Consider the following 72,089-nt stretch of genomic DNA (forward strand, 5'->3'; position numbering starts at 1 on the left):
ATATCGCAACATGCGAATGCGATATTTACTGCGCAATTTCGACAAATGCTGTAGGAGCACTCTGATTGGCTCAGAATATTCGTGATATTTTACAATACAAAATAATTGCGAATATTCGGCAAATGCGGAAGGAGCACTCTGATTGGCTCAGAATATTTGTGATATTTTACAATACAAAATAATTGCGAATATTCGGCAAATGCGGAAGGAGCACTCTGATTGGCTCAGAATATTCTTGATATTTTACAATACAAAATAATTGCGAATATTCGGCAAATGCGGAAGGAGCACTCTGATTGGCTCAGAATATTCTTGATATTTTACAATAGAAAATAAAGTGTTTTGCATTGGTGGTGATTCTTTACTCTATCCATCTGTCACAGCCGTTTGTCAATCAAACACCTTGAAGATTGAACACGTTCATGCTGCATGCTTTGGACTTTTTTTCACTTCACATATCAAAGACATTTTTATGAAAGATTATTTTTCTATTATTGGGACTATATTTCTTTATATATTTGTTTCACTGTGTATTTCACAAGTTATTTGCGCTTGCTTATTTTATAATTTGCCCACATGTCTTGTCACTAGACATATTTTTTATTCTTGTAGAGCGACTCCATTTTCTGTCTTGTATTAAATTATGTTGTATAACATTTTTGAGTTGCTGCTGTATTCGCCCCTTTTTTTAAGGTATGCGCAATTTTTTCCTTCTTACAAAAAAAAATAATATCAAACATACAAATATTCATAACAGAAACATACACAAAGCCCCCCCCTTTTGCATCAGAGACAATCAGAGTTCTCCTACCACAGTTATCGAAAATTCGCAATCATTTTCGCATTCGCAATAGCGAAAAATCGCAATTTTTTTTTTCAATTTGGCAACATAAAAGGATCGCCTCAGCTTAGCTACTCGGCCCAGGGTCTCTAATCATACCAGCAATGCTTTTAGACGTCGATAGGATGTGATCTGTTTTAAAAATCAAATTGAAAAAATGCGAATATTCAGAATTGCGAATATTCACCGCGAAATTCCAAATATAGCGCGATTTCTCGAATATGCTATATTCGAGTCGAATATTCGCAATGCGAATATTCGTGAGCAACACTACTCTTAAGATGAGGGGCTTGTGAAAACATAACACTGGTGTTATTCTGCACAGCTACGCTAAGTGATCGTGCGGTGGTTTGCAGATATTATTTTTTAAGCACTCATGCACTTTGGGAACATTGATTTAAGCACTTTAATATTGGACTGTTTTGGAGCACTATCCACTTTGGAATATTTTGCTGAAGCACTTTAATTTGACTAATCACTGATATCAGTTTATCTTATTTGCACGAATTGTGCACTGAGACTTATATTTAATCATTTTTTTTCACATTTGGAATTTTTCTGCTGGAGCTTTGGTTCCACCCACTATTAGGGATTTTTTTATCCCACAGTTTTTTTCTCATTTGGTTATTATTTTCACTATTTTTTGGAAGTTTATTGTTTGATTGATATTATTTATCATCTATTTACTTGGGATCTCATTAATTATCAATTCTATCATCCCCCTCATCACTGAGATTGATGTTTGTTGGGACAGTAAGGATTAGGAGTGAAACATTATCACGGTTTACATCTGCATTTATTTGATATTTATTTATTCATTGTGTGTGATTATCGAGCACTATTAACTGGTTAGTTTATTATTTTACAATTAGCAAGCGCCATTACACCCCCCTTCTTTTACCTGTTATCAGTGTGTGAGCACTATTTTCAGTTGTGGCTGCTGCTTAGTTTTATGTCCATTTTATTTTAATTTTAATTATTAGTGTAATTTTTTATATTTATTAGGTTTTAGTGCCCTGGTCAGAGTGGTTTTGCGCATTAGTTCCCCCCATATACACATGACATTATATAGCCCTTGGCTATATAACAGCTGTCACCGTGAAAAAGACAGCAGTCAGGAGGATGCCTCCCATTGAGGCAGAGCTTTTTTTTTCCGGGTCAGTCGGCGCCATGATTGAAGAAGGATGGACATCGCAGGACACTGTACTTTTAATAAAGGAATTGTCAAAAACTATCTCCTGTCATTTTTACTTTTTTGGTGAATAGGTAGGGGTACCCATTCACATAGGGCGGGCCAGGATCTGGGGGCTCCCTTGTTAAAAAGAGTTTACAGATTTCTATAAGCCTCCCACCTGCAGACCCCCACAACGACGGAGCAAGGGTTGTGGCGATGAGGCCCTTGTCCCCATCAACATGTGGACAATGTACTTTGGGGGGACCCCAAAGCACCTTCCCCATGTTGAGAGCATGTGGCCTGGTACGGTTCAGGGGGAGCGCTCTCTCATCCCCCCTGTGGCCTGCCAGGTTGCATGCTTAGATAAGGGTCTGGTATTGATTTTGGGGGGACCCACACGCCATTAAAAAAAATTGCCGCAGGAAACCATGAATCAGACCGAGACAAAAGTACAGTTAAATCACACTTGTTTTATAATAATAATAAAAGGTAAACAGAGTAAGCATAGTCAAACAAGCCAGAGTTCAGTAACAGGATCGGGTAGTTAGCCAAGTCAATGTCAGAGAGCCAGAGATAAACGTAGTAGTCCAATAAGCAGGATCAGGAGCCAGAAGGAACGCCAGCCAAGCAAGCCCACAACAGGAAAGCAGGAGAAAGTGTCTGTGATGTTGACAAAGGCGAAGGCAGAGATGAAGTGAGCTGTAAGTCTTTAAGTAGGCAGGACTGGCAAGCAGATTATCAACAGGTGAGTCACTGTGGAGTAAAAGGAGCTGGCAATTAGCCGACAGCTGAACAGCCAGCTCAGAGAAGGAAGGGTTGAGTCCAGCCCTGACAGTACCCCCTCCTCAATGACCCCTCCCTCTCAGAGGACCATCGGGTTTGAGGGGAAAACATCTATGGAAATCATGGAGGAGGACAGGGGCATGTACGTCTGAGGATGAGACTCAAGAGCGTTCCTCCGGATTGTATGCTCTCCAATGCACCAGGTACTGTATGCTCCCACGAAACCTATGGGATTCAACAATGGACTGTACGGCCTCATTCACACTGCGGGCCGTTCGGGTCTGTCTGTCACAGACCTGAATGGCCGCTCCATGCATCGCTATGGAGCGTCGGATGTCAGCGGAGACATGTCTGCTGACATCCGACCCGATCCGCTAAAAACAGACGTATGGGGGCCACGTCCCCATCCGTCCATGCGGATCGGATCGGGTAAGATCTGATGAAAACGGAAATGCTGTCCGTTTTCATCAGATCGCTCCATAGGAGGACAGCGGTGCCCGACAAGCCCCTCCCCGCTCAGTGAGCAGAGAGGAGCTTGTCATCGGTCGGCTCAGCGGAGATCTGCGGACTGATCTCCCGCTGAGCTGATGTGAGCAGGCGGACTCCATATCGACGGAGTCTGCCTGTGTGAATGAGGCCTACTTATTACTCCTCATGGTTCTCAACCTGTACAGGGTGAGGACGTTGCACCGAGGTTGTGAAACAGTTGCAGACCAAAGGTTAAAATCAGGAAACATGAAACACATTAGAGATACGCATACTGGAAGAAAGGTCCAACGTGCAAGCCACTGGGTTTATCTTACGAAGGATACGGAAAGGCCCCATTAAACGAGGTGCGAACATCAGAGAAGGAACACGAATTTGGAGGGTGCGAGATGACAGCCAGACCCTGTCCCCAACCTGGTAGAAAGGCACAGGCAGGCGCCTGTGGTTAGCATGGAGTCTGTACCTATTGTTAGCATGTCGCAATGCCTCATGGACTTGTGCCCAAGTGGAACGAAGTCCACGGAGATGCTCCTCTAATGCAGGAATACTCTGAGGAACAAACGAGTCCGGCAACATGGAAGGTTGGAAACCATAGTTCGCCATAAACGGGGGCAAACGGGAAGCAGAATTCAAGGCGCAATTGTGAGCAAACTCTGCCCACGGTGGTCAGAAATATAGCAACGTAGGAATTGCTCCAAAGACTGATTGGCTCGTTCTGCGGCCCCATTAGACTGCAAGTGATACACAGAGGATAAAGCAAGCTGAATTCCCAAATGTGCACAAAAGGCTCACCAGAACCGGGACACAAACTGACTTCCCCTGTCAGTTTGACCTTGGGTAGGCCATGTAAGAAGATCTCCCAAGCAAAAATGGAAGCCAGTTCCTTAGAAGTAGGCAACTTCTTAAGTGGAATACAGTGAGACATTTTAGACGATTTGAGACAATTTTGTTTGGGAGCCATGTTGCACAGCCGTGCAATTGTCAGTTAAAACGATACAGTGCCGAATCGTAAAAAGTGGCCCGGTCATTGACAAGCAAAATGGTCCGGGGCTGAAGCGGTTAAATGTAACCATATTGCTACACTTAGAGGCGCCTCTCTTCTCTTTTATACTCTGTAGCTCCTGTTGGATTTTGCTTCTAATCCCCTTGTGGAAACTTCCATTTGTGGATGGACATTTTATGGTTACACAACCAATCACAGCTATTATATTTTTATATGAATTATAAACGGAAGGATTTATGAATAAATGGTTGTGGAATGAATCATTTGATTACAAGCATGCTTCTGGAACGAATTATGCTCGCAATCCAAGGTTTTACTGTATTTATAAAGTAAAGATAGATGCATGTTTTATTATTTTGAAGGATACGTAATAAGTGCTGGCGACACCCAAATCAATCGCTCTGCCCCTCAGCTCACCCCATCAATCTCCTCACGCATCACTGATTTACTAACAGACATTTCAGCCTGGATGTCACACCACTTCCTCAAACTGAATCTAAAACTGAGCTTAATATTTCCTCCCCTTCCCCTGACTTCTCTATCAAGATCAATGACACATCTATCAGTCCGTCCCCACATGCCAGGGGTAACCTTATGCCGCGTACACACGATCATTTTTCGTCATGAAAAAAAACGTTGGTTTTCAGTATGTCCAAAAAACAAAGTTTTTCCAACTTCATCATTAAAAAAGATGTTGTCCACACACCATCGTTTTTAAAAAATGGTGAAAAAAGAGCGGTGACGTACAACACGTACGACGGCACTCTAAAGGGAAGTTCTATTCGTCTTTGGGCTGCTTTAGCTGATTCCGTGTTAGTAAAAGACGATTTGCGCTTTTCTGTCTGTTACAGCTTGATGAATGTGCTTACTCCATTATGAACGGTAGTTTTACCTGAACGAGCGATCCCGTCTCATAACTTGCTTCTGAGCATGCGCGGGTTTAAAACGTCGTTTTAGCCCACACACAATCATTTTTTACAACCCGAAAAACTAAATTTTTTAAAACGACGTTAAAAAATGCAGCATGTTTGATTTTTTTTTTTGTCGTTTTTCAGGAGCTGAAAAACGAAGTGAAGCCCACACGCCGAAAAATGATCGTGTGTACACGTCATAAGACTCTGAACTGTCCTTTCAGGCCCACATCCAATCCCTGTCCAAATCATGCCGCCTTGGCCTCCGCAACATTGCCAGAATACGCCCCTTTTTAACTAATGACACCACCAAGCTTCTAATTCACTCCCTGGTCATCACTCACCTTGACTACTGCAACTCTCTCCTCATTGGATTACCTTTACATAGACTATCCCCCTTCAGTCCATCATGAATGCCGCTGCAAGACTCATCCACCTTACCAACCATTTAGTGACCTCCTCCCCTCTCTGCCAATTCCTCCACTGGCTTCCACTCACCCAACAAATAAAATTCAAAGTACTAACAATAATTTATAAAGCCATCCACAGCTCGGCCCCGAGCTACATCACTCTCTAACCTAGTCCCAAAATACCAACCAAGCCGCTCTTTTCGGTCCTCCCAGGACCTCGTGCTCTCTAGCTCCCTTGTCACCCCCTCCCATGCTCGCCTCCAGGATTTCTCCAGAGCTTCTCCCATCCTTTGGAACTCCCTACACCCAATCTGTTCGACTTTCCCATAATCTATCCTTATTTAGACAATCCCTGAAAACTCTTCTCTTTTAAGAAGCCTATCCTGCTTCTAACTAACACTGTTTTACTTCCTTCATCAGCTCATCCCCCACAGCCATTACCTTTTGTATCAATTGACCCTCCCTTTTTAGATTGTAAGCTCTAATGAGCAGAGCCCTCTGATTCCTCTTGTACCAAATTGTAATGTAACTGTAATGGCTGCCTTTATTTTGTTATGCGCTGCGCAAACTGTTGGCGCTATATTAAACCTGTATAATAATAATAATAATAAGTAAATGTTATGGTTTAACCACTTGAGACCCACGCTGTAGACGAAAGACGTCTGGATGACAAACAATTATCTTTAACTCAATGGTTCGAAAACAGAACTTCTCCTGTTTCACGCTAACCGGAGAAACCACCCCGCGTCAACATGGACCCCCCCAGCCATTCTGGGTAAAACTATCACTCCTAGCACCAAAGTCAAAAGTCTCTGAGTCATTTTCGATACCTACATGACAATGGATGCACAAATAGGGTCAGTAGTCAGCGGATCCCACCATCTGCTACACCTACTACGCAGGCTCACCCCCTTTACCCTGAAAGAGGACATTGCAGTCGTGGTGGGAACAATCATCAATTCCAGACTCGACTACGCAAATGCCCTCTATCTAGGACTCCCCAAATACCAAATCACTCGTCTGCAAGTCGTTCAAAATACGGCCACTCGACTTGTGACTGGGAAAAAAACATGGGAATCAATCTCACCTTCACTGAGATGCCTTCATTGGTTGCCAGTAAAAGACAGAATCACTTTCAAGGCACTCTGCCTAATACACAAGTGTATTCAAGGCAACGCCCCCCAATATCTATGCGATAAAATAAAAGCCCATAACCCCAATCGCATTCTGCGATCCACCAATCAAAACCTCCTCCAGATACCCAAAGCCAGATACAAGTCCAAAGGAGATCGAAGATTTGCAGTCCAAGGACCTCGCCTGTGGAATGCACTACCAACCACCATCTGACTGGAGTCGGACCACTTGGCCTTCAGGAGAGGGATTAAAACCCATCTCTTCTGAGGTCAGGGGGTTCCTTACCCATGAAATGGATACAGCGCTCAGAGGCGATTCAGTTCGCATGTGTTGCGCTTTACAAGTTTCTCACTCACTCACTCACGGCGCGGCTCAGAATTGCCGGGTGGACATCCCTGGACGTCCTGCTATTTACATTCCCCGCGCGCACCGTGAGGGCGCGCAGCGGGGAAAAACTGTGCCTGGTGTGTCACGTGATGCCGATGCACGTGCCTGGCGGCCGCGATGTCCGCCACGTTAGCCGCAATTGACAGTGACAGAGCAAAGACGTGGAGCTCTGTGTGTAAAGACAGAGCTCCACGTCCTGTCAGGGAGAGAGGAGACCGATGCTGTGTCCCTTGTACATAGGGACACAGATCGGTCACCTCCCCCAGTCAGTCCCCTCCCCCCACAGTAAGAATCACTCCCAGGGAATACATTTAACCCCTTCCTCGCCCCCTAGTGTTAACCCCTTCCTTGCCGGTCACATATATACAGTAATCAGTGCATATTGATAGCACTGTTCGCTGTATAAATGTGAATGGTCCCAAAATAGTGTCAAAAGTGTCCGATATGTCCGCCGCAATATCGCAGGCCTGACAAAAATCGCAGTAGTATAGTAGTAAAAAAAATTAAAAAATCATAAATCTATCCCCTATTTTGTAGACTCTATGGGCCAGATTCACAAAAGAGATACGACGGCGTATCTCCTGATACGCCGTCGTATCTCTGAGATACGATTGTCGTATCTATGCGCCTGATTCATAGAATCAGTTACGCATAGATAGCCCTAAGATCCGACAGGTGTAAGTGATCTTAGGCTGCAATTCTAGGCCGGCCGCTAGGTGGCGATTCCATTGCGGTCGGCGTAGAATATGCAAATGACTAGTTACGCCGATTCACGAACGTCCGATTTGCCCGTCGCTCTAAATTTACGTTGTTTCCGTAGAGATACGTCGCGTAAAACTAAGCATGCCCTCTAGGTGGTCTAACCAATGTTAAGTATGGCCGTCGTACCACGTCGAATTTTTAAATTTCATGTCGTTTGCGTAAGTCGTCCGTGAATGGCACTGGACGCCATTTACGTTAACGTCGAAACCAATGACGTCTTTGCGACGTCATTTAGCGCAATGCACGTCGGGAAATTTTAGGGACGAAGCATGTGCAGTACGTTCGGCGTGGGAACGCGCCTAATTTAAATGGTCCCCGCCCCATTTGAATTAGGCGGGCGGATTTACGCTACGCCGCCGCAAGTTTACAGGTAAGTGCTTTGTGAATCAAGCACTTACGCTGTAAACTTGCGGCGGTGTAACGTAAATGGGATACGTTACGCCGCCGCAGCGTAACGTATTTCTATGTGAATCTGGCCCTAAGTTTTTGGGTGAACATCCACTTTAAGTAAGCACAGGCATCGCCAACTTTTTTGCCTTTTTTTATTTTATTTTCCCATTTCCTTGCTATTACAAATACGATCCTGTTTGTAGTTTTGTGTATATTTGTTATTATCTTTAAATAGTTAGGGTGTTGAAGTGACTCAGTACTGTCGATTGCAGATTAGCATTGCATGAGTATTGTCTGTTAAGGAGCAGGCTCCAATTACCATGGGGAGGGAAATTGTAAATTGGGCTGGCTAAGAGCAGTTGGAAAGCAGAGCATGATCTAGTCACACCTGTTGTGAATGGGAGACAGAGAGAGAGAGGAAATGCTTGGAGTGAACTGTCTTGGGACATCAATAATGTAGACATTTCCCCCTGGTAAGGATATCCCAAGAAGCATTGGCAGACTCATGAGAAGAAAAAAGTGGATTTGTCTGCTGGGTCATTATTGAAAAGATCAGAAGTGGCTTCTGGACCTGTGTCATGCCTCCACAAGTAATGCTGGATTGTTCTAATGGGAAAAGGTTAAGTCCACAATTCTCTGGATCCCTGAGGAGGAGAAATTCATCCAGACCCAGCAGCCAGGAGCTTGGCATCAAATGTGTCCTTGTGGGAGATGGTGCAGTAGGAAAGACAAGCCTGGTGGTTAGCTACACTATAAATGGCTACCCCACTGAGTACCAGCCAACCGCTCTAGACACATATTCAGGTGAGTTTAGTTCCTTTAATACTGTGTGCGTTCATATGTTTCATTTATGGAGGAATATAAAGCTTATTTTCATGGCCAGTTTCCATATCTTCTGCTACAGCATCAAATGTACCAAAAGCTATAGTTTGACCACACCGTAGGGCATGGGGTGTTTGTTATGTACAGTGAAACCTTGTTTTGAGAGCGTTTTGCAAGATGTTTTAATAACTTTTGCCTTGATATACAAGTGATGTCTTGATATAAGAGTAGTGTCATGTCACAACAGAGTATATAAAAAAAAAAAGAGGAGCCTCTAGGTGTAGCAATATGGTTACATTTAAAGCGGGGGTTCACCCTAAAACATTTTTCTACCTTTACATTGTGCTCGCCTGCAACAATGACAGTATGCGTTTTTTTTTTTGTTTGTTTCGCTGTACATGCCTTCGTACAGCTATTTTTCCCCACGGCTTCCGGGTAGTGAATCACGCGGGAGTGCGCGTTCCTATCCAGCAGGTGATTGACATGATGACAAAAACTACCCCCCCCCCCCCCCCCCCGTCGCATAAGGAGCGTCACGAGTTGCAGAAAGAAACGCTGACTCGCCGTTCGGCTGCTTTCGGCAACTCGTGACGCTCCTTATGTGACGGGGGGAGGTAGTTTTTGTAACCGCGTCAATCACCTGCTGGATAGGAACGCCCACTCCCGCGGGATTCACTACCCGGAAGCCAGAGAAGAATATAGCTGTACGAGGTATGTACAGCGAAAAAAAAAACGGCATATTGTCATTGTCGAGAGTCAGCTCAATGTAATGTTAGAAAATAGTTTTTAGGCTTCATTTCCATGGACGTTTTTACAGCCGCTTTTTTTTTGCCTTTTTTTACAGCTTAAAAACGCCTGTCCATGTGTGTTTTTTTTTATTTATTTTTTGTTTTTTTTTTATTTATTATTAATATTATTATATATATATATATTTATTATTATTATATATAATATTTTTTTTTTTTTTTTTGAGCTGGAGCTCAAAAACGCAGCGGTAGCGTTTTTTGAGCGTTTTTTAACGTCTGGCGTTTTTACAGCTCTAACTCTGGAGCTTCAGAACGCACTGGTCCTGTGTTTTTTTTTTTTTTTTTTTTGCAGCTTAAAAACGGCTCAGCCATCTACAGCTCAAAAACGTCATGGTGGGCATGAGGCCATAGACTAACATGGAGAGCCGTTTTTAAGCTGCAAAAAAAACGCTCAGAAAAGTGGCTGTAAAAACGTCCATGGAAATAAAGCCTACGGGTGAACCCCCCGCTTTAATGAAGGTACAACATTTAGCAACTTATTGCTACACTTAGAGGCGCCTCTCTTCTTTTATACACTGTAAAAACATGCTTGTAATCCAAAGCACTTGTATATCAAAGCATGTTTCTGGAACGAATTATGCTCACAAACCAAGGTTTTACTGTAGATCCCACTTATCTTTTGGCCATTTCAACACTATCATGCTAATATATTCATGGTTTATCTGTCGGGAGGACTTTATTACATGTGCATTTTTCCATTGGCACTCAGTTGCTAAAATTGTACAATGTTTAATTTCCAACCCTGCTCAGATCATTTGTGACCCCAGGAAAAGTGCCTTCACCTCAACATACCAGTAATTTGGTTGCGGGGTCCTACCCAAAAAAAGCATTTGTTATTGCAAGGACCTCCAAACACTATACTTCTACTCGCGCACAGTAATGCAATGCTGCAAGTTGCCCAAAAATCAGCTTAAAAGCAGTAACTGCAGGAGATTGTGTCAGTACAGACAAAATGGCCTTTGTGGTGGCACCCACACTTTAACCACACTGGTAACTGAACTTGAACAGTGTAATCTATGCATTGATCATAAAGGGGGCCGAATCAGGCCCTCCAGGCCATTTCATGTGTCCCTCGCACCTCTCCTGCAGCTGCAGGAGAGCTCCAGTCCTCCTCCAGACCCTTACTTTCTGATTTCAAGCAATGCATCCAGCTACTTCCCAGCAGCAGCATAAGGAAAGGGGGGTGCACTGTGATGTAAGGGAGAGTAGGGGGCTCTTCTTCTGATGGTGGGGTGGCTCTTGACATCTAATATATGGGGAGGGGATGTGCTGGACATCTAATCTTACAGATACAACCGGCCCTTTTGAGGGCAATTATAATGCTGATGTGGCCCACGATGAAATTGAGTTTGACACCCCTGATATAGGGGTTTACACACATTTGGCAGGGTTACTGAATTCTTGTAGGTAGATTCAGTAAGAGTTAGGCCGATTTATCAGTAGATAAGCCGACCTAACTCAGAATCTACGCCGACCTATGTTTAAGCGTATGCTCGCGCTTAAACATATCTAAGATACGACGGCTTGCGCCATCCTATCTTAGGTTGCATTATTTTGGATGGCCGCTAGGTGGTGCTTCCATTGCGGCCGGCGTAGAATATGTAAATGAGTTTATACGCCGATTCACGAACATACGCCCGGCCGCCGCAGTCGATTTACTCTGTTTCTGTAGCGCATTACAGGCCTAAAGTTATTCCATCTATTAGGTGGAATAACAATGTTAAAGTATGGCCGCCGTTCCCGCCGCGAGATTCGAATTTTTAACGTCGTTTGCGTAAGTCGTCCGCAAATCGGGATTTACGTCGTTTATGTCCACGTCAAAATCAATAGGCCCGTGTGGCGTATGTAACCGCAATGCACACTGGGAAATGTAGTCGCCCGGCGCATGCGCAGTGAAAAAAAAACGTGACGTCAAGCCTCATTACCATCAAACGCGCCCCCCTCCAAGTCATTTGAATTTGGCGCCCTTACGCCCGCCCGCTTTAGGCTACGCCGCCGTATTTTAGCAGGCAAGTATATTGAGAATCATTACTAGCCTACCTAATTTACGGCGGCGTAGCCTAAACAGGCTAAGCTACGCCGCCGTAACTTTGCACTATTGTACCTGAATCCACCTATTAGTTTTTAATGGAATAATTTTTCGGGTTGTCAATAAAAAAAATTTGCGGAAGGTTGGCAACACTGCTTGGAGGGTTAACCTCACAGAATAAGGCCTATTTATACTTTTGCGTTTTTGACATGCTAAAACGCATGCACCTTTTAATGAAGTATTCTCTAATTTCAGTAAAACTTTGAAAGCTAGGGTGATGGCCGCGTCAACTCTTGGCGCCTTATAAATCCTGTATAATACAGCAGTAATATAACCAAATGGTCCCCGACATTGATGCGGCAGTGCGTTTTGGAGAATGCAACATTCAGCGCTTTTAGTGCATTGGGAGACCTAATGAAGTCAATGACGGCGCATGTAACATGCATTTTGATGCGTTGGCAACAGGGTATTAACAAGTGTTGGTCAATGACTGTTAACTCAATCAATTTCATAGCCTAAAGTGGAAATGCATTAGAAACAAGTGTTTAAAATTGTCAACTTGCAAAGGAAATGCATTTGTGTTTGTGCTCCTGCCCAACACCACAAAATACTGCACCTCTACGCACATGCATAGATCTGAATGAGCTCCAAGTGTTAACGATCTACTGATTTCCTTTCAAAGTGTAAGAACCTTTGTCTTAATTGGGGAGGGGTGACAATTCACTGTTGTCATGCAGAGTCTGTGACATTACTAGGAGAGTGACACTTTCTAAGTACAATCTTCTTACTCTCTATTGTCCAGGACAATTGTCTTTATGTGTACTTATCCCACCAGGTCTTGTCCCCTGCTAAGATGTCATAGTTCACACCATGCAATCATTTTGGAGCTACAAAGGATGTAATAGAATATCCTATTAGAGGGTGCACCCAAAACCTGATAGAAATGAGTAGCCTCTGGTGAGCTGAATCCCCCCAGGGACGTCTACCTCTGTGGGATTCTGTTTTTCAGATCTCTGAGTAAGGTTCTTGTATCTTCCTCAGCCATAGACTCTCTCCTGTTCCAGCAGTGGAAGGCTCCCCTTTTCTGCTTCATCTATCAAGGCGAGTGAAACCCTCCTTTTTTCTATGAGCAGACTCGCATTTAAAAAAAAAAAATCGCCACCATTGCTCCAAGATTAAAAAACAAACAAAAAAAAACCTAAGGGCTCTTTCACACGGGTGGCCCGTTCAGGTCCGCCTGCCAGTTTTTTAGGCGGATGTCAGCGGTGACATGCCCACTGACATCTGACCCGCTCCGATCCGCCAAAGTGTGACGGAGGAAAAACCTACTTTTCCATCCGTCTGGCGGATCGGGTGAACACGGACAGACGGTCCATGGTCATCCGATTTCCCCCCCCCCCCCCCCCCCCCATAGGGGAGAGCAGAGAAAAGACAGGGCGGTCCCTGTACAGTGTGCGGGGACCGCCCTGTCATCCGGCTCAGCGGGGATCAACGGAGCGATCCCCGCTGAGCAAGCATAGGTTCACGGGGCGGATCATTACTGATCCGCCCCGTGTGAAAGGGGCTTTAATCTACTCAAACGTAAATTTTGGGTCAGCTGACCCTTTTCTTCACTTTATAGACTCCTAATGTTGAACATTGCATAGAATAATCAGTTTTTGGAAGTCTTAGCCACGTTCACATTGGGCTGATTTGGCATGCGATTTGACATGCAAAATCGGCGGCTATTGACGGCCATGGCACTGTCCGAATTGGTGTGGTGCTGGCTTTGTGGCACTGCAACGATTCCCAAAAGTAGTTCCTGTACTACTATTGGCAACTTCGGGGGTGATTTGAATAGACAAATTCAATAGACAAATCGCTCCCAAAGTCAGACTGCATTGCCGGTTTGAAATCGTTCAGCTGAACTTGCACAATTTCTAACCCGCAGCAGTGTGAACCTGGGCCGGTAGTAAACGCCGCTTTGGTCATTTTTTACCTACAGGTAAGCCTATAATAAGGCTTACTTGTAGGTAAAATGATTATCTCCTAAGATCCGGTTCACACAGGCGCGACTCGTCAGGCGACTTATCCATCTGACAAGTCGCACTCCGTTCTGTACTATGGAACCGTTGTAATAGGAGCGACTCAAGTCGCTCCGACTTAGAAAAAGGTTCCTGTACTACTTTGAGACGACTTGCATTGACTTCAATACAGAAGTAACTTTGCAAGTCGCCTCTGAAGTCGTGGGCAGATAGCCTTGCCGAGTCGCTCTGCAAATTGTGCTGCCTGTGTGAACTGACTCTAACGTGCACTGTTTAGGACAGGGATCCTCAAACTACGACCCTCCAGCTGTTGCGGAACTACAAATCCCATGAGGCATTGTAAAACACTGACATTCACAGGCATGACTAGGCATGATGGGAATTGTAGTTCCTGAACACCTGGAGGGCCGTAGTTTGAAGACCCATGATTTAGGACATATTTACCCTGCATGCAGCCAGTGACATCACTGGCGCATCCGCTCTTAAAGCAGAGTTCCACCCAAAAGTGGAACTTCCGCTTAATCCACTCCTTGCCCCCTTACATGCCACATTTGGCATGTGATTTATTTATTTTTTTTTGGGGGGGGGGGGAGTGGGGGCTTCAGGAGGAGTGGGACATCCTGTCCTACTTCCTCCTTCCGCCGAGGGGCTGCTAAGGCGATACGTCATATCGCCTTTTGGCAGCCCCTCCCTGTAGGTGATCACCTGGGACACGTGACAGGTCCCAGGAGATCGCCTGTCCAATCAGATAGCGCCGGAACGTGGAGCAGGTGAGTGCATGTTTATTAAAAGCCAGCAGCTACACTTTTTTTTTTTTGTAGCTGCTGACTTTTAATAAACATTAAAAATGCCTGGAACACCCCTTAAGGTCCGGCATAATTTGTCTGAAATTCAGAGCTTCGTGAAGAATCCGAGGGCTCCTGTGCGCCAATCGCATAGCCGGAGCGTGTGAACCCGGAAGACAGACCAAGGAACATGTAAGCCTTCTCAGCGGTGACTGTACAGCGCTGGAGGGCTTCGGTCCAAGGTGAGTACTTCATAATGTGCTAGTATGCAATGCATTTTTTTTATGTTTTGATGTTGGGAACAACATCAACAGTTTTTACAAAATTTTTTGTTTGAAATGTTTTAATTTTAGGGATGTTTGTTGAGTTTTCTAACTGTTAAGCAGGCTAAATATTCAATTATTTTTTTGGCCACAGCGAAGAGAGATATCAAAAGAGCAGACTGGATTTTTTATTTATTTTTTGTTAAAAGCAAACTAAATTCAATGTCATTCGTCAAGCCATTGAATGTACTAAGATTTTTCATATGAATTTTTGTACAAACATTCTTTTTGTTGTTGCAATATAATAACATTTTGAAGAAATTTTCATTATTGAATGTGCAGAAGAACTGTGAGTGCCGATTCGCACTACAGCGACTTGGGATCCGACTTGTGTCGCCTGACATGAGAAATGACATTAAAGTGAATGAGCCATCTTAATACACACTAATGAAGTCGCTCCGACTTCAGAAAAGGTTCCTGTACTACTTCAAGGCGACTTGTGCCCATTGATTTCAATGGAAGTCGCCTCCAAAGTCGGATCACTGTCTTAACTGAAGCAACTTTACAGGAAGAGAAAATAGTTTTCTCAGGCAAATCCCTCCCTCCCACAGAGCTAAAATTGTTTGATTGGCCACTGGCAAAGTCGCCTGTCCTGGAGGCGACTCGAAGTCGCATTGAAGTCGTCTCGCCCCTGTGTGAACCGGCACTTAAGGCTGAATATTTAACAAAATAATCTGATACTGCTCAGTGTCAGTAATTGCATTTTAATATTATATCTTAATATGCCAATGGACAAGATAAATCTCATAGCAGAATTTGGGGAGGGGGGGTGTCAGCAGAGGACATGTACAAATTTCTCAGGAGAATTTCAGCCATGTCATTTTGGAAATGATTGGGATGTAACTAGGCCATATCTACATTTTTAAAGGCCCTTCACACAAATCAGATAAAATAAAAAGTAGTCAAATCCATTTTCTGTATGAGCCAGCGACTTTAAATGCTCATTAAAAGTGGCTAAAATGAATCGGGATAAAGAATATTCTTGCGTGAAAACATTTTTGGTACCCGTGCTCCTAGGCCTCATGACGGCTGTGTGCAAATCCACAGAAATGTACCACTGGAAATGTCTATGGTCATTCTGTTTAACCAAGGCTCTTAGGCACCTTCCTGCCCAAGCCAATTTTCAGCTTTCTGCGCTGTCGCATTTTCAATGACAAACTATTTTTTTATCATTTTGTTACCACAACTAGAGCTTTCTTTTGGTGGTATTTGATCACCTCTGCAATTTTTTATTTTTTGCGCAACAACTAAAAAAAAGACCGGAAATTTTGAAAAAAAAATATTTTTTTTTTTTTTTCTGTCAATTTTTTTGTTGTAAATAAGTGTTTTCTTTTTTAATTACGGGAACCGATGAGGTGGCACTGATGGACACTGATAGGCGGCACTCATAGGTGGCACTGATGGGTACATATGGGTGGCACTGATGGGTGGCACAGATAGGTGGGCACTGGGCTCTGATGGGCACTGAGGGGGTGGCTCTGATGGACACTGAGGGGTGGCACTTGTTTGTTTACAATTTTTTCAATCAGTGGCCATGTTGCCATTCATTGCCCATTTGTGGGCACTTATTGGCATCTATTGTGTATATTTTTTACATGTGGATGGCCATGGGGGATGTACCTGGCCATCCACATGTTTCCTCCAATCCCTGGTGGTCCTTGCGGCTTCCCTGTGGTCTAGTGTGGGCAACAGAGGGGGGGGGCTGCGCTGATAAACAATCAGCGTGAACCCCCCCTGTCAGGAGAGCCACCAATCGTCTCTCCTCTACTCGCGTCTATCAGACGCGAGTGAGGAAGAGCCGATCAACGTCTCCTGTTTACATCGTGATCAGCCGTGATTGTCCATTGACCGGGCGGGAAGTGGTTAATCATCTCAAATCCATTGTAATTCATGAAAACGAGGAGAAATTCTTGTTTTAATTTTTCCATAGGATTAAGGACTGGTTCCCACTGCAGCGATGCGTGAACCCTGCAAATCCACTGCGGGTCACCGCATTGCATGTCTCCCAGTGGCAGTTTTACACTGCCCTATGCGAACTGCTGGGAGTGTCAGTTAAAACTTAATGACGCCTCCAAAAAGGATCCTGTGCGAGTTTGGTCCAAATGCGATAGAAATTCAGCCATACTATCTTGCTAAAATCGCATCGCACAGAGATCGAATGTGATTTGCAGTACGAATCGCATCCGATCTCGGACATCGCACCAGTATGAACCGGTCCTAAGGCTGCTTTCACACTGAGGTGTTATAGCGCTAAAAATAGCGCCTGCAAAGCGCCTTGAAAGAGCATCCCCCTTCGCTCCAATGTGAAAGCCCGAGGCAGGGCGGTAAAACCATTCCTGCTAGCCGCATCTTTGCAGCGCTGTAGAAGTGGTGTATACACTGTTCCTAAAGCGCCCCCTGAAATCAATGGCAGCACCGGCAAATGTCAGAAAATCGCACCGCTTTACCGCCGATGCCCCCACCACCTTAAAGGGGTTGTAAAGGTAATTTTTTTTTTTTTCCCAAAATATCTTCCTTTACCTTAGTACAGTCCTCCTTCACTTACCTCATCCTTCGATTTTGCTTTTAAATGTCCTTATTTCTTCTGAGAAATCCTCACTTCCTGTTCTTCGGTCTGTAACTACACACAGTAATGCGAGGCTTTCTCCCTGGTGTGGAGAAAGCCTCTTGAGCAGGAGTGTCAGGACACTCTCTAATTTGCAGATAGAGAAAGGAGCTGTGTGTTAGTGGGTGTCCTGACACTCCTGCTCGCCCCCTCAAGAGGCTTTCTCCACACCAGGGAGAAAGCCTCGCATTACTGTGTGTAGTTACAGACCGAAGAACAGGAAGTGAGGATTTCTCAGAAGAAATAAGGACATTTAAAAGCAAAATCAAAGGATGAGGTGAAGTGAAGGAGGACTGCACTAAGGTAAAGGAAGCTATTTAGGGATTTTTTTTTTTACCTTTACCACCCCTTTAAATTAACCCGATGGAACGGAAACGCTCTGGACTGCAAACCGCAGCTGGACAGCCTAAGGCTCCATTCACACCTGAGCATATCGATTCACTGAAGTTTATTTATTTTTTATTTTTTTGCGTTTTTACAGCTTCAAGTGTTTTTGTTTACCAATAGAAAGCATTAGGGGGGAGGTGAGGGACAGAAGATGGAGATGGAGAGCTGTTTGAACAGAAAGTGAGCGCCAAAACGCTGAAGTCAGGCGTTTCTATTAAAGTCTATTGGGCTAAAAACGCATCTGCCAAAAAGAAGCGTGTGTGTTTGTTTTTTCTTCCCCATTCCTCTGACCTAATCTAACCCACCCTTTCACAAACGCATAAGTACCTCCTATCTGAAGGCCACAGTTGCACTGTTTACATCCAATAGTGCAAGTCTGCACTGTCCTGTCTGCACCAGCACATTTGTATCCACTTTTGTGAATGGGGGGATTACAGTGAAAGAATCGCTGTGGTAAACCCCAAAGCAAGCATTTATTACATTATATTGCCGCTTACCATTTCTTAGATGAGATTGCTACATTAGTTTTTTTTCTTTTTTAGGCTTGCTTTCTTCAGTTTTCACCTTGTGATCAAGCCAGCAAGTCTGTCTTTCAAAAGAACACGCTCTCCAGCAGAATGTATCACTGGCAGAGCTGAGATAAACCATTTGCAAGGATGCTTAGAATGATCAGATTTTATTCATGTAAAACCAAGAGTAAAAAACTGTTGCTGTAACTGCTTATAAAATATTAGCTGGAGTTTGGCTTTAAAGCGGGGGTTCACCCAAAAAAAAATGTTTTAACATTACATTCAGCCGAGTTGTCTTAATGACAATCGGCTGCTTTTTTTTTTTTTTCCCCGTACATACCTTATTTCACCGCCGCTTCCGGGTATGTCTGGAAGCGGCGGTGAAAATAAGGTATGTACGGGAAAAAAACAGCTGATTGTCATTAGGACAACTCGGCTGAATGTAATGTCAAAAATTGATTTTTTGGGTGAACCTCCACTTTAATTTTATATGGGCATTTAACACTCACTTGGAATTCCATCAGGAAGAATCTGCAAATTCCTGCAGCAATTTTTCCAATACAGCAATTCCCTGCGGTAATAATGGCTGGACACAAAGCCGTGGCCACATCAGCCTGTCATTGCATTGTATTTACCTGTCATTTAGCCACAGGAATTTGCAGGTTCTTGTCAATTGAATTTGCAGTGTGCGAACGTACCTGTAACCCTCCCCCTCTACATTGAGAACGTTGTTTTTGGTGAAGGCGCTTGAGTTTTCATATATTGTCCATTTAATACCTCTTACTGTAAGGAGATATAAATAACATTTAGCTTTCCATTCATGTATTTGGACATTCACTACTTCACCAAGCACTGGGACTTGTCATTTATGAATGCTTTCCTTTGAACTATAGCAGTACTGGTATTTCTTGTTTGCATTTGACTTGTATATAATATACTGATGCATAAACTATGCTAGAGGGTTAATGAGGAAAACAAACAGAACTTTGCTGTCGCTGGTATCGGTTGACAATAGTGTTTCCGGTTAGACGAGTTCCTCTCCTATCTAAGAAGGAGGTTATGATTTGATTTTCCCAGCAGTTAAGAAGCTTCAGAAGTGACAGTATGCACTCCATCACCGATCACACCCCGTCATTGTCTGACTTTCTTCCTTCACTTGCCACATGACATCTGCTTATGGTGAAATACTAGAAGAAAGATCCCAAATATGGCTGTAATGACTGGTACATGATGAGAATAATTTTTAAAATAGTTTTTCTTTTGTTTTTGGATTAACACTGTCCTGATTAAACGAAAATTGTTTGTTCTGTTATCGTATGAGAATTTTTTGTGTTTGTTCCTTTTTGGATTATTATATACTCCAGGCTTTAGTTTAGTATGAAGAAAAACTTACGGCTTAGGTCGGAGCCGCTGTCTAACGATCTGAAGTTAATACAGCAATCTCCCCTGCTGAGCTATTGTGTTCTGTCGGAGACTGCTCCACCCAACCCCCATCCCCCCCCACAGCGAATACTCTGGTCAGTAGCTGAGAGTGCTGATCAGCTGCAGGTTTTCCAGCATGCTCTTCCGGCAGGAGCCAGCCAAATGGCCGGCTTCTCTCAGACTGGCTGCCATACACATGCGCAAAATGTTACCATCAGATTATCGGATGGCTTCGAAAGCAATATTTTTTTATGCAATTTCTCTCATTGTGTGTTTGAACTACTCATAACATGTTACTAAAGCTGGAATTATCCTTTAACGAAAACATGTTTGTACTACTGTCTGCTTCCCTTTCACAAGGAAGCGTCCTCTTTTCAGGCCTATCTGATGAATGTCAGAATAGGAACTTAAAGGGTATGTAAAGGTACTTTTGCTATTTAAAAAATAAAATAAAAAAACATTTTATACTTGCCTCCACTGTGCAGCTCGTGTGGCCCTGACACTGGTCTTCTGGAGTCCCTCGGCGGCTGTCTCGGCTCCCACTCACAAGAATTCATCACCTTGTGGGTGCGCTCCTGTGATACAGCCAGCGGCCATAGCCGCTCACTGTATCACTCGGCCCTGCGTCATTGGATGTGATTGACAGCAGCGCCAGCCAATGACTGCGTTGATTTCAATCAACCAATGAATGAGCCAAGAAGCCTAGCCGAGAAGCAATTGCATTCACAGCGCGGGACTTTCGACGGGTCAGGTAAGTAAACGAGGGGCCTGGGGGGGGCGCTAATCGGCAGATGTTTTTTCACCTTAATGCATAGAATGCATTAAGGTGAAAAAACTTTTACCCTCACAACCCCTTTAAGAGATCAAAATGCATGTATACACAAAGCATTACAAAGTTGAGTAGAAATTCTAGCTTTTCTTAAAGCGGGGGTTCACCCTATTAAAAAAAATAAAAATAAAAATGTTTCCTCTAGCATAAAATTAGGCATAGTAGCGCGAGCTACAGTATGCCTGTATTTATTTTTTTAGCCCGGTACTCACTGTGCAATCGTATAGATAAGATTCCGACTCCCCGCGGGGAATGGGCGTTCCTATCCAGAGGGAAGGTGATTGACGGCCGGCTCTGGCACGTCACGCTTCTCTGGAAATAGCCGAAATAAGACTTGGCTCTTCACGGCGCCTGCGCATAGTCTGTGCGCAGGCGCCGTATAGCGCCGTGAAGAGCCGAGACCTACTCCGGCTGTCTTCGGGGAGCGTGACGTGCCATAGCCGGCCGTCAATCACCCTCCCTCTTGCTAGGAACGCCCATTCCCCGCGGGGAGTCGGAATCTTCTATAGAGGATTGCACAGTGAGTACGGGGCTAAAAAAATAAATACAGGCATACTGTAGCTCGCGCTACTATGCCTAATTTTATGCTAAAATCTTGTTATGGAGGGTGAACCACCGCTTTAACCTCTAAACAACATGGTAACCCTTAGGCTCCATGCACACTGAAGCTAAAAAAATGCCAGTAGCTTTGCAGGGAGCCTTTCAACGCCAGCGTTTTTTTTTTTTTTTTTTTTTTTTTTTTTTTATATATTTTTTTTTTCAATGGATAAACGCTGGCGCCAGAATTTTTTAGCGTTTTTTTCTGCCTTTTTTTTATTATTTTTTGCGTTTTTTTTTTTTTTTTTTTTTTCAGCCAAAAAACTGCACTTTGAACGCAAATTTGGGGCGTTAAGAAAAAAAGCCAATTAACTCCAAAGCTCATTAACCCTAAACGCCCAGGTGTGCATGGGCACATAGAGTTCAGTTTATGGGCTTTAAAAAAATAAAGCCAAAACGCCAATAAACTAGTTCATCAGCTTCAGTGTGCATGCAGCCTTAAAATTACTTCTAGGTCTCAGGGAACCCCCTGCTAAAATCAACCAGGGGTTGGTGGGAAGATGCTTTGTATCATATTTGTTTTGCCTACAGCTGTTGCGTTATTGCTGTGCTGGTTTTCTCTGTTATATAAACATTATTTAATGTGAGAATCCTGTTAATTTACATACAACTGTTTTGTTTATTCAAACTTCTGTCCCATTGTCTTGAGTCTAGAGCAATTAGAATTTCACTCCCACTGTGTCTCACAATGGGTATCTTTGAATTCAGTTTCACCCTTTTGATTTGTGCTTGATGGTTGTTTTTTGGCTTTTTGTATATATTTTTAGGCTTTGTATTCAAAGTAATCCTTCTTTTTTTTTTTTTTTTTTTAAATCTGCTGCTTTTCAGCCTGGAGGAGAGGTGAGGGGTCTTGTAGACCAGACATCTCTCCATAAAGAGGACCTGTTGCTCACCATTTCTATCACAAGCCTTGTAATGGGAATAAAAGTGATCAAAAAAATGTGGTAAAGGAAAAGTGTAAAAAAACACAAAAAAAAATGAAAGTGCCCCCGTCCCCTCAAGGCTTGCATGCAGAAGCGAACGCATATATAAACGACGTCCAAACCACACGTGTGAGGTATCGCCATGAATGTTAGAGCGAGAGCAATAATTCTAGCTCTTCTGTAACTCTAAACAGGTAACTTTTAAAAAATGCTAAACCGTCGCCTATGGAGATTTTAAAGTACCGAAGTTTGGCACCATACCACGAGTGTGGTCAATTTTAAAGCATGACGTGAGGTATCTACTCGGCGTAACATCTGTTACAATATACAAAAAAAAATTGGCTAACTTTACTGTTTTTATTCATGAAAATTATTATTATTATTATTTTTTTTTCTTCCAAAAAAAAGCACGTTTGAAAAATGACTGCACAAATACAAATGTTAACATAAAAAGTTCCAATGACCACCATTTTATTCCCTAGGGTGTCTGCTAAAAAAAATGTTTGGGGGTTCTCAGTAATTTTCTAGCAAACATTTATGATTTTTTACATGTAGAAGTGTCAGAATTTGCACAGTATTGAAGTGGTTAAAATCCTTGTTTGTTGTACAATACAATGGAAAGAAGCTACGTGCAAAATTTCACCATACTTAGATTTGTACAAAGTGTAGATGTCATAGAAGGTTTAATAAATGAAATGCTCAGAAATCCTATTCATGTCTAGCATAGGAGATGGAAACTTATAGGCATTGGAAGTCCATCCAGTTCAATCTGTGTAGTTGTACGAGAGTCATTGTCGATAGTAATTTTCCCATATCCCTGAAAGTTGTGTTCTTTAAGATGCAGGTCCAAGTTAAAAGTAAGGTATTACAGTATTTGGAAAAAGTAGGAAAAAACTGTGCTAAAGCATAGGATGCATTAAGGTGAAAAAAACATTTACCTTTACAACCCCTTTAAGCCCTGTAACCCCTGAATATGTATTCATCAGGTTCAAGGCTCCCTGTAAATGATGAACCGGCATCATTCAGGAATGGCAGCATATCATCTGCATTACGGGCTACCCTCTCCTCCGACCCTCTAATTCCAAGTCCCCGAATATCTGGAGAAGTCTGAAGAGCCTCTGCCACCGGCTCTATTGCGATCACAAAGAGAGTTGGAGAGAGGGCAGCCCTGTTGCATCCCCCTTTTTTATAGCTGGAAAAGGGCTGACAACCTTCCTCCCAGCTTGACCACTGACATGGGATTTTGAAATATTGTCTGCAACCACAAGATGCACGCCAATGGCAATTTCCCATAGAAAAGGCCATTCGACAGTGTCAAAGGCATTTTTCTATGGCTAAAATATCTCCATATTCTTTATACAGTCCAATGGGGAGTCCATCCGGACCCAGAGTCTTTCCAATCGGAAAAATATATTTATAGCCTTCTGGATTTCTTCATGAGTGATGGGTAAAACAATGCCTCTCTCACTACCCGACAGCCATCCAAGCGATATCCTATCTGAAAGGACGGACAGCTCCCCTGGATGAAAGACAGGGGGGAGAGTAGAGGTGTATCAAGAGCTATAGAACTGCTTAAGTCTCTAAAATGTATTCTGGGTTAGACGCCGTTCCCCCTCAGGAGTTCTGACTTCAGATATACAGTGCTGTAAAAATTATTTACCCCATCCTGATTTATTTTATTTTTTTGCATATTTCTCACCCTTAAATGATTCAGATCATCAAATCTTATTGCACAAAAATAACCCGAGCAAATCCAATGCAGTTTTTAAATTTAATTTATTAAGCGGAAAAAAGCTGTTCAAACCTGCCTGGCCCTATGTGAAAAGTACTTGCTCCTTCCCATGCTGAATCATAAATTACCTGTGATTAACCACAATATTTTGGAAAGTGGAGTTGAATTTCACTTACCACATCCAAGCCTGATTACTGCCAGACCTGTTGAACCAAGAAATGGCATAAATAGAATCTGTCTGACAGTGAAGCACGCTAACCGATCACAAAAAGCCACACAACATGCCACAATCTAAAAAATCAAGAACAGATTAGAAACAAAATAATGAACGTATATCGGAAGGAAGGGTTTCAAACCATTTATAAAGCTTTGGAGAGCCATTATCCACAAATAAAGATAACTTGGAACAGTGGGGAACTTACCCAGGAGTGGCCGGCCTACAAAAATTACTCCAAGAGCATGACGCCGACTAATCCAGGAGGTCATAACAAGAATAGAGGTAGACCGATATGGGTTTTTCTATGGCCGATGCCGATATTTAGAAATCTGTGCGGCCGATGGCCGATATATAATGCCGATTTTTGCGGCCGATATTTTGGGCCGATTTATTTTTTATTTTTTGATAGGCGCGGGTGGTGCTGCGTTGTGGAGGGGGATGGGTGGTGCTGCGTTGTGGGGAGGGATGGGTGGTGCTGCGTTGTGGGGAGGGATGGGTGGTGCTGCGTTGTGGGGAGGGATGGGTGGTGCTGCGTTGTGGGGAGGGATGGGTGGTGCTGCGTTGTGGGGGGGGTTGGGTGGTGCTGCGTTGTGGGGAGGGATGGGTGGTGCTGCGTTGTGGGGAGGGATGGGTGGTGCTGCGTTGTGGAGAGGGATGGGTGGTGCTGCGTTGTGGAGAGGGATGGGTGGTGCTGCGTTGTGGAGAGGGATGGGTGGTGCTGCGTTGTGGAGAGGGATGGGTGGTGCTGCGTTGTGGAGAGGGATGGGTGGTGCTGCGTTGTGGGGGGGCGTGGGTGGTGCTGCGTTGTGGGGGGCGTGGGTGGTGCTGCGTTGTGGGGGGGATTGGGTGGTGCTGCGTTGTGGGGGGGATTGGGTGGTGCTGCGTTGTGGGGAGGGATGGGTGGTGCTGCGTTGTGGGGAGGGATGGGTGGTGCTGCGTTGTGGAGAGGGATGGGTGGTGCTGCGTTGTGGAGAGGGATGGGTGGTGCTGCGTTGTGGAGAGGGATGGGTGGTGCTGCGTTGTGGAGAGGGATGGGTGGTGCTGCGTTGTGGAGAGGGATGGGTGGTGCTGCGTTGTGGGGGGGCGTGGGTGGTGCTGCGTTGTGGGGGGCGTGGGTGGTGCTGCGTTGTGGGGGGCGTGGGTGGTGCTGCGTTGTGGGGGGGCGTGGGTGGTGCTGCGTTGTGGGGGGGATTGGGTGGTGCTGCGTTGTGGGGGGGGGTTGGGTGGTGCTGCGTTGTGGGGAGGGATGGGTGGTGCTGCGTTGTGGGGAGGGATGGGTGGTGCTGCGTTGTGGGGAGGGATGGGTGGTGCTGCGTTGTGGGGAGGGATGGGTGGTGCTGCGTTGTGGGGGGGATTGGGTGGTGCTGCGTTGTGGGGAGGGATGGGTGGTGCTGCGTTGTGGGGAGGGATGGGTGGTGCTGCGTTGTGGAGAGGGATGGGTGGTGCTGCGTTGTGGAGAGGGATGGGTGGTGCTGCGTTGTGGAGAGGGATGGGTGGTGCTGCGTTGTGGAGAGGGATGGGTGGTGCTGCGTTGTGGAGAGGGATGGGTGGTGCTGCGTTGTGGAGAGGGATGGGTGGTGCTGCGTTGTGGAGAGGGATGGGTGGTGCTGCGTTGTGGGGGGGCGTGGGTGGTGCTGCGTTGTGGGGGGCGTGGGTGGTGCTGCGTTGTGGGGGGGCGTGGGTGGTGCTGCGTTGTGGGGGGGATTGGGTGGTGCTGCGTTGTGGGGGGGGGTTGGGTGGTGCTGCGTTGTGGGGGGGGGGTTGGGTGGTGCTGCGTTGTGGGGGGGGGGTTGGGTGGTGCTGCGTTGTGGGGGGGGGTTGGGTGGTGCTGCGTTGGGGGGGGGGTTGGGTGGTGCTGCGTTGTGGGGAGGGATGGGTGGTGCTGCGTTGTGGAGAGGACGTGGGTGGTGCTGCGTTGTGGGGGGGCGTGGGTGGTGCTGCGTTGTGGGGGGGATTGGGTGGTGCTGCGTTGTGGGGGGGATTGGGTGGTGCTGCGTTGTGGGGGGGGGGGATGGGTGGTGCTGCGTTGTCGGGGGGCGTGGGTGGTGCTGCGTTGTGGGGGGGATGGGTGGTGCTGCGTTGTGGGGGGGGATGGTGCCTCAGCCCGGTTTCACTTTAAAAAGACATACAATTAAGTCTGCAGGGGGGGGGGTACAGTACAGTAGCACTTACCCTCCATACATGCTGGTATCTATCTGCATGCACCTGAATAGGCTAGGTGCATGCTGATGAGATGACCAGCCAATCATTGAACAAGTATAGTTCAAGCAGCCAGCAGGCTCCACCTAAGCAGGAAAGGAGGACAGAGCTAGTGCTGGCCACGATCTCCTGCTGGGGGGAGTTACCATGTCAGGTGGCAGATGCTTGTGTAAAGAGCCAATGATTGTTTCTCTGCCACCTGACTTGCAGTACTGACCAGTGCTCTTGAAGCAATATATTCTTGAATCCTCCACCCGCACGGCCACTATAGAGAAGCTAAGGAGAGATTTCACTATCATTCATCGTACCGCCCCGCCCCCTCCCGCGGCGTGCTGTATTAGAGGAAAAATCATTGGCCCTTTACAAGTATCTAATACAGCATGCCGAGGGAGGGGGCGGGGCGGTACGATGAATGCCAGTGAAATCTCTCCATAGCTTCTCTATAGTGGCCGTGCAGGTGTAGTAGGAATCAAGAATACATTGCTACAAGAGCACTGGTCAGTACTGAAAGTCACGTGGCAGATGCTTGTAAAGGGCCAATGATTGTTTATCCAATACAGCACGCCGAGGGAGGGGGCGGAGCGGGGACGGGGCGGTACTATGCAATGGCAGTAAAATCTTTCCTTGCTATTGGAGCGAGGTGGCCGTGCGGGTGGAGGATTCAGGGACACACGCTGCTGCAGGGCAGGCGGCCATGCGAGCCGTTTATTGTAATAGCCGCGATTGCCGCGAATCGGCCGATTTTTTTTCACAATAATCGGCCGATGCCGATTTCCTAAAAACGGCCAAATATCGGCCGATATATCGGTCGACCTCTAAACAAGAACATTATACCGACAGTAAGATGTGATGGTGGTAGCATGATGGTCTGGGGCTGCAGGACCTGAATAACTTACCATAATTGATGGAAACATGAATTCTGAGCTCTACCAGAAAATCCTAAAGGAGAATGTCTGGCCATCAGTCCGTGACCTCAAGCTCAAGTACATTTGGATTATGCAGCAGAACAATGATCCGAAACACAATAGTAAGTCCACCTCCAATTGGTACAAACAAAGCAAAATTTAGGTTTTAGAGTGGCCTAGACAAAGCCCGGACTTAAATCCAATTGAGATGCTTACACAGGCCGTCGATGCTGGGGAAAACACTCCAATGTGGCTTTATTAAAACAATTCTACAAAGCGTGGGCCAAAATTGCTCCACAGCGATGTGAAAGACTAGTTGTCGGTTATCGCAAACGCTTGATTGCAGTTGTTGCCGCCAAGGGTGGCACAACCGGTTATTAGGTTTAGGGGGAAATTGCTTTTTCGCATTAAGCCAGGCAGGTTTGGACTTGGTCGATCTAAATTTGGGGCTATAATAGAATAAACATTTCCCATAAAAGGTAACTTTGCAGGATAATCCTCTCCAATATTGCATTTAATATGTCGTGACATTAAACATTAGTCTCTCCTTTATTGAAATTTTTAGATAAGAAAAACATTAAGCATACAATCAAGTAAGATAAATAAAAAACGGACGTTTGTCATGTTTTTAAAAAGTGTTAACTTAGATCATCTATAAAATGTAAGTGGTAACTTCCATAGAACATTATAACACATATTGAGTGTTGTATAGCGGTGCAAACTGTGTCCAGGAGGGAGGCCTACCCACCAATTTATCAATATTTTTTCTTTCTGCTAAAAAGTATAAGACCACAACAAATAAATGAATACATTTTACATTCTATACTTAGTGTGGTAACACTCTTGTGATTTCTTAGTGAGTGGGACCTATGGTACGCCTAGGTCATATCATTGAAAATTATAATGGCCAGTTTTCATATTGACTTACCGGTAGGTGTCTAGAGGTTGTGTTGGTTTAGCTATTGATATTTCATGGGAGGCATGTCTGTTCACTATCTCTAATGTATCTTTGACATTTAGAGGCTTTGTTTGATTTCCAAATTTTTGTTAGGCTTAATTTTGCTGCTTTGAGAACATGAGTTGTTACCATTCTGAATTGGTGCAGCATATTACCTATCGAAAGGTTTAGTTGTGCTAGGGTCTGCGGTATATTAGTTTGTGATGGCTCCAAATATTTTGAAGATGTGTGCCAAAAAGGATTGTAGTGCAGGGCATGTCCAGAATATATGGAACATATCTTCCCTTGCTCCATGGCATCTCCAGCAGGAGTCGGAATGTTGCGGTCAAGTACGATCTCGGTGAGATTTTTTATTTTTTTTTATACATCTCCAAGAGAGCGGTGCAGTGAGTATATTTGAATATTGACCCAATTGCTTCTGTCCCTTGTTGGTCCGAGTAGTTTTTGCCCAGGTCTAACTGCTATCTTGTTTCGTTTCTAATTTTAAATGGTGGGAGAGCATGTGAGAAGATTTTTGCTGATGGGCAAGGATCGCCTTTTTGAAATTTTTGCTTTGGAATTCAAACTTATGAAGCATCTGTTGTAGGTAGGTCCAATGAATCCTGTCAAACGCCTTCTCAATGTCCAATGATGGGAGAAGAGAAGGTGTTCCAGAGGACTCTGCGTGGTGGATATCGATAAACCTAGTGGTGTCGGCGGCCTGGTGGCCTTTTGTGGATCACGTTTGATTGCTGTGAATGAGAGGGTAGTATTTTAAGTAGGCATGATGCTATAGTTTTGGCATACATTTTTATGTCTAGATTAAGAAGGTAAATGGGCCTAAAATGTTGGTCGGTCGGCTCCTTCCCTAGTTTTGGAAGTGTTATCGTTGCTTGGAGCATTTCAGATGGGAAAGAGGAAGCGGCGTTGCTGAAAATTGTGCTCATAACTGGGGTCCAAGATTTGGGAGAATTGCTTATAGTATTTCCGGTCAGACCAGCAGGTCCAGGAAATTTGCCTGCAGGTAGTTTTATGATGGATTGTATTTCTTGGGTCGTGAAGGGAGCATTTAAGCAAGTTTCTTGTTGATTAGTTATTTTCAAAGGTTAATTTTGATTAAGAAAGGTATTGCCATCTTCTAGAGACGGTTGATGTGTGGATTGGTCATGGTTGAGATTATATAGATCGCTGTAATATGCACTAAATGTGTCAGCTATGCTTTGAGGGTCTGTTACTTTGGCATGAGGGTGGTACAGGTAAGCTATCCTGGTCTTGGTCCTGTATCCTTTAACCGCTTCCTGACCGCCGCACAAACTTGTACGTCAACAGAATGGCACGGCTGGGCAAGTGTGTGTGTGTGTGTGTGTCCCCCCTTTAATTTGCGGCCGTGTGGTCGCGAGCTCTGTGACCGTGGGATCCGTGGACTCAATGTCCGCCGGTGTCCCGCGATCGGTTCACAGTGCTTAAGAACGTGGAGATGTCAGTGTAAACACATCTCCCCATTCTTCCTTAGTGACATGTCACTGATCGTCTGTTCCCTGTCATCAGGAACAGCGACTTGTAGCCACACCCCCCTAACAGTTAGAATCACTCCTTAGGACACACTTAACCCCTTCAGCACCCCCTACAGGTTAACCCCTTCAGTGCCAGTGTGCTTTTTACAGTAAGTAGTACTATTTTATTTATTTTTTATTTTTATTTATTTTTTAGCACTGATCGCTTTAAAATTGACAATGGTCCCAAAAAATGTGTCAAAAGTGTCCGATGTGTCCACCATAATTTCGCAGTCATGATGATAAAAATCGCTGATCACCGCCATTACTGGTAAAAAAAAAAATTTTTTATATAAAAATGCTATAAAACTATCCCCTATTTGGTTTACGCAAAAGTTATAGCGTCTACAAATCAAACGCTTATTTTTTGGTAAAAAAATATATAAAAAAAGCCTGTTAAAACGGGGTACCCCCCCAAAAAGGATATATGTGGCATGTCACCAACACTTAGTGGAAGTTCGATTTTTGGGTGGAACTCCGCTTTTAAGTACTGAAACGTGAATGCCCGTTTTTAAACTTGGAATTCAGCCAAATCTGTTTGTTTTATATATATATATATATATATATATATATATATATATATATATATATATATATATATATAATTTTTTTTTTTTTACAGAAAACTAGTCCTGTATACTAGACTGATTTTGTCTCTAACAGGGTGCAATTAAAGGGGTTGTAAAGGTAAATGTTTTTTCACCTTAATGCATCCTATGCATTAAGGTGAAAAAAACATCTGACAGCACCGGCCCCCCCGAGCGCCCGTTTTACTTACCTCACCCCTCGAAAGTCCCGCTCGCGTCCCCGTCATCCTGTTCGGTTCCCAGCCTGGCCAGTGATTGGCCAGGTTGGATGGATTGATAGCAGCGCAGCCATTGGCTGGCACTGCTGTCAATCACATCCAATGACACTGCGCGCCGGGGGCAGGGCCAAGTATCACGGGAGCGCGCTCGCAAGAGCTTTCCACCATGCAAGGGAGCTCGCATGAAGGCGGAAAGCTTTTGCGAGGAGGAGCCGAGACATCCGCCGAGGGACCCCAGAAGACCAGGTTCGGGGACACTCACAAAACGAGCTGCACAGTGGAGGTAAGTATAACATGTTTGTTTTACCCCAAAAACATTCTTGCCTTTTAGTGATCCTTTTAAGTTCTGCCACCTAGTTTTCCAGTTTTAATAGCAGATGATGGTGTATCTGGCCTTGGGTCACTTCTCAGTGTTGGCCTACAGCCCAAACCAGTCTTCCCAGCTTGACACAATGCAATTACTCCACATCAAAATACTTCATGAGCTACATCATTTGCTCTGGATTTCAAATATAAAGAAATCTGCCATTTAACCGCAACATATACCCACATGTTCAGTTAACAGTGACCTGTGTTGCATAATGTAGTTTGAACAAGCCAGCGTGTGGTTTTGTGTATAGTGCTTGAATCCAGTAATGATGATTTGTGGACAGTCTGCGACCTTCTCACTGCTTGATTTGTCTCACAAGTAGAATTGATTGTCCAGGATGGGTTTTATGGCCATTTGTGTCTAGGAGACAAGGTAGGAGATGGGAACCTTTTCTTTGTTTATGAACAATGTCCGCTGATAAAGAACATGTATGTTTATAACACTATTGTTCGGGTCTACTTGAGATCAGATCATAGGCCATGTCTATGGTCGGCGTAAGCAGAGATTGTGTTTGGATTTTCTAAAATGGGTTGACCATTTATCTTTAACCAGTTCCTGCCAGATGGTGGGCTTTAACGGCAAGAAGCCGCATATATGCATGCCTAGATAAACTTATGGCTGTGGAAATTAAAGATTAATTCCTCGATTAATCGTTTATTTTTTTGATCGGAACTAGTGGTGCAACAGATCGTAAATGATCTGTGATCTGAATGGGTCACGATATGCGGATCGGCACACCACGTGATCCGCGGAGCTCTGCTGCTGCCTCAGCCATAGGAAAGGCCGCAGCTTTAGCCTCGCTCCCCGGAGGCGACGGCCATCTTGGTCCACCCGGCAGCGGCCTAGGTGAGCCTAGAGCAGCGTTCTGATGTCATCACCCGGCCTCAACTGCACGTGTTCGGCTGGCTTCTCTAGTGCTTGCTTAGGTCTTGACAATCTTCCTATACAGTGGGGGAGATGTGGCCCATATTACAGTGGGGACTATATATGGTGGTGGTCCGAAAAATGTATGTGTTATAATCTAAATTATTCGATTAATCGATTAAAAAAAGTTGGTTAATCAAACACGAATTTTAATCAGTATAATAACTAATATAAACCTATTTCTGTGCTGAGGGCGCACTCCCTAGGGGGTACTGGAAAGCTCCTGTGCATACTTGCGAATCACAGTGGTCATGTGATCAGAATGCCCACCTCTGCTTTCAGAACCTCTTAAAGGGCTGGGAGGCGGTGGGAATGGGGTTCAAAGAGAAAAGTGAGAATAGAAAAAACAAACATACTCGCCTCTCTGCTGCAGTTGTCCCCCACCGAAACTAAGCCCAACAGAGATCGCAGGACTCCGTTTTCAGTCAGGGGATAGGCGTTGCTGGCACCGGCTCTCGGCAGCGCTGATCAGGCATCCGAGTGAATCCCAACATTGTCATGATTCTTCAAGAGCAAGGAGCAGATTTGCAACCTTTGCCTACACTGGGCTTTGTCCAGCTCCTTCTGGGTCACAGAAGAGCACTATTTTTTTTTTATATTTGAACTTAATGAATTGTTTAATCCCCCCCCCCCCCTAATTTCGCTTAATGTCCACGGTTGTAATTTAATTGTTGCTTCAAATGATCAGGTTGTCATAGAGGTGATCAGCTCTGCCTGCTGTAATTATGGTTGCTCTAGGATCCTATCCCATTACGCAGATGATCATTAACTGCATTCTAGCACAACAGAATTGTAGCTACTTTCAGATATCTGGTCCAATAAAGCAGACATGGCAGCCTCAGCGGTTCTCTGCATTTTCTACCTCCGATAACAAGTGTTTTATTTTAGGAATGGGCATTATTCTCTCTAATAAAATAAATACGCCTGTTAGGCTGGCCATACGCAAGGAAGATTGTGGTTGAACATTCGTACAAGCGAATATTCCAAATTTATTATTTTTCTTAAAAAAAATTGTGTGTGTGTGCTACTGATGTATTGCCAGAGGTTTGGTAAAAAAGCAAGACTGACTTAAGTTACCCTGAAATATTAGGGGTAATGATGTTGTTCCATCTCATAAATAGTTGAAGTATTGAATAATGGTGCAGTTTTATCTAGAAAAGGCTTAGATGAGGGCGTGGGCAGCATGAAGGGGGTAAACTAAAAATAACAGAACAAGGTGTGTGTAAGTGTAATTCTTAACTTTTTCATTAAATACGGTACCTCAGAATATGTTTTCTCTTTCAGTTCAAGTGTTGGTGGATGAAGCGCCTGTTCGAATTCAACTTTGTGACACAGCAGGACAGGTATGCAAAGAGAATAATCCTTTTTACATTTTGATATATGGGCCGCTTCAGCCATGCTGGACTTAAAGGGGTTGTAAAGGTTATTTATTTTATTATTTTTCCCCTAAATAGCTTCCCTTACCTTAGTGCAGTCCTCCTTCGATTTTGCTTTTAAATGTCCTTATTTCTTCTGAGAAATCCTCACTTTCTGTTCTTCTGTCTGTAACTCCACACAGTAATGCAAGGCTTTCTCCCTGGTGTGGAGAAAGCCTCTTGAGGGGGAGGGGGCGAGCAGGCAAGTCAGGACACTACTTTGCAGATGGAGAAAAGAGCTGTGTGTAAGTGGGCATCCTGACACTTCTGCTTGCCCCCTCCCCCCCTCAAGAGACTTTCTCCACACCAGGGAGAGAGCCTCCCATTACTGTGTGTAGTTACAGACAGAAGAACAGGAAGTGTGTATTTCTCAGAAGAAATAAGGACATTTTAAAAGCAAAATGGAAGGATGAGGTAAGTAAAGGAGGACTGCACTAAGATAAAAGGAAGCTATTTAGGGAAAAAAAAATTCCTTTACAACCCCTTTAACTGTGGGGGGTGGGACTGACTGGGGGAGGAGACCGATCAATGTTCCTACTTGGTAGGAACACACGATCTGTCTCCTCTCCCCTGAGAGAACCATGATTTGTGTGTTTATGAACACACATCCCCGTTCTGTCACGAGCGATCGCCGGTGCCCAGTGGACATGGCGCCCGCCTGCTATAATGTCTTAAAAGAGCAACGTATAGCTACGGCGATTTGCGCAGCTGTGCCAACATGTCACAGTACAAATGCGGCGACTGGTCGGCTAGCGGTTAAACATCCCGTGGACGATATAAGTGAGAGAAAAGTAAATTTGGGGTGGCTGGGCCAGAAATGGCATTGGAAAATGCTTCTGTAGCCATGACCATGTAGGGGTTGCTGAATATTGTGGTTCACCCATCACCCTGCCCAGCCCAGCATCCATCTCTCGGACACTCTGAGAAATAGAACAGTCCATAAGCTTTTTAATGAGGGTATTAAACTTGGATGGGAAAGGGGATGGCTACTGATCCCAGTAAACCCTCTTCAGGCCCTGCCAGCTCTCTTGGCTGCAGCCGCCTCTTACCACTGCCTTTTTGCCCACAGTCCACTCTTCTGAGTTTGCACCCATCTCCAACTGCAAACTCAGGTGTGGCTCACCAGTCCTCTCGACTGTGCCTCACTCACCAACTCTCTTGGCTGCGACCAGTTGTCCTCCATGGAGTCCCTCAGCAGGGCTCCCTCCCACTGTCCTCTTCTTGCGCTCTCATGAACCTCTGTTCCAGGATCGCGTCTCTCCTCCTGACTGCACCCGAGCCCAGGCCCAAGGTCACCCCCCCCCAGACTGGGGAGCTCCCTGTAGGCCTTGGCATTCCCTTACTCCATCTATTCCACCTGGGATCTCCTCCCCAGCTGGGCTGACCCTGGGTATTTAAGGAGACCCCATGCCAATCCAAGTTGGGGATTGGTCAAGGCTCCCTAGAATACCCCAGGCAGCTCCTCGCCTCAGAATCTTCTAAAAAGAGGGGGGTCTCAGTGATGCTGTGTGGTTTGCCCTGCCCTGAGCCACTCCCCATCCCAGAATGATAAACAAACAGGCCTAGCCACCAGCTATGCCTGCTTACATTTTCCTCTTAAATCTAACTTCACACCTACCTAACTAGACGGTGGTATACTTCTGTTTATTATGAAAACTGAAATTCTGCCTGATAAGTTGACCTTTATTTTTTAAGCCAAAATGCTGCACTGTTCATAATGAGGAAGACATTCACACAAGTGAGTGAGTCTGAATGTAGTTATACCCCATAAGTCATAAAGAACATGCAAGACGATTATGTTTCCCCAGTCAATTACAGGTTGGAAATTGGTCACAGGATCTCCCACATTGTCATCTGTTGTTAGTGTTTTATGCTTGCTTGTTAATCACCTCATATTTTACCACCTCTTCCTACCATATTGTTTTTATAGCACATGGCTGTGCTTCTAATGTGTATTGCCCCATAAAACTGCTTATATTGCTTGCTGTCATACAATTAGCAAGGACACAACGTGGATCCCAGCTTTTTTTTTTTTTTTTTTTCTTATACAATTTTAGCATTATTTGCTAGTTATAGACTTTAACAATTGGTGTTAGAAGCATTTTTGCATATGTGATTGTAAAATAAAATATTTATGCTGACGTATCAAATATTTATTTTTTATATATTATTTATTTTTACATATTTGCACCCATAATACTAAATTGGGAGATATACTCTTAAATTGTCAGGTTTAACTACTTCAGCCCCGGGAGAATTTACCCCCCGCCTGACCAGAGCACTTTTTTGCGATGTGGCCCCGGGTCGATTTAACTGACAATTGTGCGACGTTGCACTGATTACTGTGTAAATGACATTGACGGACAAGGGATTAAACACTAGGGGGCGATCAAGTGGTTAAGCGTGTCCTAGGGAGTGATTCTAACTGGGGGGGTGGGCTACCACTGACATGACAGCGATCGCTGCTCCCGATGACAGGGAGCAGTAGATCCCTGTCGTGTCACTAGGCAGAACAGGGAAATGCCTTGTTTACATCTCCACGTTCTGCCTCTCGGTCTCACGATCGCGGGCCGCCGGCAAACGGCAGGCACACTTGTGCGGCGTGCGTGTGCCTACAAGGCGGCAAATGCACAGGAACGTACCTGTATGCCCATTTGCCTGCCTGTGCCATTCTGCTGATGTGTGTGCGGCGGTCGGCAAGTAGTTAAAGTGTATGTATAACTAAAAACTTTTTTAGGTTTTGGATAGAGTAGGTAAGAGTTGACCACCGTCAGTTTATTTTTTGCTTTTTTTGTGTCGCCGGGGGAATTTTCTGTAATTTCCTCTCCCAGGGATACAGCCGCAGTACAAGTAAATCTCCACAAAGTGAAATTGAATTCTGGTCTTGGACAGCTGTCACCAGAACAGAAAATGGGGGGGCAGTCTAAGGTGAAATCACAGAATGCCCAACAAAGAAACTGAATTGATATCTACATCATGCATCTTTAACCAGTTCCCTACCGAGCCATAGTAATATGACGTCGGCAGGAACTGTCTCTCCCTTTGCATCGCGGCCGCTAGGGAGCGCGCGCGCCCGCGGCATCGCTCGCCACCCGGAGCGGGTGCCCGGCGGCCGCGATGTCCGCCGGGCACCCGCGATTGCCGGCAATCACAGCAGAAGTCTGGATCTGTGTGTGTAAACCGATGTGTGTTCCCAGTACAGAGGAACACAGATCGGTCTCCTCCCCTTGTGAGTCCCCCTTCCTCTACAGTACGAATCACTCCCAAGGAACATATTGACCCCTTCAGCATCCCCTAGTGTTAACCCCTTCCCTGCCAGTCACATTTACACAGTAATTGGTGCAGTTTTATAGCACTAATCGCTGTATAAATGTTAATGGTCCCAAAAACGTGTCAAGTGTCCGATATGTCCCCTGCAATGTCACGATCACAATAAAAATCGCAGATCGCCACCATTACTAGTACAAAATAAATAAATAAATAAAAATTCCATAAATCTATCCCCTTTTTTGCTATAACTTTTGCGCAAACCAATCAATATACGCTTATTGCGATTGGTGTTCTTTGGATGATGTGATGTGTTGGGTTTGCGCCAGACATAGCGTTTTCTTTGATGGACAAAAAGTAAAATTTTAGTCTCGTCAGACCAGAGCACCTTCCTCCATACATTTTGGGAGTCTCCCACATGCCTTTTTGAAAACTCAAAACGTGCCATATTTTTTATTTTATTTTTCTGGCCACAAAGCCCAACTCTATGGAGCGTACGGCTTATTGTCGTCCTATGTACAGATACTCCAATCTCTGCTGTGAAATTCTGCAGCTCATCCAGGGTTACCTTAGGCCTCTGTGCTGCCTCTCTGATTTATAACCCTGTACTTCTCAACAACATTTTACCTTGTTTGGAGAGTTCCTTGGTTTTCATGGCAGTGTTTGGATAGTGGTGCCTCTTGCTTAGGTGTTGCAGCCTCTGGGGCCTTTCAAAAAGGTGTGTGTGTGTGTGTGTGTGTGTGTGTGTGTGTGTGTGTGTATGTAATGACAGATCATGCGACACTTAGATTGCACACAGGTGGACATCATGTCACTAATTATGTGACTTTTGAAGGGAGTTGGTTGCACCGGAGCTGTTTTTTTTTTTTTTTTTTGGGCTTCATAACAAAGGGGTGCTGATAGGTTGATTTGGCTTTTGTCTAAAATTGGCCCTGGTATATGAATATGAGTTGGGGACCTTGGATTGTAAGCTCCTTGAGGTTAGGGACCGATGTGAATGTACAATGTATATGTAAAGCGCTGCATAAATTGACAGCTATATAAATACTAAAAGCTATAAATATAAAAGCTATATAAATAAAGGGGTAAATACATATGCACGTGCCAATTATCATTATTTTTATTTTTTTTCTAAAAAATGGTTTTATGTATATTTTTAAAATTTTTCTTCAAGGGACTATAAACGACCCTGTGTACATGTAGTGATAAGATAACATAGAGGAGAGTTTAGGGGCCGCTGAAAAAAATGCCAAACTGCTCCTAAAAATTCTGTTTACCAGCAGCAGTGTACATGAAGCCTAGACAACATTTTCTAATACTATGCTCTTGTTCAGTGTATGGTAATGCTTTCTTCATGTGTCTCCTCATTTCAGCTAACCATGTCCTGCTTGCTGTACGCCGTAGATCCTGTTCACTCTCTATATTGAGTGGACAGCTGCTGTAACTGAAATCCATAGCTTTGAAACATTGTACGCTTCTTCTATGAAGAGTTAAATAGTGCTTAGACAGGGGTCCCGGCTATTATCTGATCTGTACTTGGTGCCTTGCTGAATATTTAATTTTTAAACTGTTTTCATCTTTTTTTTTTCAATAGGAAGACTTTGACCATCTCCGATCCCTGTGTTACCCTGAGACGGACGTTTTTCTGGTGTGTTTTAGCGTGGTGAATCCCAGCTCATTTCAGAATGTCACAGAAAAATGGATTCCAGAAATCCGCACGCACAGCCCGCACACTCCAGTGGTATTGGTTGGAACTCAAACGGACCTCAGAGATGACGTGAATGTGTTGATTAATCTAAACCGCTACCGCGTCAAGCCTGTGAGTGAGTCCCAAGCGCAGGCTGTGGCTCAGAAAATCCGAGCTCATACATACGTTGAATGTTCTGCACTGACTCAGAAAAACCTTAAAGAGGTGTTTGATACGGCCATTCTCAGTGCGATTGAACACAAGGTACGATTGGAGAAAAAACTGAGCTCAAAGGGTTTTAAACGACTTTCAAAATGCAGATGGAAGAAATATTTCTGCTTTGTTTAAATCTACTCGGCTGCATTTAACTTTACACTCCTTGAATTATCCTTTATGCCTTGGAGACTCCACTATGATTACGAGAATGCAGGAGCGTTGGTTCCCACTACGCCAAAGTGAATACAGCCTTAACTTTTTTCAAATGGTATTCTGCACTTGTCCTTTACATATGCGTGAAGGATTAACCCCTCATTTATTATTGCAACCAAATCATGTATTTTCATGGCAACCTATATTTTATTTCCCAACAAAGGAGTTGGGCTCTTGTGTGATATGGTTTTAAAACAATTTGAATATGTAGGTGTTTGTTATAGGTCACCCACTTGTGAAAATCACTGTTAACTAGACTTCTGGTATGGTCCTCTCTACAGAAACATTACTATGAAAAACAACTTTTTTTTTTTTTTTTAATAGATAGATGCAAATGGTATGTAGCAAGTAGTATGTATCACTGTAGCAATTGATTTTGTCTACTATGCGGTTTAGAGGGCAATACAGTCTCAAATCACACACTTCCCTTTTCTCATGAAGTTGCTTCTCTTCTAATATGTATTTAGGGAGCCTTTTATAATTTCTGTGATGCTGTCATTTTGAAGCAACCAGTTTTTTATTTAGCTCAAAGTTCAAATATAAACAGTGGTGCCTACTTTTCTAAGAACTTTGTGGGACCTTGTTAATTGTCTAAACTGTGCTATGCTCACTAAACAATTGGTAACTTTTCAGTTAATATGATGGAAAGAATCCGTTAGAGGTAACTGCCCCTGTTCCCTTATAGCAGGTTAAACTGCACAGTGCTTCTGCTGTCCAATCTGTCCTATTTTTGTATTCTGTAAAACACCTGGTTGATTCTGCCTGTTCCTGTGTCGCCCCCCCCCCCCCCCCCCCAACCCTTAGTGTGCTGTCCACAGTAATTATGGCTGCTAATCAGGGCTCAAGTCCTGCGGAAACTGAGTTCCTGCACTTTTTTCACAGCAGGAACTCGGTTCCCTTTGCAGCTGACCCGCCCGAGTCAATCCTTCACTAAGCAGCGATGCCCAGCTCTAGTCACTGTCAGGCGAACCTTAGTAATCCTTTATGTTACTGGCCGCTTCCTGTATATGGATTCATCGGGTAGTGTGCGGGTATTCCGTCACTTCCTCGATGCCGCAATGTCTCCTGGGAGCTTTTGTCATTCTTCCCAGGAGACATTGCGGAGGTCTGCTACGAGTTATCGCAGGGTTTAGTAATTATGCATATGAGCGTATAATTTTTTTTTTTTTGGTGGGGGAGTGGATCTTCGGTGGGAGTTCCCACACTTTTTTTTCCCAGGAATTGACCCCTGCTACTAATCCATGATGCCGTGGTCGGGTTACGTGCCTCAGTCATCCCGCTGCTCTCTTCTCCCCCCCCCCCCAGTGAGCGTGTGTGTGTGTGTGTGTGTGTGTGTGAGCAGTCTACTCTGCCCCTTTCCCACCACAATTAGTAGCTGGCAGGAAAGATAAAGATTACTGCCAGCCCCTCTGTTCTATCAAGCCATGCTACACGGAGTACATGTTTTGTATAAAATGATGCTTCTAAATACCTTTTTTCAGATCCTTTCCGGTCAGTCACGTGAGGCCGCTCTTCTCTCCTGATCTAGGGGCTAAGCTGATAGCACAGCGGTCACGCGACCTCCCCGGCTGATGTAAGAGGGGATCTCGCCCTCTCCTGCTGTAGCCCTTAGTTTGGGGGTGGAGAACGAACTGAAATAAGGTATTTAGAGACATCATTCTATAAAAATATTTGCACAGATAGAACAGAGGGGCTGGCAGTAATACTTCTCTGAGTTAACAACCACGTTTAAAATCTTTAATTATATGATTAAGAACAATTCATTTGGAGAGTGTGGTGATGCAAGGATCTTCCTTTTTTTTAATGGTTGAATGGGGGGGGAAGAAAACGACTTTTTATACCGACTAGTTTAACTGTAGGTGTTTAGCACTGCATGCTATTAGAGGGGGTTATTCAGAAAAAGTCCAAAAATACTGCTACACAGATATTCAATGCAAAATATTTGAAATCCTAGTATAACTGCGATTCAGCTTTATGGTGGAAAGTACCTGGAGTGTACACCCATTATCAGTATGCAAATACAGAGATGTGCTCATTTTATTTTATTCAGAAGCCTGGGAATGCTATAATGCAGGCTGTGACTGGTTATGCAACCACAGCAACCACAGAGGGTGACTTCAGTGTTTTTTAAAACCTTTTTTCTGCAATAATCCCTCTTGTGGGAAATTTAACACCTTGGCAGTTTCCTAATGAGTAGGCATTTTTAAAGCCGATGATCTAGAGTAAAATATGATTTCGCTAAGACTGAAAAAGAAAAGGTTAAGATGTGAAAATGAGTGGAAAAAGTAACTGATTTTGTTAGGTAACAAGAAAGTGAAAAATGTTGCTTAAAGTGCTTCTAAAGGAGTTTTGTTAATTTAAAAAAAAAAAAAAAACAATACATACCTGCTCTATGATATGGGTTGGCACAGAGCAGCCCTGATCTATTTCTATTTGGGTACTCTGCCGGTGGTTCTGGCTCCTTCCCCCTGCCAAATGGCCTCTTGCTATGGGGCTTGCGCCCAAGCCGTGCTCCTGTGAATGAATATTGTCCATTCCCTGCCCCTGCTCTCTCCTCATCGGTTTAATGGTTGTGATTGACATTGAGTCTGTAGGGGTGGTGCAGCATGGTGCTGAGGCAATAATATGCACAAGCAGATGCAATAAAAGACTTGTATTGAAGTAATGCAGTAACAGTTCACAACAGACCTGGTGTGAGGACTACCTAGCGTGGTGCACTCAGTTTATAGCCACGTGGAGATTGCGGACAGACTGAAGGCATCTGTTGAGAGGGGACAGAATGCAGCCTGGCTGTTTAGTGGCCAATTGGGAAGGTGTCCAGAAGAGATTCCCTTGTCAGGAACCGCTCCCTAACGCTACTACTGTCCCTAACGGATGTGTCTACTCTTGCCACTCGCAAAATACGTGGCGATCCATCAGATCGCTTCCTCAGTGACCCAGGAAACTATAGAGGAACAATGTACCCCCTGATTTACTCTGACTGCAGTGCTGCTGTGAAATAACGCTACCTAGACTGCACCTGCCTACAAGCCAATGAAGAGAGAGGTGCTACACATGCACATTGTTGGATCGAGATGGGGCTCAGGTAAATTTAAGAGGGGGGGGGGGCAGCTGTACCCAGCAAGTGTGTTGTGTGTTTTTTTTATTTTTTATTATTATTGGCTTAATGCATTAAAGGGGTTGTAAACCCTCTGGTATTTGTTATTTAAAAAAAAAACATGAAAAAAGGGAGTAGCCGCTCCAGGTGGGAAACCAAATGGATATCCACTGTTGCAGAAAACTCTGGTGCAGGCAATGCACTTGGCAAAGCAGGAACAAAAATTGTCTCTAAACAGCCGCACTCTGAACAAATTGTACCCTTTATTAAAAGGACAGCACTACAAGTCACAGCAAAATAAAATAAAACCTGACTTCTGACGTGTTTCACACTGAAACTAGTGCTTGGTCATAGCTATGACTAAGCACTAGTTTCAGTGCGAAACGCGTCAGGTTGGGTTTTATTTTATTTTGCTGTGACTTGTAGTGCTGTCCTTTTAATAAAGGGTACAATTCGTTCAGCGTGCGGCTGTTTAGAGACAATTTTTGTTCCTGCATTGCCTGCACCAGAGTTTTCTGCAACAGTGGATATTCATTTGGTTTCCCAATTTGTTCAGAGTGCGGCTGTCCAGAGACTATTTTTGTTCCTGCTTTTTAAAAACAAACATGTTATATTTCCACTTTGCAGTTTGTTTTGCACAGAGTGGCCCTGGTCATGCTCGTCTGGGGTTTCCCCCGGTGGCACTGGTAGCACCTCCTCAGTATCGAGTGCCCATGTTGGAGAAGGCTCTCCTAAGGTGGACACCTGTCCAGGCATGCTCCTGAGTCCTGCTTCTGTGTCCATTCACACAGAATGCAGGTCTCGGCCCCTGGGGCCTGGGTCATTGCGTTTGATTGACAGCAGCGGGAGCCAATGCCTTTCGCTGCTATCAATCTATCAATCTATCCAATCAACAGCCGAGATAACAGGCAGAGAAGTAAAGCTCGTCTCTGCCATGGGAACGAATGGGCTCAGGTGAGTAAAATGGGGGCGGGCTATTCAGTGTCAGAAGGTTTTTCACCTTAATGCACAGGATGCATTAAGGTAAAAAAAAAAACTACAAGGTTTACAACCCCTTTTAAAGTAAAAACATTCTGCCTTTAGAACCACTTTAACTTAATGGGAGAAATTTTTAGATTTTTTTTTGTTTTGGTTAGACCTTTTGGACAATGGCAGGAATAATAGATATATAGGAAAATTAAAAGAACAATGCTGGCCAACACTGTTCTTTATAATATTTTTAGGGAGAACTTGGTGCTGTTTTCTGCCCAGGAAGAGACACCAATGTAAAACCATTTTCAGAAGCTCCATCCTTCCCTTCAACATTTTTGAATTTTTTCCTATTGAGGAGACTTCTCATAATTACCTATGCTGACGGGAAGAGAGGAGAAATCTCCCCAGCAGGGGCACGGAGGCAATACAATAAACCACAAGGCTCTAACCCTTCCCTGCTAATACAATAAACCATGAGGCTCTAACCTTGCCCTGCCATGTCCCAAAAAAAAAAAGGGTTTTGCTGGTGCTTGGGCTGTAAGGTATGTGGATTTAACCTTTTTGAAGGAAAATGTTATAAGACAAATGAATTTCACAAATCTACAATGATTGAAGCATGCCTGAAAGTCTAGTGGGGTTATAACTGAAAGGAATACTTGTTTCCTGCTCCTGCAAACCACCTCCCTGTTCTGGTTTTCATGGCCAATCCCACAAAGCGGCTCCTCGTCTCCCATGTCGTTGCATACAATGCATTATATGTGGAGATTTTGAGGGCTTGTCCAAATTTCAACATTGAGTGGAGAAGAACGCTGGCTGCTGGGGAAGTGAGGAATACAGAAAGTACTAAATGAGCCCATTCACACCAAAATGAGATGTGGAAAAGCTGCATACTGTGCGCTTCTCCTGCATCGCGTTCAAGATTCCTGGTATGAACCAACCATTAGTAGGGGGAACTTTTTGTTCTAAAGAAATCTTGTAGTTAGAAAATACATAGGCTGCCATAGCTTACCGCCTTAATAAAAAAAAAAAAAATGCTAACTGCCTGGCTGAGTCACCAGAACAAGACTGCAAATTGAAAGCTCGGACTTCAACAGTTGCATGTATGTATTAGATTAAGGCCACAATAGACAGAATTGTGGCCAATTTCTCCTAAACTCCCCACAATTTAAAGTGGACGTTCACCCAAAAACTAAATTTTTAACCTTAGATTGAGGCTAATTTTGGGAAGCAGAATCAGGTGTTTTTTTTAAAAAAATTGAAGCAGTACTTACCGTTTTAGAGAGCGATGTTCTCCGACGCTTCCGGGTATGGGCTGCGGGACTGGGCGTTCCTATTTGATTGACAGGCTTCCGACGGTCGCATACAGCGCATCACGATTTTCCAAAAGTAGACGAACGTCGGTGCGCAGGCGCAGTATAGAGCCGCACCGACGTTCGGCTTCTTTCGGCTACTCGTGACGCGATGTATGCGACCGTCGGAAGCCTGTCAATCAAATAGAAACGCCCAGTCCCGAAGACCATACTTGGAAGTGGCGGAGAAGATTTATCTCTAAAATGGTAAGTACTGCTTCGATTTTAAATAAAAAACACCCGATTTCTGCTTCCCAAACTGAGCCTCAATCTAATGTTAAAGCGGGAGTTCAGCCGAATTTTTTTTTTTTAAGAAGTGGGTGGCTCTGCAAGCAGCAAAAGTCCATTTCACAATGAGCTGCACTGAGTGGGAAACTATCCAGTGAACGGTGACTGCATACTCTCAGGTGCAGTGAAATGCATATTCTGGCAGCGGTAGGGGCCATGGCTGCCTGAATAGATGGCCATCCACATGGTTGATCCTAATGATTCGTCTTTCATTCCAAAGGGCTGAACAAGGAAAAATCGAGCTGTATATGCCGGCCTTTGTTAAATATTTTGGCAAGACACAGCCAGGCAATTCTAATTTGTTGGCAATGGCAGCCTAATTATCTCTCATTATCAGCCTAAGTAAAGATTTATTTTACATAAATCGGCTGATCAGCTCTTTAAAGCATGCTAAGCACAATGGACAGCCAAAGTTACTTTTCTGGTTCTACAATATCTAATGGCATTCAGTGACTGCTGCCGTGTTTACTTCCAAACTGAAAAGCTTTGAAAGGCTTGCTTGCCCTACACACACGCCTTATCACACCTTTGTAAGCAAAACTATATCCAAAAATCAGGACCTGGTTTCTGATCTCCTTGTTATGTGTATATTTGTATAAACCGAACTGTTCCCAGCACTAGCTGCAAGAAAATGGAATGTACATATTGTAAATAAAAAATTTCTATTAGCTTTGTCTAAAATTGTCTCCGCACTGTATACAGGACTTTACTGGACTTCCTGAATAGACATTGGAGTTCATGGTAAAAAAGCAGTAATGCATACCATACATATTGGGTATCATTCTTACGTAGTTTTCTGAGCTTCTTCATTGTATGATGATGTTGCTTGAGAGAGAAGTCCATGTAATTTTGTAAAATGGAAAAAAATGGTCTGATTTTTTTTATTTTTTTTCCTTGCAATGTTAAATGCCCAATTCATAAAATCCTTTGCAGCATTGACAATCACTGCTTGGATCCACCTGCAAGAGCTGTGCAGATATTTTAAGCTAAACTACAGAAAAAAAGCTAAACACACAGATCAAATGTATATAAGGGAGATATCTTGCCTGCAAAAGATTTAGCATTTCTGTCCATCCAGTTCTGAGATTTACACATTCTGCTACACCACACAGCCATGTCTAGTGAGGCAAGAGACCTGATTTTCCTTGCGTCAAGCAAGGCTACTTTAGCACCGACGCACCCAGTGCTTCAGTGTGAAAGTACCGCTATTTTTAACAGCGCTTTACCATTGTTTTTGCTGCGATCTTCGGTCACTAGCGTTGTGGTTCTAACACCCGAAAAATGGTTAAACCCGCTCGCAAAAATGCCGCTTTGCGGGTGTTTTGGAGGCGCTGCCCCATTGATTTCAATAGGCAGAGGCACTGTAGGAGCGGTATATTCAAAGATGCGTCTGGCAGGACTTTATTTACCGTCCTCCCAGCACAACGCTCCAATGTGAACCCTCGGGCTTTCACACTGGATATAAAGGAGCGGCCCTTTCATTTTTAGTGCAATAGCGCTTGCAAAGTGCCTCAGTGTGAAAGCAGCCTAAAGCAGTATTAAAGGTGAAGTATGACCTTTTTACCACATTTTGTTATGTTACAGCCTTATTCCAAACTGGATTAAATTCAGAGGCATAACTAGAAACTTCAGGGCCCTGGTGCAAGAAATTATGAAGGGCTTTTACTTTTATTATTTTTACACTGTACAACCAAGTAAAACATTTCTGTTTTTCAACTTGCGGTAATTATCAAAAGAGGAAGCTACAGGACATGGTCACAGAAGGAACCTACAAAATATCATGAACAACCGTAAATCAAGGAGATGTACACATCCATTGGACAAAGTTATAGTCAAAGATCCACATTTCATTTTTTTATATATATATAAAATACAATTTTGAATGAGATTAATTTAAAACGCTGCACATGTATAGACGCAAAAACTTACAAAAAAAAAATCTTCAAAAAGGGGTCCACAACTGGGCCAACAATAACTTCCAACTTTTTTAAAAACTATTTCACACATTTAAGTTTGTTTCTGTGAAGAAAGACCTGTAATATAGGTGTGTGTGTTTATCGAAAATGGCAAGCATTCAACTCAACTGGTTAGTTTAACTTGGAACCAAGCATGCAAGGTTCAACCATAAAAATACGTTAGAGGAAAGGGTAACCACTCAGATGAAACCAAAAAGAGCCTTCTCACTGGATCCAAACCACGGGTGCCGGCAATGCAATGATGCAAAATATAGAGGAAAACTTGGACAGCCGCACTCGAAAAAACGTTCCTTTTATTAAAACTGGTCACAAAGTACATGCCACAGCAAAAAATAGAAAAGGATCTGACGCGTTTCACACTGTCTCCCAGTGCTTATTCATAAAAATAGGTTAGTGTAACAAAACTGAAAAAGTGTTTAGGGAAGCCATTCTCAACCCTAGAGTTTCTACAGAGGTTTTTAGGGGTTACATGAACTGTGTCTGATTGACCTCCTATATGATGGCATCTGCTTTGATCCAGGGCAATTTGATCTATTTAGCTATCTGAAGGGTGGTATTCTGACCACCACTGTAAGAAAGATAGTCTTCCCACTGACCACCAATATAGACTTCATTCCTCCAAATGACCCCTAATGGATAGGTTTTAGTAAAAGTTCCCCAAGACCTGAAAATGTATTAAACGATTCCTCTGGGGTAAAAGGGTTGAGAAAGGCTGGTATAGTGTAACTTGTAACAGAACAGATATAACTGCAAACTTGCCATGGTCATTAAAAATGACAACGCCTTGCATTTGCTTCAGCTACGATGCTTTCAATGCTGAGTCTTCTAGCTCATTTGCTATGATTAACAAAGCAAGTCCAGTGAGTCTTTGTTGAGACATGGTGTTTCTCAAATAACTTTTAACCACTTAAGACCCGGACCATTACGCAGGTAAAGGACCTGGCCCCTTTTTGTGATTCGGCACTGCGTCAATTTAAGTGATAATTGCGCGGTTGTGCGACATGGCTCCCAAACAAAATTGGCATCCTTTTTTTCCCCACAAATAGAGCTTTCTTTTGGTGGTGTTTGATCACCTCTGCGGTTTTTATTTTTTGCGCTATGAACAAAAATAGAGCGACAATTTTGAAAAAAAAATGCAATATTTTAAACTTTTTGCTATAATAAATATCCCCCAAAAATATATATAAATATAACTTTTTTTTTTCCCTCCGTTTAGGCCGATACGTATTCTTCAAATTTTTGGTAAATAAAATCGCAATAAGCGTTTATTGATTGGTTTGCGCAAAAGTTATAGCGTTTACAAATTAGAGAATAGTTTTATGGCATTTTTATTTATAAACATTTTTTCACTAGTAATGGCCGCGATCAGTGATTTTTTTTTCGTGACTGCGACATTATGGCAGACACTTTTGACACATTTTTGGGACTATTGTCATTTTCACAGCGAAAAGTGCTAAAAAATTGCACTGTTACTGTGAAAATGACACTGGCGGTGAAGGGGTTAACCAGGAGGGGGCGCTGTAGGGTTTAAGTGTGCCCTAAGGGAGTGTTATTACTGTGGGGGGTGCGCGCGGCTGTGCGTGTGATGTCACTAATAGTCTGTTCCCTGTGTTAGGGAACGACGATCAGTGACAGCCACACTAGAAAGAACGGGCAAGGTTTGTTTACACTCACCTTTCCCTGTGGCGCAGTCACAGAGAACAGGATCAGGTCACGAGTGTGCTGCCGCCGGTGACCCACCTTCTGCTGATTTTTATGGGCGTGAAGGGGTCCGTAACTGGTTAAAGTGGAGGTTCACCCTAAAAACAAGTATTTACCATTCAATCCAGCATACTCTACTGTTTTTTTCGCTTTACATACCGTAGTATAGGTATTTCTTCCCCCGGCTTCCATGTAGTGTATCCCGCGGGACTGGGCGTTCCTATTCGAGACTAAGTGATTGACGTATGACAAAAGCTTGCCCCCCGGCGCAAAAGGCGCGTCACCAGTTTCAAAAGCCGAACGTCGGTGCGCAGGCGCCGTATAGAGCCGACTCGCAGTTCAGTTTCTTTCGGCAACTCGTGACGCGCATAATGCGCCGTTGGAAAGCTTTTGTCATCACGTCAATGAAATACCTATACTACGGTATGTAAAGCGGGGAAAAAAAAAAAACAGCATACTGTACATGTCGGCAGTATGCTGGATTGAATGGTAAATACTTGTTTTTAGGGTGAACCTCCACTTTAAGTAGTTTTAATTTTGAAAAAGACCTTTCTGCAGTTTCTACGGTTACTGGGAGTGTGAGGAACAGCAGTAATGCTATGCAGACATCTGCGACAGTAGAAGACAGTGCACTGTTTTCAACAAGTAGTAGGTGAGTGAGATCCTTTACAGTGGAACAACTGCAAACCTCTTGAAGTGCTGAACGGAATGAAAGAAGCTGCACAGGAAAATCTGGTGATGGTTCCTCTTTGCAGAAGCATCAAAACTGCTTCAATTTTACAATCAGATTGTCATCAGTTCAGCCTGCCGTTCTTGCTTCTCAATCTATCTCGAATCTATGAAGGACTGTATTTATTCCAGTAAATCGGTCTGACAGCTGGTTTATAATCATATTCAAACCTCTATAAAATACAGTTGTTTTAAAGCGTTCCTCTGGATCAGATGATCTTTCATCCATACACAGCTCATCAAAGTGGCACTTTACTTTTTTAAATCTTTTATTTGAAAACTTTACTTCAATTCCCCCCTTTTCTGCAAGTGTCACTGCAGTTTCTTTGGCTTCTTCAAAATGATCCCTGTAGCTGGAAAGGGCTGTGTCAGCATTCTGAATGAGCTGCACTGCTCCAGACCGTTCCATGTCTTTTGATTGCAACGCTTTTGAAATTGCATTCACATGGTTCAAGATTTTAGTTTGCAGGGCGACAAGAAGCACAAACTCAAGATTCCATTTTCTTTTTTAGATTTGCAGCGTCATCTATTTCTTTCGGTTTTGATGAAAGGATTAATTTTTAACAAAGCTTGCATGATGTCTGGAAAATGAAAACAAAGTGCAAGCAGAGAATCATGTCTAGAGCACCACTGTGTAGGGCAAAGCCCATTCAGTGTGACAGAGGATTCAGATGTGAATAATGAGAGAAAGGCGCAGCAAATGATTCCTCTCCAGGCATGGAGACACAAATAAGCAGTACAGATACTGTTGTTCTAAGCGATGTGAATTTCTGAGTTTCATTGGTACTTCCCACTTAATGGCACGCTATATACCCCAGCATTCACCGCGTAGTGGAACAGGCGGGACACCGGTTTGGCCAGTAACAGCTGGGCGTCTTCCACCCGACCTGGATTAACACTGCAGGACTCCGTAGGACCCCTAGACTAACACTCACAGCAGGGTCTCTGTCTCACTCTGCCTACACCCGAGTTCTCCCTAAAACGTGCCAGAGATTACTATATATGGAAAACCACCCCCAAAATGGCGGCCCAGATCTCTCGAGATCTCGTGTGGCCTATCAGCACACCGGGCTTCTCCAAAATGGTGTTGGAGACACTCCAGAGGTCCGTAATGTTAAATCTAAGTACATACATAAACATAACTCGACTGCAGTGTGAATACATACAATTACCCAACCACTTGCTCTTGCAGCCAACTAGGCTGCCCTATCACTGGCAGCTGCCTACATGCACACCAGAATAAACAACACTCATTGTTCCTGCACCATCATACCCCTGACACGACACTTTGATATTTCAAGGCCCTTGCTCTCTATGCAGGCAACAAAATTGCTAGCAATCTGTGCTGCACTCTGATCTCCAATGGCATGGAACCCTAAGAAAGTCTAATTTATTGTTATACTGCAGGCTCGCCGATTCGCATCTCTTTCCACAGTCACATATCGAAATATCTGATCTGCTTTGGATATGTCTTGGGTTGTGTCCATTATTTTAAAATAATTTTTTTATTTTATTTCAGAAACAATTTCACTTTGCACTTTATTGGACAGCATTTCTATTAACTCATTTTGTATTTTGGGGCTCAAATATTTAAATGTGCCTTGGGGTAACTGTAGAAGTTTCTTTTTAAAATTGGGTCATATTCGGTTAGTAGCTCTATGATGGAGAGAAAGTTTCCATTGTTAACCTCTCCCAAGCTCTCTGTGACCACGAAAGGCTAGATTAGCCGTTGCCATTGTTAATGTTACATTAACAATTCATTGTAGGACCTGCCGCCAAAAGTTTTTTTTTTTCCTGTCATATTTGTTTTTTTATTTTTCTCATCAATTGTTTTAATTACGCCTCCACTGTTTAATAAGTACACATGCTTCTATGTAAAGTTGTGAAGACTCGTGGATCTGAATTTTAGACAGCCTCTGCCACTTCTGGATCCCTTTTGCCCATGCAGGTGACATGTGACAGCATGTATCTTGTGCTGCATACCACACAAACCGTGTTCACTTTTCAGTATCTCAGTGCTGCTGACCTCCATCCTACCTTCTTGTTCGCATACCCCGCATTGGATTTTGCTCAGTTACTCATATGGTCCAGCGGAACGGACGTGTGTGCCAGAGCTCCGGTCGTCCAGGAAAAACATTCACGTCGGCAGTCTCTTTCTCCCCTTGCAGGGACCATCGCCTGACAGGCTATAGCACCCCCCAGACCCGGCTCTTCCCCAACCCAGGTCCCCCAGCTCGCCATCACACTATCTGCAGCCGCCGCCTACCGTTATCCGGGAGTCCCCTCTAGCTGGCTAGATCTGCAGGAAAGACCGCGGCTGTGGCCTAGTCCTAGCCATCCTGACTTCTTCTTTCCCCTATTCTCTCCAGCCGGCCAGCGTGCCCCCTCAGATTCCGGAACTCCCTTAGCCTGTAATTCGTCCCCAACGAAGCCGCTTTTGCAGCTGCCGGTGCCTCAATAGAGACCGCGGCTCGGGCCTAGCTCCGATCCCGGGAGGCCACCCAGCCGTGGCCAGAGAACTCCTCGCCACCCACCCCAAGCAGCCATCCTGGTTAAAAATCTCAGGACACAAAAGGCACTGCCTAAATGGCCAGGAAACCCTCACTGGTTCACTCACAATCAACAACCTGAAGAGCAGTCCAGGGATCCAGCCTGGCAAGTAGTGGCCATCTTGGCACTCCCGAGTGGTCTCATTACCCTTCCCTTTTATCCTTTTATTTCCCCCCATCTCACCCCCCCCCCCCCACCCCCTACCTCAGCATCCTCACCTTCACCCGTCGCATCTCAGCTCCAACACCGGCTAAGTAAGTAAACCGGGGTACTCATCTTAGGCAGCTTGATCCAGGGTTCACCGATCACCTGCCGAGGGATCAGGAAGGAATTTTATCCCTTGCTGCAGCAAATTGGCCAGCCTCGGCTGGGTTTTTCTCCTTACTCTGGATCAACTGAGGGGGGGGCGGTTTAGATCGGGGTAGTATTATCATCATTATCATCATTCTCACTGCATCGGTAGGATCACCGTATCATCACATCACCATCAGCCCTCTTCCACCATGCTCATCATCAAGTACTCAGCTGACACCCTCCGCAGCCTAAGAAATTTTGCCTCAACGCTACTAACCTCCACACAAAAAACACTACAGAAAGAACCACTACTAAGAATCAACTGTCAATCAACCACAAAAAACAGGAAGTCACCACCTCAACTACAACACCTATCATGCGCCCGATCAACACAAGATCTGTAGTCAAGCACAGACAGGAAATACACAACTTCATCATCCAACACAACACAGATAGCCAACTTTCTGTGATAAAGAGGCAAACGCCTGACTGTAACACCATCCTAACAGAATTGGTGCCTGAGAACTATAGCATCCTAACCGAGCATAAAATAGGACAAAGAGGAGGAGGCCTAGCAGTGATCTACAAATCCCACCTCTCTCTCATCAAACCAACTCTACAGAACGCATTGCCTTTTATGGAAACGCTCATCCTGCAACTTCAAACTACAACCGAGGAAACTATCCACATACTGCTATGCTACAGACCACTGGGACCAAAGATGCATCTCCTCACACCCTTCACCAAATTTATCTTGACGTACACCTTGAAAACCAAAAAAAACGCTGCTACTCGGGAACTTCAACCTCTGGGCTAACTCAACCCAGGACCCCATCGCTACCGCCTGCATCGACCAACTGGAAGAACTAGGTCTGCAGCAACTGATAAAGACTCCCACGCATGCGTCGGGTCACATTCTGGACCTCATCTTCAAACAAAACATGAATATCAACACTCTGGACAACAGGCCTTTATCATAGACGGACCACCACGCCATCAAATTTATATCATCCTCCAAAAACCAAAACTCTCAACAACAATACACTGGGCAAGATCACAGAATAAACTACACTATCGACCAAAATAGAAGTACCAAATCTAAACCACTTAACGGAACAAACACTCAACGCCTTAAACAAAGCATTACTACAAACAGCAGACACAGTCGCTCCGAAACGCAGAGCTCTTATCCGGAAAAACAACTCGGGCTGGTTTAACGACACCCTCACTCTACTGAAACAAGAACGCAGAAGAGCGGAAGGAGCCTGGAGGAGAAACCCATCAAAAGAAAACCACACAAACTACAAAGCCCTCACCAAGAATTACCACAAAGCGATCTTTAAAGCAAAAAAAACAACATTTCTCAAACACCATCTCAAAAGCCCTAAACCGTCCTTGGGAACTATTCAAACTAGTCGCTCAGACTATGAACCCCACCTGCTTAGAGCCCCCTGCAAGTGAATCTCATTTTTTTTTTATTGACAAAATCGAAAATATTTGTGTAATAATTCAACAGAAAAAAACAACCCTACCCTATTCAGACAAAGCAAGAAGAATAAATCAACACAAATAGTCTACGATCGACAAATTTTTCGCTGGTCCCAATTACCATCGACACCACTAAAAACATCATCAGAAGCCTCAGAGACAACACATCACCTAATGACACCATTTCTACAAAACTCTTGAAAGAATGTACCGACATCTTGGCACCCACCATAACACACATCATAAACCAATCGTTCAGAGAAGGGATTGTTCCGATCTCCCTTAAGCAAGGCATAATTAAACCCCTCCTAAAGAAACCCAACCTCGACCCTAGAGACCCAAACCATCGCAGACCGTTAACAAGCCTAAACACCATCTCCAAGATCATGGAGAAAGCAGTAGTACAACAGCTACAACCCCATCTGGACGCCCACAAACTCCTAGACCCGCTCAATCAGGTTTCCGCTCTGGCCACAGGACAGAAACTGCACCCCTCAAGATATGGGATGACGCCCTCAGTGCAGCTTGTGACACGGTAGACCACAACGCCCTGCTCACTCGACTCAAAGAAGTAGCCGTAGTCTCAGACTCGGCCCTACCATGGTTCGCATCCTTCCTAGAAAATCGATCACAGACCGTGAAACTAGGAGGCTTCACATCAGAAACACGGACCATTACATGCAGAGTCCCTCAAGGATCACCCCTTTCCCCTGTACTCTTCAACATCTACATCCGCCCACTCCTTAAAATCATCAGCAAACAGGACCTGCGCTACAACTCTTATGCTGATAACATGCAGCTTTACTTTCGAATCGCCAACAAAAAAGACCAATATCAGGAACTAGGAAAATGCCTCACTCTGATCCCTGGTCTAAGTATTAAATGGTTGTCATTTAACTTTTTTGCATCAGCTGAACATGTTTGCTCTGGACCAGTATACTGGTAATGGCAACAGTTAGACCATGACTGCACAGTCTGTGTTGGCATGGACACTTGTAGTCTCAACCAGGGTGAATGTGACCAGGACCTGCGCTACCACTCTTTTATGCTGATGACACGCAGCTTTACTTTCGAATCGCCAACAAAAAAGACCAATATCAGGCACTAGGAAAATGCCTCACTCTGATCGATAATTGGATGACGGAAAGCTCCCTCAAACTCAATGGATCCAAAACAAAACTCCTTATCCTTCATGCAAATCGGAAAATCTAATTCTAGGACCACATGGACACCACCCACCATCCTTGGACAAAACATCACCCCGAAGCAACAAAGTCAAAAGCCTTGGAGTCATCTTTGACATGACGATGGATGCACAAATAGGAGCAGTAGTCAGCGGTTCTCACCATCTTCTCCACCTGCTGCGTAGCCTTATCCCCTTCATCCCGGAAGAGGATACAGCAGTAGTGGTTGGAACAATCATCAATTCCCGACTCGACTACGCAAACTCCCTCTACTACCCAAATACCAAATTTTGCGTCTACAAGTCGTCCAGAACACAGAAGCCAGACTGGTAACAGGTAAAAAAAACGTGGGAACCAATCTCCCCGGTCTTGAGGTCCCTCCACTGGCTAGCCGTAAAGGATTGCAAAATAACATCAAAAGGGAAACCTATATGTGTTACCAACACCCCCTGTATGGAATAGAAAAGGAGAAAATTCTACCAGGGTGGGGCTTTAACGGTAACAACTCAATTAATCAAGAAAAGTAGTAATAGTAGTAAAAGTTTATTACACAGTAAATACAAAAATATAAATATTAAAATCAAAATTAATGGATAGGTGCATGGCTTGTCCACAGTGGTTCATTCAGGCCCTACACGTTTCGAGTATGAAATAAAGTAAAAATCGCAGGTGGTGGCGCCACCCTAAAGTGTAAAGTGTGGACTAATACCAATATTAATTTATAATAACATTTGGGTGATAAATAAAAATAAATATATAAATATGATCCAATATAAAGGAAAAAGTGCTAGTGATAATCCAAAAAAACACAAACTCAGATGTGTACCAGTGCTATTGATTTCCAAAAATACTTCATGCACAAATTAAATAAATAAATATAAGTAAATATATGGTGCTGTGTGCTATTCAGCACTCATATTAAAAGTGAGGAGTCCTTATGTAAAAAAAATTATATTTATAGTTCCATGCAATCAATAAATAAATAAAGTAAAGTGCTGCGTGCTTCTTCCAAGTGAAAAAACTTTGATGTGAATCTTCTGTGCAAAAATCGTGCTCACTCCCTGTGGTCCCGCACTCACCAGATACTTGAACCCCTACAGGGGTAACGGGCGTTCACAGTATAATATACTGACAAGTTCCCTGGATCTTCCCAGACTCTAAAACTCTCAGCCGCTCATAAGAGGAGACAGATAGATTGCCCAATAGCGTGATACCGTTTTTAAAGTGATCGATAACTTTTATTCACATATAACAAGGTACTCACATTTATTAACCTTTCTACTAAATGTGAGTACCTTGTTATATGTGAATAAAAGTTATCGATCACTTTAAAAACGGTATCACGCTATTGGGCAATCTATTTGTCTCCTCTTATGAGCGGCTGAGAGTTTTAGAGTCTGGGAAGATCCAGGGAACTTGTCAGTATATTATACTGTGAACGCCCGTTACCCCTGTAGGGGTTCAAGTATCTGGTGAGTGCGGGACCACAGGGAGTGAGCACGATTTTTGCACAGAAGATTCACATCAAAGTTTTTTCACTTGGAAGAAGCACGCAGCACTTTACTTTATTTATTTATTGATTGCATGGAACTATAAATATAATTTTTTTTACATAAGGACTCCTCACTTTTAATATGAGTGCTGAATAGCACACAACACCATATATTTACTTATATTTATTTATTTAATTTGTGCATGAAGTATTTTTGGAAATCAATAGCACTGGTACACATCTGAGTTTGTGTTTTTTTGGATTATCACTAGCACTTTTTCCTTTATATTGGATCATATTTATATATTTATTTTTATTTATCACCCAAATGTTATTATAAATTAATATTGGTATTAGTCCACACTTTACACTTTAGGGTGGCGCCACCACCTGCGATTTTTACTTTATTTCATACTCCTCTCCACCTTTGTGGGGATTCTTTGCAGGGGCAGCCTTTTATATATATTTTTTGTTCTTTAATTACCAGAGAGTCTACTCGAGGGCTCCAGATTTTTCAAATATTCTGTGGCGCAGATTCATATTTTCTTCCCTACACGTTTCGAGACCTTGTCCCTTCATTAAACGAACAAATTAGCTTCAGACCATTCCTGGAAGGGTTCGCCTCCGAAGGGTGTGAAAAAGAAAGATTGGGCCATGTTTGTGATCTATTGTATGTTTTGACCTTTGTTCTGATGATTCTCTTTACCCATCTACTTTTGTAATTACATGTGTCATGACTTCTATTATGAAATTCGTCATCACTGTATATTGTTTCCTCATGTACTCTGAGTGGACTGTGGCGGGCCGGCTTGTCGTCAAGGTTGTGACATTATCACCGTTGGGTTTGGCCCCTCCCTTTTTTCCTGCCTGGCGCACGTTGGCCTCCTAATGGGGGCGGCCTACTGATGACCTTGGGGGCTGCCGCCCATTCATTTTGGGGGCAAGCTACCATGGGGCCATTTTTTGCGCTGGCCGATGGATTCAGAGGACCAATGGGACATTTCCCGTTTCAGGGTTGGATTTTTTCCTCCCTGTGGGTCTTTTTGCCCGTTGTTTTCCTCTGTGCCATGTCTGGGCCCATTATGGTGTCACTCTGAGGCTTTTTAGGGCATGACCATTTTTGCCCCTATAGATTTTTGATGTTATCTGTAGGATTCATCCCGCAAATCATTATTTATTATTTTAATCTTAACAATGTAATACTTTTCCCAGCTGAGATTTTTATATCAGCTGGTTAAATCTTTTCCTGGGGCGTTAATATTAATATTATTGTCGGTAGCTGTACATGTATCTATACATAGTTAAATAGCTGGATGGTGCCTGGGGGTTTCACATTTGTGTGCCCAGAGGTTGTTTGGTGGCAATTTGGGGGATAATGTGTCCCCCCCTGTCACTGTATTTGTTGTGGCTCTGTGGGTGTTTCTTTGTATGCCCAGTGGACCGCCGTGAATATATTGCGGCGTCTTTTCGCTCGGTTCCGCCTCCCCTTAGCCCTGTTGACATCTTTACCTTTGTTTTGATGTTTGTGTGTGCTTGCGCACTTTCTTGTGTCATTGAGGTCTAAACGGTGGCGGGCAGTGCCATGCATTGCTGCGATGTGACGTGGTGCGCGCGGCCCCGCTCCGCCTCCTTCTTGTGGCTCTCACTCCCCCTGTTTCCCTATATACCGGGAGATGCGGTGCGTTGCCGCGGTATCACGCGGTGCGCACGCCCCCGCCCCGCCTCCCCTCAGCTTTTCCCTATAAAAGATCACCGCCGCGGTGATACTACATACTCGGGACAACTAGTGGAAAGGTACTGTTTACCCTTCATGCCCCCACTAACATATCCTGTACTATGGGGGGTCTTGGAGGTTTGCTCTGTGGATGCTAATACCAGTTTTGGTCTCTACACAGTGGATCCATACGCTCACTAGTGACACCCTTGGCTACATCCTAGTATTACACCCATTTCTCAAAAGTCTATAGGTATGTTTCTCGTTTCGCATTATATATTTTTATACAACCAACATACTTATCTAGATGGGATCTTTTTTCTGATCCTGTGGTATACAATTGATACAATTAATGTTCCTGAGATCATCAGAAATATGCCTATTTATACATATATTCTTTTGCTTATTTAGGAGTGACACTTAGGCTTTGTGCCTTGTTTTGCTTGGAGGAAGGGAGGTGACCCTATCCCACTGTGTGCCCCATTTTTCTTGTGCTAAGGGGTCTCGTTTGCCACTGCCTGGATGCTTGCCGGCTCAGCCATAAGTCCATACATATGGTGATGGGCATATTTGGTGAAATATCAGTGGTCTATACATTGGAAATATGCACCACATTGGGTGATTAGGGTGACGGGCACACCCTGTGCGCACACCTATGGTGACGGGTATGATGTGTATGCTGTGCAGTTTCTGTATTCTCCTGTTTTGTATAGATATGTAATCCAAAGCAAATATGCAATATTTTGAAACATGTTAATTTGTGTTATATACAGTGTGACTCCACGTGGACATTGGCCCCTGATGAAGGGACAAGGTCTCGAAACGCGTAGGGACCGAATGAACCACTGTGGACAAGTCATGCACCTATCCATTAATTTTGATTTTAATATTTATATTTTTGTATTTACTGTGTAATAAACTTTTACTACTATTACTAATTTTCTTGATTAATTGAGTTGTTACCGTTAAAGCCCCACCCTGGGGGATTTTCTGATTTTCTAAGCTGTAAAGGATTGGGTCACATTCAAGACCCTCTGCCTCACACATAAATGTGCACAAGGAAACGCTCCTCAATACATTTAGCGAGAAAATAAAACCCTACGTCACCAATCGCGTGCTCCGGTCAACTAACCAAAACCTCCTCCAAATCCTGCTACAGATCTAAGGGAGAACGTAGATTTGCAGTCCAAGGACCTCGGCTCTGGAATGCTCTGCCCACAACCATTCGCATGGAAGAAAACCATCGGGCTTTTAGGAAAAAACTAAAGACCCACCTCTTCTGAAGGATCTGGACGACACTGGATACAAAGCGCCTTGAGGCGATTCAGTTCACATTTGTAGCCCTATACAAGTTACTCATTCAGGTTCAAATCCTACTTTTTTTATGGTCTGCAAACAGCCAGTATGGTTCACAGTACACTGCATTAAGCTTTGGAGAGTAACAAAGCCACATTAAAGGTAGTTTAAGGAGGAAGTAAACCCTACAAAGGTAATGGGCTACTATGCATCGCATAGTAGCTCATTATGTGACACTTGCCTGCAGGAGAAGCCTGCAATGTCCCCGTCTTCCTCGCGAGTAGCGAGCATCCATTCTTCACCCCTCTTCCTTCTGGGGCTGCAAATGCAAATGCCGGTTCTGTGAGTGGCCAGAGTAGCGTGACATCACTCCCGCGCATGCACACGGGAGCCGCCACTCATGGCATGACACGGGATAGAAAGGGAACGCGCAGAAGAAAACGGCGTATGTCGATTTGCAAATATCTCCTATACCGTGCAGGTCTGGGAGATATTTCAAGCACCTACAGGTAAGCCTTAATCTAGGCTTACCTGTAGGTTAATGTGGTTGTAAAGGGTTTACAACCACTTTAATGCCTGTCTTGGTGACTCGCTCATAATAACTTTCAGAAAAGCATCTCTTCTTAGTATCATCCCGGGAGAAGGTCCTGGAGGTCTACATGAACCATGAGCTAATATAAACCTTTTTAACATTTGGATCTGTTATTGTGACTGGGTAATGTCCCCTATCGGTCACATATTTCTCACCAACAATACTACTTTCAATAGAACTACATGAAGATGCTCTATTGCTCACAAAAATCGAAATCTTCATCTTCATCAGTATTTGCCAAATTTTCTGTAAATAAAAGTATAATAGAGTCATATATATTATACAAGCTCTTCAGGAAAGGCACTCCATATATAATACCTAGGATTACATGTGAGATGAACAGATACACATTTTACAGTCTAGCATTGTTCAATATTCACAATGAACAGGGCAACTAGGGTAGTATTAACCGATATGTTGTAAACTATTATTAACTTTTGTATATAGTGTTGTTGTGATTACAATTGCCCTGGGGTGGTAATCACTCACCCACTAATGAATATGTGCCACATCCTTCAATATAGAGATTTGTGGAAAAAACATGCGAACATGTCTTTAACGAAAAAAATGGACTGTATAGGCACAACCCAATAAAATTGATACTTTTAATACAAAAATACAAAATACATCACAAAATATATTGAGAAAAAAACACAACAAAACAATTAAGGACCCAATTATTGTCACTCCAGGATAAACACTCAATAGCCACAGGGCTTATTGTGATATACAGATATTGCGCTGGGTAGAGTGATGATTCCAAGATGAGACCGATTGGATCCTTATGACGTTAAAATCAGCTCGACATGTTTCGCGATCTAATACACATCGCTTCTTCGGGAGCTTCTAAATATTAAAAAACATAGTGTTTCTATTAAAGAAAACAAGTACAGAGGGTATATATTACTGAAAAGCCCACTCAGGCCGGATTCTGAAACGAGTTACGCCGGCGTATCTCCAGATACGCCGTCGTAACTCTCAGTCCGAGTCGTCGTATCTATGCGCCTGATTCTTAGAATCAGTTAAGCATAGATTTGTATTAGATCCGACCGGCGTATCTTACACCGTCGTATCTTAACTGCATATTTACGCTGGGGGCGTGTACGCTGATTTACGCCTAGAAATACAGTACAGACCAAAAGTTTGGACACAGCTTCTCAATCAAAGAGTTTTCTTTATTTTCATGACTATGAAAATTGTAGATTCACACTGAAGGCATCAAAACTATGAATTTACACATGTGGAATTATACATAACAAAAAAGTGTGAAACAACTGAAAATATATTTCATATTCTAGGTTCTTCAAAGTAGCCACCTTTTGCAGCAGACACATCTCTAGAACTGTTAAGAGGAGAATGTGTGAATCAGGCCTTCGTGGTAGAATATCTGCTAGGAAGCCACTGCTAAAGAAAGGCAACAAGCAGAAGAGACTTGTTTGGGCTAAAGAACACAAGGAATAGACATTAGGGGCCAGATTCACGAAGCAGATACGACGGTGTATCTCAGATACACCATCGTATCTCAGCTTTTTTCAGGTCCTATCTATGCGCCTGATTCATAGAACCAGTTACGCATAGATAGGGCTGAGATCCGACAGTGTTACACTGTGTTACACTGTCGGATCTTTTTTTTGAATTAAAAATGGCGCCGGGGGCGTTCCCGCTGATTTACAATGAATAATATGTAAATCAGCGAGATACGCGAAATTCACGAACGTACGCGGACCCGACGCTGTGTTCTTACGTCGTTTCCGTAGCGCGGTACCCGTCGTATACTTACCCATGCTAAAAGCAGGGGTAAGTATTGTTAAGTATGGCCGTCGTTCCCGCGTCGATTTGTATTTTTTTTACGTAGTTTCCGTAAGTCGTTCTCGAATACGGAACTACGTAGTTTGCGTACGCATCGAAACCACTGACGTCCTATTGACGTCAGTGGGAGCAATGCACGCCGGGAAATTCCCCGGACGACGCATGCGTATTTAAATCGGCGCGGGAGCGCGCCTGATTTAAATATGACACTCCCCTAGCCACGGAATTTGAATTCCGCTGGGGGATTTAGGATCCGCCGTCGCAAGTTTGGAGGTAAGTGGTTTGTGAATTAGCCACTTGCCTCCTAAACTTGCGGGAGCGGATCTTAATTCACGTAGAACGAGCGGATCTATAGATCCGCTGATCTACGTGAATCTGGGCCTAGACCAGTGGAAATCTGTGCTTTGGTCTGATGAGTCCAAACTTCAGATCTTTGGTTCCAACCCCTGTGTCTTTGTGAACGGATGGACTCTACATGCCTGGTTCCCACCGTGAAGCATGGAGGAGGAGGTGTGATGGTGTGGAGGTGCTTTGCTGGTGACACTGTTGGGGATTTATTCAAAATTGAAGGCATACTGAACCAGCATGGCTACCACAGCATCTTGCAGCGGCATGCTATTCCATCCGGTTTGCGTTTAGTTGGACCATCATTTATTTTTCAACAGGACAATGACCCCAAACACACCTCCAGGCTGTGTAAGGGCTATTTGACCAAGAAGGTGAGTGATGGGGTGCTGCGCCAGGTGACTACCTCTTGAAGCTCATCAAGAGAATGCCAAGAGTGTGCCAAGCAGTAATCAAAGCAAAAGGTGGCTACTTTGAAGAACCTAGAATATGAAATATATTTTATTTAGTTTTATATTTAGTTTTGATGCCTTCAGTGTGAATCTACAATTTTCATAGTCATGAAAATAAAGAAAACTCTTTGAATGAGAAGGTGTGTCCAAACTTTTGGTCTGTACTGTATGTAAATCAGCTAGATACGTGAATTCACGAACGTACGCCTGGCCGACGCAGTACAGATACGCCATTTACGTTAGGCTTTTCCTGGCGTAAAGTTACCCCTGCTATATTAGGTGTACATGCGGCATACCAATGTTAAGTATGGACGTCGTTCCTGTGTGGAATTTTGAATATTTTACGTCGTTTGCGTAAGTCGTCCGTAAATGGGGCTGGACGTAATTTACGTTCACGTCGAAACCAATACGTACTTGCGGCGTACTTTGGAGCAATGCACACTGGGATATGTCCACGGACTGCGAATGCGCCGTTCGTAAAAAGCGTCATTTACGTGGGGTCACATAACATTTACATAACACACGCCCACATCTTCCACATTTGAATTAGGCGGGCTTACGCCGGCCTATTTACGCTACGCCGCCGCAACTTACGGAGCAAGTGCTTTGAGAATACTTCACTTGCCCGTCTAAGTTGCGGAGGCGTAACATAAATAGGATACGTTACGCCCGCTCAAAGATACGCCGCTGTACGTGAATCCGGGCCAAAGTAGGCATAAAGTTGGCTAGTGATGTAAGTGGGCCATATTCTCAGTGAAGTTACGATGGAGTAAGTCAGATACTCCATCGTAACTCCCTTTTTTGGCCAGTGTATCTATGCTCCTGATTCTCAGAATCATTTTTGCATAGATACACTTAAGATCCGCCATCTGTAAGTCACTTACACTGGCGGATCTTAAATGCAATGACGCCGGCCGCCGCTAGATGGCATTTACGTGAAGGAGTCATTTGCCTATGCAAATGATCCTTCTACGCCGATTCCCGAACGAGTTCGCGTCGCGTAACCGTCGCTAACGTCGTTTGCGTAAGCGGAAACTTACTCCTGCTATATGAGGAGTAAGTTTCCGCAAGTCCCACGTAGGCCATGTTACGGATGGCGTCGGGTCCCCGTCGTGTTTTTTCGTCGGGTACGTCGTTTACGTAAGTCGTTCTTGAATACGACATTACGTCAATGACGCACACGTCGGCGTCATTGACGTTTTCCGCCGAGAACTGGAGCATGCGCACTGGGCTTTTTGCAGCCCGGCGCATGCCCAGTTCTTTCGCATCGGGGGCGCGCTTCATTTGAATAGAAGACGCCCCCTTGGAGATCCGCCAGGCTACGCCGGGACACTTACACTCCGCTGTCCCAACTTATGGAGCAAGTGTTTGGGGAATACAACACCTGCTCCAGTAAGTTGGGACAGCGGAGTGTAAGTGCCCTAAGCGCAGCAGGCGGATATTTAGAGAGACTGGGCCATATTCTCGTAGATCGGCGCATATTTACTCAGGTGTAGCGCATCATAGTTGCGCTAGGCCGGCTTAACTTGGAGAGAGCTCTCCCATATTCCCGTACCACATGCGTCCTACGTTGCGCTCGCGGAGCTGAAATGTGTCGGCGTAAGTAGGCGCAAGTGACGGTAGGAGGGATGTGGGCGTGAAGAATGCTAATGAACCGTGACCCCATGCAAATGATGTCCAGACCGAACGGAGCATGCGCCGGACGTGCCCCGCCCTCTGCGCATGCGCAAAACAACAGTAGGCGTAAATCCCTGCTGAGTTGGGCCGGCCCAGTGTATAAATGCGTCACCACATGCGCTCAACGAGTGCAAAGTGACTCCATTGATTCTGTTGGTGGAGATTTTTCTCTTTAGCTTTGCAATGCCTGGACCCAGGAAGGAAAGGAGAAAAAAGAATTTCAGCCAAGATGAGAGGGCCATCGTAGTCTCTGCCATGGAGAGATACGATTCAAGACTCCATGGTGCTGACAGTGGCAGCACAAGTAAAACCAAAAAGGAGGAGATCCTTAGGAAAGTGACTGCCCAGGTCAATGCCTTAGGCCATGAGGCAAGGACCCCCCAGGAAATTCAGAAAAAAATGAATGACCTGCGTGGTGTGGTCAGGAACAAGATGGCCATCATTGCAAAGCATGCCAGGGGCACAGGAGGGGGGCCACCCTGTTCTACCCGGCTCACTCAAGAGGAGGAAGTGATTGCCCACTGCCTTCGGAGGGAGCAGGTGGAGGGCCTGGAGGGCCATGACTCAAGTGAGCCACCCATGAGGACAGGTAAGTGTGTTTTATCTTCTGGTGTGTTGCATGTGTGGTGGGGGTGGTGGGTTATGTGACAAGTGTGTTGGTCCACCAACATGTGACTGTTTTGTGTCATCCACAGGTGAGCAGGATGAAGCGGGGCCATCCAATGCTGCCAGTGGCCGTCACAGACCATCATCCACTGAGCAGTCTGCTTCTGTGACTGACCTCCTGGGAAGCCAACAGGCCTTGGTGGAGGGGAGTGGTCAGTCCTCCGCGCAGGAGGTTGTTGAGGAGGAGGTCCAGGAAGAGGTGGTCCAGGAAGAGGTGGTCCAGGAAGAGGTGGTCCAGGAAGAGGTGGTCCACAGCGAGCAGGAGGTCTTCCTTTTTTTGGAGGAGTCGCATGTGGTGGCAGGACCATCACAAAGCCCCAGCCCCTCAGGGTCCTCCAACACCCTCTCCAGTCCCTCCCGTCCCATCCCCCTCATCTCCAGCCCCTCCAGGTCCTCACTCTATGCAAGGGGCCCAGCCACTCCTGTCCCCAGGAGGGCTACCCACAGGACAAGGGGTGCGGCAGAAATGCTTCATGAGAATCTGGCCAGGCAGCAGGACCAGCAAACCCGTCATATGGGGGAAATCTTGGTGGAGTTGAGGCGCCTGTCCGACAGCTTGGCCTCCTCGGGAGCAGTACCAGATGCTCTGCAAGATGTGGCTGGAAACTGCGCAGCCACAATCACCAGCCTGGGTGAGCTGCAGACTACAACTGCCGAACTTGTGGGAGAGGTCAGGTGCCTGCGAAGGGCTGTTCAGGCCCAGACAGCTACCCAGGAGTCATTGCTCACCCGCATAGCACTAGCTTTGGAGGGCAGACAGGCAGGCAGGGAGGCACCTGGGAATGTTCCTCCACCTGGAGATGTTCCTCCACCTGATGCCCCAGCTCCCCCCAGGCAAGTGAGGGCCAGGAACCTGGGCACCAGGCGTAGCCCGCGCCGGGGCAAGTGATTATTTATTGTTCATTTGCTCTGGTTAAGAGCTTATTTTATTATTTGCTCTGGTTAAGAGCTTTTTTTTTTAGTTTGGGTGCTGCACACAGGCAGTGTTGCAGAGTACAGTGTGAATGGTGTGTGAATGTGGGGTGGTGACATTCCTGCCAGTAAGGGGTGTCACCCTCGGGCGCTGGTGATAAGTTCTCCCCAGGTCCGTATGAATGACGTATGAATGGACAGCAACATCATTGGGGCCTTGACGCGGCGTTGCTGCTCCTTAGTACCGTGCGGTGTACTTCGGTCTAATCCAATGTTCTGTGCATGTGGGGTGTGTGTTAGGGACCACAGTGGTGTGCATGCGTGCATTTTCTGTGTGCCATGTTTAATGTTTGTGTTTAACGTTCAAAAATTCGCTCCACGAGACATCTCCTGACTGCTGTACCATCAGCAGACGGGGTAGCCTCGGTTAGGGGGGGACATGGTGGTTGGGGGGTCAGGTCATCACGTAGGTCAATCTGCAGGCCCTTTCTCACTGCGAAGTTGTGCAGCACGCAACATGCAGCGATGATTTGGCACACGAAGTTGGGGGAATACAGCAGGGTACCCCCAGTCTTATCCAGGCATCGAAATCGTGACTTAAGGAGGCCAAATGTTCGCTCAACCACTGCACGGGTGCGTGTGTGTGCTTCGTTATATCTTCTCTCTCCTGGTGTTTGCGGATTGCGGAATGAAGTCATGAGATGAGGTCCCAGGGCATAGGCAGAGTCACCTGGAAGGGAAAAGACAGGAGGATGTTAGTCATGCATGTGCCCCTCGTGATGTCTGCATCATGGGGGGGGACAGTCATACCTGACACCCATGTCACTCACCAACCAGCCAGCTGTCCCCATACACATTCTGCTCAAATTGTCTGGGGATGTCACTTTGCCTGAATATAAAGCTGTCATGGCTGGATCCGGGGTGTTTTGCACGGACGTGCCATATGAGGCCATGTGCATCCACGATCACTTGGACATTGATAGAATGCCAATGTTTTCTGTTGCGGTATATGTGCTCGGTCTCGTGGGGGGGCTGTATTGCCACATGGGTACAATCAATTGCACCCACAGTGCGTGGGAAACCATCAATTAGGCAGAAATCTGTCATTGCCTTCAGCCGCATGTCCTCCTGGGTGGGTCTGATTATGTGGTGCGACATGCGTCGGAGTATTGCGGGGACAACTTGGTGCACGCATCTACTCATGCTGGTTTGGGATATCCCAACCACGTCTCCACTGGTTCTTTGAAAAGAGCCTGTGGCAAGAAAATGCAATGTTGCCAGGACCTTCACCAGTGGCTGCACTGCATGGGATCGTTGTGTTGGGCTGCTGATGTCATTCTTCAGGGCTCTGGTAATTTCAAGTATGGCATCAGGGCTGAATCTATAACGGTGAAACACATCCACATCAGCCATGCCAAAGAGGCTAATGCGCTGTGGGTAGATCCTCTCACGTGCCCTCCTCCGTGCCCTCCTCCTTCTAAGTGCCTCTTCCTCCTCACACACTAGCAGTGCTAAGACCACGCCTGCCCCTGGCATGTTGGAATACGAATGTGTTGTCTGCAAAATTTGGTTGCTCAGCTCGTCCGGGATGGTGCTGCTGTATTTGCTTTTTTCAAGCTAACTTACTCAGGTCTGGAGCAAAGTTAACCGAGCTTTATAAGGGGTAACTTTCAGCCGGACAATCGTCTTACGCGCACAGCGCGTAGCCTAAGCCGATCGCGCGTAGGTTCGGGAATCAGCGCATCTACATCATTTGCATATTTGAATACTAATTCTATGGCAGCCTAGGATGCCATCAGCTGAAATATACGCCTACGCTGCGTAAACTTAAACTAGTTAAGACGGACAGGAGTAGCCTGATTTCTGGCGGATCTGGTTCTGTGACTACGGCGCATAGATAGGACGGCGCATCTTTACACTTACGCCGCGCATCTCCATATACGCCGGTGTAACTTGTTTGAGAATATGGCCCAATATGGCCAAGTATCTATGCAGGTATACTCACCAATTGTTTTGTTGTGTTTTTTTGCTCATCGAAATTTGGAAGCCACCTTTAACAAAGGGGACCCCCAGATCCCGGCCCACCCATGTGAATTGGTAACGGGGTACATTGTACCCCTACCATTGCACAAAAAAACACAGGAGACAGTTGGGACAAGTCATTTATTAAAAAGAAAAAAAAAGGTTCCAACAATGTAATCCACTCTCGAGCGATATGGAGAAAAAAAAACACTGCTACGAACGACACCGCCTCATAGGAGGCTCCTGGGCGATTGGCACTCTGCTGGTTGACAGCTCTTTTATAGATGAGGGCGGGGCCACTGAGCATGCGCGAACCGATAATATTTGCACTGACGAACCACAGAGCTTTTAACATCCTTGCAAGGAAATTTAGTTTACCACTCTTTATATGAGAGTTTCTAGTTTTATTGTTTTGTATTTAATTTTTATTTTAATACATTGCCTCAATGCATCTGCACCAGACGTTGTTTTCCTTTTTTTCATTGGGTAATATCATCCCTCAGTATCGGATGTTTATCTATCTCCACCCCGGAAGTCTATCTTTGGAATACATCCGGTTGTCCCAGCTGGTAATTGCTGTGGTGGCAATTGTGAATGGTCGTTTCTGGAGGATCTCCACAAGGTGCGTTTTTCTTCACGGCTCCTTCATTCATGAACTTTTAGTGACTTATTGCACATTTATTCGTTTTCATTATTTCTGTTTGTAATACTTTTTTTACATTGTTTACATTTGGAATAATTTGGCAACATAAGATTTATTTTTCAGCGTTACACTTATTGGGCCAGATTCACAGAAAAAGTACGCCGGCGTATCTGCTGATACTCCAGCGTACTTTCAAATTTGCCACATCGTATCTTTATTTGTAATTCACAAACAAAGATACGACAGCATTTGGCTAAGATTCGACAGGCGTACGTACGCCTTCGAAACTTCGGATTCAATACTTCGGCGCCCGCTGGGTGGAGTTTGCGTCGTTTTCCGCGTCGGGTATGCTAATTAGCTGTTTACGGCGATCCACGAAGGTACGCGCGTTCGTCGCATTCTCTTACATCGTCGCAAGTTGGCTTTTCGTAAAGTTGCGATTGCTATTTAGGTGGTGTAAAATTAGACAGCCCATGTTAAAGTATGGCCGTCGAATTAAATTTTTTTTTTTTTTGCGTAAGTCGTCCGGGAATACGAAAGTACGTAATGCACGTCGCCGTTCAAAACATTACGTCGCGTGGCGTCATTTCGCGCAAAGCATGGCAGGAAATTTCAAAACAGAGCATGCGCAGTACGTTCGGCGCGGGAACGTGCCTTATTTAAATGGTACACGCCCCATTTGAATTAGGCGGGCTTGCGCCGGACGGCTTTACGCTACGCCGCAACAAGTTTACAGGTAAGTGCTTTGTGAATCAAGCACTTACGCTGAAAACTTGCGGCGGAGTAACGTAAACGGGATACGTTACGCCGCCGTAATTCTACATGAATCTGGCCCATTGTATCTATCTGGATTACATAGTTGGAACCTGTTTTTTTTTTGTTTTTTTCTTTTTATTAAAGGACTTGTCCCAAACTGTTTCCTGTGTTTTTTAACATTGCCACTTTTTTTTTTACAATATACCCCGTTACCATTTCACATGGGGGGCAGGATCTGGGGGTCCCCTTTGTTAAAGGGGGCTTCCAGATTCTGATAAGCCACCTGCCCGCACACCCCCACAACCACCGTGCAAGGGTTGTGGGGGTGAGGCCCTTGTCCCCATCAACATGGGGACATCCTCTCCATGTTGAGGGCATGTGGCCTGGTACGGTGCTCTCGTTCCCCCTCTTTTCCTGCAGCCTGCCAGGTTGTGTGCTCGGATAAGGGTCTGGTATGGACTTTTGGGGGAACCCCACACCATTTTATTTTATTGTGGTGAGGTGTTCCCCTTAAAAATATGAAATTTTGGGAGGAACCCCACGCCATTTTTTTAAAATGGTGCAGGGTTCCCCTTAATATCCATACCAGACCTGAAAGGCCTGATATGGAATTTGGGGGGACCCCCACGCTTTTAATTTTGGTTCGGGTTCCCCTTAATATACATACCAGACCCAAAGGGCCTGGTAATGGACTAAGGGGGGAACCTGTGCTGTTTTTTTTTCAATTAATTTTATCTGTATTGCCGGGACCTGACAATTCATTATAGCCGCAATCAGTTTTAAATTACTTTTTTCCTTTAGAAATTTCACTTTGTGCAGGGACTTTTCTAAGCACGGGAAACATGCATTACAAGCATTATTGAAATCACTGCTCCCGAAAAACTTTCTTTTGCATTGATACATGTCCCCTGGGGCAGGACCCAGGTCCCCAAACACTTTTTATGAAATAACTTGCATATTGGCCTTTAAAATTAGCAGTTTCGATTTTTTTATGTTCGTGTCCCATAGACTTTTTAACTGTGTTTGAACAATTTTTTTGCCTGTTCGCATGTTCTGCTGCGAACTGAATCAGGGGGCGTTCGGCTCATCCCTAGTCTTAGGCAGGCCATAGACTGTTTTAATCCTGGCTGGTTAAGCAGGGGTTGAACGAGATTTGAATGGGCAGCCTGAATGTACCAAGTTGATCGATCAACTTGGATACAACCAGCCAGCCAAATTCTCTTCTAATTATCTCTAATGCCTGCTATAGCCTTTAGCAATAATCACTGTCTTCTCCTGCCTGCCTGCCTGCCAGCCACTAGCTTCTACCCCACAGCCGAGATAAGACAATTGTTTGGCAGGACAGATTCCCCTGTCAGCACTGTGTGTTGGAGGAATCCAACACATCCAAAGAAATTTGCACTGTGTGTAAACTGCCTAAGACAGGGGTGTCCAAACTTTTTTCATTGAGGGCCAGATTTGATTAAGTGAACATGTGTGAGGGCCGACCATTTTGCCTGACATTCTTTAAACCATTAAAATTCGCTCTAAGTGTGTTCGTTCAAGCCCTAATACACTGCCCAACAAGAATTCTCCTGCCTTTGTGGCTGTGTGTGAGTAAGGTGATGAGCTCATGCGTATTATTCAGATATACTGTATTTATTGGCGTATAACACGCACCTTAATTTTAACCACTTCCATACAGGGCTTTTATACACACCTCCATACCGGGCCTATTCTGGCACTTCTCTCCTACATGTACAAATCATAATTTTTTTGCTAGAAAATTACGCAGAACCCCCAAACATTATATATGTTTTTTTAGCAGACACCCTAGGGAATAAAACGACGGTCGTTGAAACGTTTTATCTTGCACGGTATTTGCGCAATAATTTTTCAAACGCCTTTTTTTTGGAAAAAAATTGTTTCATGAATTAAAAAAAAATAACAAAACAGTAAAGTTAGCCCAATTTTTTTGTAAAATATGAAAGATGATGTTACACCGAGTAAATGGATACCTAACATGTCACGCTTTAAAATTGCGCACACTCATGGAATGGCGCCAAACTTCGGTACTTAAAAATCTCCATAGGCAACGGTTTGAAATTTTTTACAGGTTACCAGTTTAGATTTACAGAGGAGATCTAGTGCTAGAATTGTTGCTGGCACTATAACGCACACGGCGATACCTCACATATGTGGTTTAAACTGTGTTTACATATGTCGGCGGGACTTGCGTGTGCGTTCGCTTCTGCGCGCAAGCTACTGGGGACAGGGGCGTTAAAAATAAATTTTTTATTTCTTTTTTTTTTTACATATTTATTTATTTTTTTACACTTTTTTTTTATTTAATTTTTTTTATTATCACTTTTATTCCTATTACAAGGAATGTAAACATCCCTTGTAATAGGAATGTGTGTGACAGGTACTCTTTATGGAGAGATGTGGGGTCAATAAGACCCCACATCTCTCCTCCAGGCTGAAAAGCATGAAATCGGTGAAAAAAAATTCACCGATCTCATGATAACTGTTGCTTAGCAGCCGCAATTGCGGCTTTGTTTACTTACTTACGGGGACCCGGGCGTGCTGTCATCACATCGCGCCCGGGTCCTCCAACGGTCATAGAGATGACTGGTGACCATCTGGTCACCAGTCATCTCTATGTTTCCTGCCAGCGCCGGACGATTTGTTCTCTGGGCCCCCGATGGCACGGGAGAGCCCGGAGAAGCACCGGATGGCGGCGAGAGGGGGGGATGTCCCCTCCCGCCGCCTGTAAGAACGATCTAGCAGCGGAAACGCCGCTATGATCGTTCTTACGTTGTGCAGAATCGCCGGCAGAAGAGATAGATATCTGGATGATGCCTCTCGCTGCAGGCATCATTCAGATATCCCCCCACAAAGCCCAGGACGTCATATGACGTCCACTCTGAACGGTAGAGGTTCTTTGTGGACGTCATTTTACAATGGGCCGGTATTGAAGTGGTTAAGAGGGAAGTTTCAGGGAAAAAACTTAAGATTTTCAATAAAGAACTGTAAAGCAAAATAAGGGTCAGTTCCCATCTGCAGACCACCAATTGCCAGGAATGCAGTACCCACCATTGCCAGGAATACAACACCCATCATTGCTAGAAATGCACTCACCATTGCCAGGAATGCTCTCACCATTGCCATCAGTGCAGCCTTGGAGGGGCAGGACGAGCGCCAAAGATTACATACAGGAGAATTTCATGTTTACATGGCGGCCTCTTTAATAGAAAGACCTGCCTCCTTTGATGGACAGAACAGTCATCCAATGGCAGCACCAGAGACCGGACTTCCTATTAC

The 72,089-nt window shown here is 44.5% G+C and overlaps 1 protein-coding gene across 1 annotated transcript; it reads left to right on the plus strand.

Moving 5' to 3' along the window:
• The first annotated feature begins 8,565 nt into the window (after positions 1-8,565).
• On the plus strand, positions 8,566-39,350 carry RHOV (ras homolog family member V). Its single transcript, XM_040333825.1, has 3 exons — positions 8,566-9,085; positions 33,269-33,327; positions 38,261-39,350. Exons 1-3 carry the CDS (start codon positions 8,860-8,862, stop codon positions 38,699-38,701), a joined length of 726 nt encoding a protein of 241 aa, XP_040189759.1. The 5' UTR covers positions 8,566-8,859; the 3' UTR covers positions 38,702-39,350.
• The last annotated feature ends 32,739 nt before the right edge of the window (positions 39,351-72,089 follow it).

The sequence above is a fragment of the Rana temporaria genome, chromosome 13, assembly GCF_905171775.1.
Source record: "Rana temporaria chromosome 13, aRanTem1.1, whole genome shotgun sequence".
In the NCBI taxonomy this organism is placed as follows: Eukaryota; Metazoa; Chordata; class Amphibia; order Anura; family Ranidae; genus Rana; species Rana temporaria.

Bases quoted from the DNA above. Each gene is read 5' to 3' on its own strand.
- RHOV (XM_040333825.1), top strand. From the start codon at position 8,860: ATGCCTCCACAAGTAATGCTGGATTGTTCTAATGGGAAAAGGTTAAGT. The intron at 9,086-33,268 runs GTGAGTTTAGTT...TTTCTCTTTCAG, and splicing joins CGCTCTAGACACATATTCAG to TTCAAGTGTTGGTGGATGAA. The intron at 33,328-38,260 runs GTATGCAAAGAG...TTTTTTCAATAG, and splicing joins TTTGTGACACAGCAGGACAG to GAAGACTTTGACCATCTCCG.